This window comes from Vitis vinifera, chromosome 8 (assembly GCF_030704535.1).
Source record: "Vitis vinifera cultivar Pinot Noir 40024 chromosome 8, ASM3070453v1".
Classification (NCBI taxonomy): domain Eukaryota; kingdom Viridiplantae; phylum Streptophyta; class Magnoliopsida; order Vitales; family Vitaceae; genus Vitis; species Vitis vinifera.
This window is the reverse complement of record NC_081812.1, coordinates 5,976,432-6,048,520: the sequence shown is the minus strand read 5'-3', so window position 1 is coordinate 6,048,520 and position 72,089 is coordinate 5,976,432. Positions and strand designations below refer to the sequence as shown.

Sequence of the window (72,089 nt, the reverse complement as noted above, 5' to 3'; positions counted from 1 at the left end):
ATTGTAATTTTGGTCTTAAATTATGTTAATTGTAACTAACTTATTTTTTTTTTGAATGATTAAAATCAGGAGGAATTGCAAGAAAATCAAAAGAAGCTGCTCCTAGCTGATGCCATTCCACTCCTTTTCCCCAGGCTGTTATGCCAAATATTGGAGCACCGGGGATACCCAGCAGAGCCTCAGCATGAGCGTAAACGTTTTGGTCGAGAGATTTTCACTCTCGACAAATGGACTAGTATGACAGCTTATGGTGGTGCAGACCAGGGAGCACCAGCTGGACCAGAGCAGCCAGAGGAGCCAGTTGAACCACCTGCTGACACTCAACCGCCTGCCCCTGCAGTGGCCCCTAGTGAGCCTCCACCAGAGATTCCATCCTCTACTCCTCAAGCCACACCACAGCCTCCCCCTGTCATTCCACCTCCATCAGCACCATCTCCTTCAGCTGAGCCAAGGGTAGCTATTCCCATCATCGAGTATAGAGGCCTATCCCACATTTACCAGGCATTGGCCACTTCTCAAAGCATTCTTACTCAGCAGATCACAGCCCTTCGCTCTCAGCAGGAGCAGATTCTTGCCACTCAGGCCCAGCACACTGCCATCCTGAGGCAGATTCAGCATCATCTCGGTAGTACATCAACTCCTGAGCATGCCATTCCCAGCTCATTAGAGCCATCACAGGCCCCTCCTTTTGTTGATCAGCCTATGCCTCATTAGGAGCCTCCTACAGGAGAGGCAGTTGAGCCATCATTTCCACAGCATCACTCCACGTCACTCAGGAGGTACCACTTCCTCCCTATTTTTCAATCGCTTTTATCACATTGAGGACAATGTTCAGCTTGGTTGGGGGGAGAGTTGAGGAAGGAAGTTTTTGTTATTAATGCTAAGTTATTTTGGTAATTTAGTTGCTTTTTGCTTAATTTTAAAAATTTTTCTACTCTCCATGGTTATTAAGGAAAAAATTTCAAAATGAAAAGGGAGAAATTGAATTTTTGTCTTTTCACTTGACTTAGAGTTTGTATTATGCTTACTAAAGTTGATGAATTATTGAAACTTCTATTGAATTCAACCTTAGTTCTTCCACTTTAAGTTATTCACACACTGTGCACAATAGGTTTCGATTATAAGATGAAAAACTATTTCCCTCTTGACTTAGGAAAATTTTAGACTTGGTACCTTTGACCTCATTTAATAGTGTTGGGACACCTTATAAAAGGCCAATGAGCCTTTGAAAAAAAGAATAAAGAAAGAAAGAAAAAAAAATGTTTGCTTACCTTGAAACCCGAGCAAGGTCTGAGGGGTATATGGTGAAAATCTTTAAAACCTGGTGCCCTAAGCCTTCATTGGTTGGGAGTCACCGACCTCAATGCTCATTACAAGGGTGGATAGGTGGAGTTTAACATACTGTAGGTGCTTGGGTATTAAAATTCATTCTCAAAAGTCCGGGGTAAAATCCGAGGAGTTAGTGGTTGAAAGATCCTTAAAGCTTGATGCCCTAAACCTTAATTGGTTGGGAGTCATTGATGGACCCCCGTTACATGGACAAGTTAGAAAAGAATACCTTTAGCCTTATACTCCTACAATGAAAAAAATTTGTGAGAAAAGAGGTGCGTTCTTAGCCTATTGGAGGTTGATTAGTTTGCTAAGCTTTGAAAAAGAACTAGGTTTGGGGGAGAGATTAGTTCAACATACTATATTCGGAAACTAATAAATAACACTTAGATTTTTATGGAAGAGTAAGGTTTGACCCTTTGGGAGTGGAAACTCTTTTAAAGCTTAAATTTGCATAATGTCTTCTCTTTAAGAATTGTGATTAGACAAGTTATTTGATAACTCTTGTTGAAGTTTGAGTTTTATTTCTTTAATGTTCCATGTGAGAGTTAGATCATCATGCCACTTGAAAATTCTTTTTTGATTAGCATGATGTTGTAAATTATAGTACTGTTTATTTTTATTTTTCTCTCCTTCATTACTAAGGGACTAGCAATATGTCGGTTAGGGGGAGTGATTACTACTCAAAAAGTGCTATTTGATAGCTTGTAATTAACTCTTTTAAACACTTTTGAGTAGTAGTTATCACATTTTAACCCAATTAACATATTGAGGACCCTTGCAATCAATTCTAATCAAATTGTGTTAAGTTTTGGTGTTTTGATAGCTTTTTGATCACCAAAGCAATCCGAGATTGAGGAGAGTTCTTTGGAATCCATGGCAAAGCAATGAAAAGCTCAGAAATATGAAGAACCGAAGCTTTGAAGTCCTTTGCCATAAGCAAATCCGGAATGCAAGGAGTGTGGGATCCTCCCTAAAAAAATGCCACGTGGCTCTCTCTCCCTTGTGTTGATGCCTTGCGTCCCAGTGATCCACGTAGCTACCAAGTGGACGCACGCTTTCAACCCAGATTGAGTTTTGGTTTAGTCTTCCCTGCAAAAGATGTCCGGACAGGGCGTCCGGACACACCATCGGAGGGCGGCGGAACGTGGGCTGTGGCAAGCTGTCGGAATGACGTAGCAAGGCTTGCTCACTTTAGTCAATGATCCGGACAACATATCCGGATAGGATATGCTATCGTCCGGGGCTTGATGTTCACGAGTGTCGTGTGCTTCTCCCTGAGGGAGTCCGGATAGGGGAGTGCGCCACGTGTCCTCTTGGGGAATCCGGATGGAGTTGCTCCGGATAGCGATACGTGCTCCGTGTCATCAGGGGGAGGGGTCCCTACACCTTGCACACACAGACGGTCCCCCTTGCGACGCGCGACATAGCTCATTCCACCCGGGGAAGAATTCTGTTCGGCCAACGTTCCACCTTCTTCGGATATTTCACATCTGGCGCCTGACGCCAAATGGGAGAGGAGGGTATTTCAACTTCCCCGGTCAGACATGTCCGGATCCTCTGAGAGCGCTTACCCGGAGAGCATCCGCAGCCGACAATTCAAATTCCCCGGATAGCTTGGCTCGTCAGACACATGCGAATCGCCGGATCCATTTCCGCCCACAATCAAAAAGCAAACTCTGATAATACTGACGACCAAGTCTCCATTTTTGCACATTGCAACAAAATTTCTCCTGAAGCTTCCCAATATTTCCGACCGACTTTTTGAGATATTTTGCTTTAGATATTTGATGTCTAAATCCCCAAACTCTCCTTGTAACCCACCTATCATAGGATTCCTTAGTCTTTAAGTAAGAACAAAGGGTGAATAACCTCTTATATATAGTTTGTAATTTTCTTTAAGAAAAGAGAGTCAGGAGCTTGTTCTCAGACGCATCCTTTGTACAATTTTGCAAGAAATATATTTTACAGAGCACTCGCTCTATTTTTCCTATATATTTTTGTTTTCTCATTCTTTTTCTTACTATCCAAACAAGCTCTGAGGAAGTTTCCTCAAAGAATGAGTGGCTAGACTTTTAGTTCCTTGGAGCTAAGGTTGCCGGGAAAGGTTCCAAGTGCAAGAATTTATAGCTTTGTGGTTTCAGCCATTAATGAAGAAGAAGTGTGATCCTTTAATGATTTCTATGTTTTTAGTTAACTTAAAACACCTTCCATTCACTTGAGCCAACACTTGGTAAGGCAAGTGATCTCCGTCCATGGAGATACACTAGTTTACCTCTTGCGAGCTTTTGGGAAGTGACTTGAAGGTAAAATTTTCTAGAATTGCCAACACTTGGTAAGCTTTTGGACTCCAAGGAGACATCCATTAGTTATCTCTTGCGAGCTTGAGAAAGGAAGTCCAAAGTTAAAGATCACCTTGAATGGCAAATGCTAGGTGAGACACACGAGCCATTGCAAGTTGTATCAGTGAGAGGGAATTAGAGCTGAAATCCATTTAAAGGATACATCTGTACAACACCGGTTAAAGAATTGACTATATGTTAATTCTCTAATGCGAGGAAATGAACCAAATGACCGGAGCTCTGTTTTTGCATAAGGAACCTCCCCTGTGAACCCAAACCTCCAAGGAATGTTTTTCTTCATAAGTAATTTCCATTACTTTCTTTTTAGTTAGCTTGAAACAAAACCTCGTTTAACCAAAGTTTGTGTTTTATTTCTTAAGCTAACCTTGAAATGAAAAAGCACCAATTTAACTTTGAATTGGTATCAGTTGTGAGTTGAAAACCTTTCCCAGAGAACGATCCTAGAGCCACTATGCTATATTAGCTAAAGCTATCCTAATGCATGGTGATATAGGTTATAAATTTTTTTGATTACTACCTCAATCAAAGAGCACCAGCTGGACATGAATCAACTGAGACACCAATTGGGAACGAATCATGAGGCAAAAGGGAAGCGAGCTGAGATACCCTACCCACACATGGACAAGGTCACCAAGGGAAAGGTAAACTTAATGTGAAAGAAGTAACACTCCAAGCATTGAAAGTGTAGGTGCATGCATCCATCCGAGGCCTCAAGGAAGAAGAAGGTGAAGAACATCCTAGCTAAACAGGTCACTAGGAGACAAGGGGTCCCTTGTATGATAGAGTATCTAGTCTAATGGAAAGAACTACCTAAGTGACAGGTAAGCTGGGAATAAGCGGATGCCATGAGAAAGTTTTGGAAACACATCAAGAGGTTTCAAGTTGAGATGACGACGAAGACGTTGACAGCGTGGGTGGGGGAGAGTGTTATGACCTGCTCTAAATGATTCCCTCACCTAGGCTTATATAAGGGAGCAAGAAGGTTCTAGAAGATTGGAAGAGCCTACATAGCTCAAAAAGTGGGTAGAAGGTTCTAGAGAAGTGTGTAGAGATTTCTACACAACTCTAGAGTAGTAGAAGCAAGTCTTGGAGCATTGTAATGATTTCTAGAGTCTTTCATGTATATACTTGTACATAGGTAGTGTCTAGGGTAATCTTCAATGTTCTTGATTTGTAAGGAACCCTCCTAGGTTCCAAAGAGTTCCACAGGTGCCTACAAATAGGTGAGGGCTTTATTTGGCCAAGGCACTACCCAAACTACCCAAATCACATCCTAACCAAGCAAGTGAGCTTCCAAGCACTTGTAAAGCTTCCTTTGAAGGTAATAAATCTTTCATTCTTTAAGTCTTGCCTATGGTTTTCTTAGATTCCAAATTTTATACCTAACTTATCTTGGCTAGCTAACCACCAGGGGAAGGCTGACTTAGCAACTTCAAGTGGGGTGAGTTGTCTAAGTGTTGCATGTGAGCTTAGGAAAGGCCTAAGTCGGTGACATTATGCTCTAGATTCTATGAACAAGTTAAGGTTGTGTATGACATGAACTAATCTGGTTAGCGAGCTTAGGGCTCTAAATGCTATGAACATCTCAAGGTTGTGGATGACATGAACAACTCTAAGTTGTGAGCTTAAGGCAATTAATGCTATGAATAACTCAAGGTTGTGGATGATATGAACGACTCGAGGACGTGAGCTTAGGGCTCTAGATGCTTTGAACAACTCAGGGTTGTGGGTGATATGAACGATTCTAAGAAGTGAGCTTAGGGATCTAGATGCTATGAATAGGATAGGGCTATTGATGACATGAATGACTACGAGTCGTGAGCTTAGAGCTCTAGATGTTATAAATAGCTCAGGGTTGTGGATGACATGAACGAATCTCAGTCATGAGCTTAAGGCTCTAGCAATTATGAACAACTCAAGGTTGTGGATGACATGAACGACTCTGGGTGGTGAGTTCAACACTCAAGATGCTATGAAGAGCTCAGGGCTCTAAATGATCTAAACGACTCCAAGTTGTGAGCTCAGCGTTTTAGACGCTATAAAGAGCTCAAGACTATAGATGACATGAATGACCTCAGGTTGTGAGCTCAACGCTCTACATGGTATGAACAACACAGGGTTGTGGATGATATGAACCATTCTAGGTAGGGATTTCAGGGCTCTAGATGCTATGAATAGATCAATGTTGTGGATGACATGAACAACTACTGGTCGTGAGCTGATGGCGCTAGATGCTATTAACAACTTAGGGTTAGGCATGACATGAATGACTTTGAGTCATGAGCTCAAAGCTCTAAACACTATAAACAGCTCAGGGCAGTGGATAACATGAACTACAGCTCGTGAGGTCACAACTCTACATTCTATGAACAACTCATGACTATGGATGACATGAACGAGTCTAGGTTGTCAGTTGAGCGCTCTAGGTCCTATGAACAGCTCAAGGTTGTGGGTGAGATAAACATCTTTGGGTCGTGAGCTCAGGGCTCCAAATGATATAAATAGCTCAAGGTTGGGGATGACATGAATGATTCGGGGTCGTGTGCTTAGGGCTCTAGATGACATGCACATCTCAAGGTTGTGGATGACATGAACAACTCTGGGTCTTGAGCTCAAGGGTCTTAATGCTATAAATAGCTCAGGGCTGTGAATCACATGAATTATTATGGATCATAAGCTCAAGGTTCTAGATGTTATGAACAGCTCAAGGTTGTGACTGACATGAACAAGTCGGGATCATGAGCCCTAGGTAATAAATGCTATAAAAAGCTCACGACTGTGACTGATATGAATAACTTGGGGTTGTCATCTCAAGGATCTCGATGCTATGAACAATTTAAGGTTGTAGATGACATGAACTATAACAGATCGTGAGCTTAGGGTTCTAGATGCTATGAATAATTCATGATTATAGATGATATGAACAACTTCAAGTCGTCAATTGAGCGCTCTAGATCATATCAACAACTCAGGGTCGTGGATGACATGAACATCTCTAGGTCATGAGCTCAGGGCTCTAGTAGCTATGAATATCTTAGAGCTAAGGATGATATGAACGACTCTAGGTAGTGAGCTCAACACTCTAGGTGCTATGAACAACTCAGGGTTATAGATGACATGATGACTCTGGGTCGTGAGATCAATTCTCTAGATATTACGAACAACTCGGTATTATGGATGACATGAATGACTCCAAGTCATGCGCTTAAGGCTATAGTTTCTATGAACAACTTAGGGTTGTGGATGATATGAATGAATCGAGGTTGTGAGATTAGCGCTCTAGATGCTATCAACAACTCAAGGTTGTGGATGACATGAACAACTCCAAGTCATGAGCTCTTGGCTCTAAATACTATGAACAACTTAGAGTTGTGGATGATATGAATGAATCTAGGTCTTGAGCTAAGCACTCATGATGTTATGAATAACATAGGGTTGCGGATGATATGAACGACTCCGGGTTTGAGCTCATGGCTCTAAATTCTATGAACAGCGCAGGGTTGTAGATGACATGAACGACTCCGAGTCATGACCTAATCACTCTTGATGCTATGAACAGCTTAAGGTTGTGGATAACATGAACGACTCCAGGTTGTGAGCTTAGGGCTCTAGATGTTATAAACAGCTCAAGGTCGTGGATGATATAAACAACTCGATGTCGTGAGCTCTAGTCAATAAATGTTATGAACAACTCAAAGCTATGGCTAATATGAATGACTCGAGGTCGTGAGCTTAGGGTTCTAAATGTTATGAACAGCTCAGGGTTGTGGATGACATGAATGACTCAAGGTCGTTAGCATTAGGCTCTTAATACTATGAACAGCTCAACACTCTCTATGACATGAATGACTTTGGGTCATGAGCTTAAGGTTATAAATTCTATGAACACCTTAGGGTTATGGATGATATGAACGACTCGAAGTCGTGAGCTCAGGGCTCTAGATGTTACGAGCAACTCAAGGTTGTGGATGACATGAATGACTCAGGGTCATGAGCACAAGGCTCTTAATGCTATGAATAGTTCATCACTCTCTATCACATGAATGACTCTGGGTCATGAGATCAGGGCCCTAGATGCTATGAACAACTCAAGGGTGTGGATGATGTTGGGAACCTCAAATTACTCTGTTCCCATGCCCTGGATCATGTAGGGTGCATGCAAATCTATCCTAGGCTCTCTAAATCTATCATAACAGATTAACAAGTATTCAAAAATAATAAGCATACCATAGAAAACATAGATCTAGAAAATAAAGCCACATACTGATTACTACTCAAAAAATGCTATTTGATAGCCTATAATTAATCCTTTTAAACACTTTTGAGTAGTAGTTTAGGCCTTTTAACTCAATTGGCATGTTAAGGATCCTTTAAAGCAATTTTGATCACTTTGTGTAAGTTTTGGTGTTTTGATAGTATTTTGATCACCAAAGCAAGTCAAGACTGAGGAGAGCTATGAGGAATCTTGGGCAAAGCTTAAAATTCATTTGCCAAGAGTGAATCCGGATTGCAAGGAGAAAAAGCAAAGAGAATCTGCCATGAAGCCTATTCTTGATGACAGTCGTAGCAGCCATTTTTGGAGCACTTTCTGATGTCCAAATGATGCATTCTATATACCATTTCAAAGCTCAGGAAGTCAACAATCCAATGCTTCAAACGGTGTGCAATTCGGAGTTGAAACGAAGAAGTTGCAGCCATTACAAGCCAATCACTCTGAGTTGAAGGAAGCATTTTGCAAAGTGTTGCGAAATCACCCTTTTGTTGCGAAGTGATTTCGCAGCATTTTTGTACAGTAAGGTGTTTCTCCTTCTGACGATGCACGATTTATGCCGCGAGAAGGGAGCTGGGAACCTCAAGGTGGAAGCCAACTTCGCAGCCCTATGAAGATAGCTAGGTGTTGCGAAATAATTTCGCAACCCTCTTGGGTGTCTGCGAAATCTCGCAGACACCATTTTTCTCCTGCGAAATGGTTCCTGAAGCCTCCTGAAGTTTGCTACCGACATTGGGAGATATTTTCCATTAGATTTTTGTTGTCTAAATCCCAAAATACTCCTTGTAAACCACCAATTACATGATTCCTTAGTTTTTAAGTTAGTAAAAAGACTAAATATCTTTGTAACAATTAGTTTTATATTATGTTGATATATATACCTCTCGGGAGCCTGTTCTCAGAGAGGAGTTCCTTCTGTAACCGTTTGGGTAAGCAAGTAAAGTCTATTTTCTTTCTACTGCCTTACCTTCTCACTTTGTATTTTCATTTTATTTCTAAGTTATGAATTCTCTGAGGAGTTTTCCCTAGAGAATGAGTAACTAAACCTCTAATTCCTTGGAGCTAAGGTTGCCGGGGAAGGTTCCAAATGCAAGAATGCAAAGCTTTGTGGTTTTAGCTAGTAATGAAGAGGAAGTGAAATCCTTTAGTGATTTCTATGTTTTTAGTTAACTTAAAACACCTTGGAGTCACCTGGGCCAACACTTGGTAAGGCAAGTGATTTCCAACCATGGAAATGCACTAGTTTACCCCTTGCGAGCCTCTGGTAGGTGACTTCAGGGTAGGATTTTCTAGAATAGCCAACACTTGATAAGCTTTTGGACTCCTAGGAGACATCCATTAGTTATCTCTTGCGAGCTTTTGACGGGTAATCCAAGGTTAAAGATCACCTTGAATGGTTAAGGCTTAGTGAGAGGCTTAAACCATTGCAAGTTGCATCAGCGAGAGAATTAAAGTGAAATCTAATTGAAGGAGTCTCTGTACATCACCGGTTAGAGAATTGACTATATGTTGAATCTCTAACGCGAGAAAATGAACCAACTGATCGGAGCTATGTCTTTTGCATGAGGAACCACCCCAGTGAACCTAATTCTCCAAGGAATGTTTTTCTTCCTAAATTATTCCAAACTTCTGTTAGTTAGTTTAAGTCTCAACATTTGCCAATCAAAGTTTGTGTTTTATTTCTTAAGCTAACCTTGAAATGAAACAAGACCAATTCACTTGGAATTGGTATCATTGATTGCTTGTTAGTCATTCCCAGTGAACGACCCTAGAGCCACTATACTATAGTAGCTTTTTCTTTGCTACCCTAGTATATGGTGTTATAGGTAAAAAATTTTGTTGATTACTCCCTCAATCAAGGAGCACCAGCTGAACACAAATCAGCTGAGACACCAATTGGGCACGAATCACATACCTTTGATCTGAATGTTCCCAAATTGATTCCAATCAACGTAGATAACCTCAAAGTCATAGTAGATCTTGCAAACACCATGATCTTCCACCTAATGACTCTTCCTTGTGTCTAAGCACTGAGATGGTGGAGATCTCAAGGGTGGAGGCTAGGGTTTTCTCTCTAGATGGAAGGGGAGAATGGCAAGATTTTTTAAACCCTAACCCTTAAAAGGGTATTTATAGGCTTCCTATTAAGCTTAAGTGACTTAAGCCCACCATAGGCTTGGGTCACTTAATCTAGCCCAAAAAGATTATTAATTGATTAACAATCATTTGGATCACCTACCCAAACAGCATGTGAGTAACCCACAAATACAATTCTTTACCTTGATAACAAAAGGAATAGTCCACAATGCCTATTAGATACTGAAGAATTCTCTTTACAGTTTTCCAATGCATCATTCTAGGATTTTCTTGGTAATGACTCACCATCCCAACAACATAGTAGATATATATAGTCTTGTACACATCGTAGCATACATTAGACACCCAACAACACTAAAATAGGGAACATTAGTTATTTGTTTCTTTTCTTTTGGAGTCTTTGAACCCATTTCTTTACTTCGGTTTTCACCTCTTGTAAATGGAGTGTCGATAGGATTGCAATCTCTCATATTAAATCATTCAAGGATATTCTTAATAAAGTGCTCTTGTAAAAGAGTCACTTGTTTGTGACAACGATCACTATGGATCTTTACTCCAAGTATGTAAAATGTTTCTCCCATATCTTTCATCTCAAAAGTAGATGACAACCATATTTAAATGGTTTATACAAACTCCAAATCATTTCTAGCTATAAGTATATCATCCCTGTATAAAGATAATAACAAATATTCATATTTATTTTGCTTAATATAAACACAATAGTCCTCATCAATCATTGTGAAAACATACGAAGTTATTGCACAATGAAATCTTAAGTTCCATTGTCTAGATGATTGTTTAAGTCCATAAATCAATCAATTTAACTTGCACACTTTGTGCTATTGGCCTTGGATAATGAAATCCACTAGTTGTTCCATATAGATTTCTTCATTCAGCTCTCCATTAAGGAAAGTTGTCTTAACATCCATTTAGTGTAGCTCTAAATCTATATGAGCTACTATAGCTAGAATGAGGCGAATTGAGGCAAACCTAACTACTGGATAGATGGTTTCCACATTGTCTATACCTTCTTGTTGGGTATACCCTTTAGCCACTAATCGAGCTTTATAATTTTCAATGGATCCATTTGCCTTTCGTTTTATTTTAAGAACCCATTCATTCCCAATAGCTTTACAATTTGAAGGCAAATCAACCAAGCCCTAGACTTGATTCTTTCACATTGACTCCAATTCCTCTTCCATTGTTTTTATCCATTCATTCTTAGTTGGACAAGTAAGAGTCTCTTGAACTAACTTAGGCTTAGCATCATCATATTTAGTGACAATATAAACTTCCCCTTCAATCTCAAATCGTCATCGAGGAATAATTATCGTGAACTTTTTCTCAACATCGACACTTTTACTATACTTGCTACAAGTACCAGTTCACTCCCACTTGATTCAAGCATCAATTTCTATTTGGGTATGGATCTTATATCGGGATCAATCATTTCATAAAGATCTAAATCCCTATCAATCTAATCCGTATGTGGGAAATCGTCCTCTAAGAAAGTGACATCTCGTGATTCTAATTCAGTTACTATTCCATCTTCATGCTCACCTATGAACACATACCCTTTGGAGTGTTCACTGTATCTTATAAAGATACATTTCCTTCCTCTATGACCTAATTTTCTATATTTATGAGAAATATTGTGAACATAATCCACTAACCTCCGAGGTTGCAAATTGCTAGGATCAAGCTTTCGGTTATTCCATAACTCATATGGAGTAAATGAAACAAACTTTAAGGGGTACTTGGTTAAGTACATGAGAAGTAGTCAACAATTCATCTCCCCAATATGCAATAGGAGGATTGGATTAAGCCACCATTGATCTAACCATGTGTAACAACATTCTATTCCTCCTCTTAGCAACAACATTTTGTCATGGAGTCCTTGGAATAGTATATTGTGTACCAATACCCTTTTCATCATATAAGTCTTTAAATTGTTCTGAAGATATTCTCTACCTCGGTATGTTCTTTATGTTTTAATCTTTTTATCCAACTGATTCTCAACTAAATTAATGTAGCGTCTGAAGCAATCTAATACTTCTCACTTATGAGAAATCAAATAACATGACCATAACGAGTAAAGTCATCTATAAATGTGATGAAACGCAAGGCGTCATGCCTTGCTCTAACACTCATAGGAACACAAATGTCAAAATGGATCAATTGCAATGGTAGTTCAACTCTAGTTCCTTTTCTAAATGGTTTTCTTGTTGTCTTACCAGCTAGGCAATATTCACAAGTTGGCATATCAATTTTAGTGAATTAACCTAGTAGATTTTCTCTAACTAGTCTATTCATTCTTTCTTGTCCAATATGCCCAAGTCTAACATGTCATATGATCACATTATCACATGTATTTCTAGAAGTAGTCATCAATGAATAATAACTATCATTAGTATTAGACAATACACAATTATCAATGTCAAGAACCATAAAAACGTTCAAAACAAATCTAGAACCATAGTATGTTGTTCCTAAATACAACTTCATTACCGAATCATGAAAATTCAAATTGAAACCTAACCCAAGAAGGACTAACATAGAGACCAAATTTTGTCGAATATCTGAAGCATAAAGAATATCATGTAGGAATAGGGTACATCCTCTACGCAACTTCAATTTACATGTTCCAATACCCTTGACCTCAACTTTAAAGTTGTTTCCTACGTAGATTCATCTTGTACCGAAACTAATTCATCGAAACTTTACATATGCTCCTTGGTCTCTAGTTATATGGTTAGTGGGAACTCAATCTAGTTTGACTTAGTGCACTCACGAGTAAAGTGACCTTAGTTGCCACAATTATAGCATTTGAACTTGCTCTTATCCTTCTTAGCACACTTAAACTTTTTGCATGTCTCAATTTTTTCTTTCTTTGAAGCATCATCAAATCTCTTATTCTTCTTAAAGAATTTTTTATTACGCTTAAAGCCATAAGTTTTTGTGAGAACTGGATTCAGCTACATGATCTTGTTCATTAGGCTTGGCAACCATAAGTCGCTTAACTTCCAATTCAACATGGCAAACTATATCATCAAAGGTCTTAACACTCTTATCATGTGTCATATTCACCACCATATGTTCACAGCTCTTTGGTAGAGATTTGATGACCGCCTCAACTTGTTGCTCATCAGTGAAGACATGTCCAAATGTCTTAAGCTTTCTTATCATTCTTTTCATCTCCTTGGGATGTTGTTTCATTGTATGGTTCGATCACATCTTGTAATTTTCAAATTTCAGTACAAGTTCTCTCAACTTGGTAGCTGAAAGTTCACCATACTTTTCCTTTAGAGCTTGCCACATTTCATGAGCAGTTTGGTAAACCTCAAACTCAATCAAGAGATCATCTTATATACAGTTTAACAATGTAATGTGAGTTAAAGAACTCTTTTTCTTCCAGACCATATAAGCCTCCTGATCTCTTTTATGCTAAGCAGAGTTTCCTTGTTAAGGTTCTTACATGACATGATTCAATGTATTAAGAGTCTCTCGCTCTTCAAGGAAATACTGAACTTTGTGATACCAAATCTTGTAATTATCATCATTTAGTTTTTCACCTTTGTTTAATTATACTATGATGTTCCTAGTTCTAGTCAATATATTCAACTACTTAGAGATACTACACAATCTTATTAATCGGTACTTTTATGGATATTGATACTTTTACTTGTTCTAATCATCTTCTAATGTGTAATAACCTTAAATTTCAATAGAAACGAAAGTTCACTATGTTCCCAATCAGCTCTTGTATACAATTTTAATTATTACAAATTAGAAATAATCTATGCAAGTATTTCTAATTTTAGGCAAGAAATTACTTAAATTTCTTTTTAGCCTAAAACCTCCCACTCCATAAAAAATATATATATTCTACAACTAGCATGTATCGATAACATATACAAAAGAATTGAAGACATGCATGTACATAAAAGACATACTCATTTATCAAACGATAAATATTCATGTCATATCTTGCATATAAGATATTTACATTTCATGTACAAAGCATAAAAAAGTAACATGTAGAAAAAGAACTAATCTTCTCTTTTAATGCTAAAAGGAACAACAATATTAGGATCATTCACAATAGTCTTCCATAACTCTAGATGTTGTTTTAAATAACCAGTCTTTTATGAAAAAAAAAAAACATCTAGCCTAGTTGGTAGAGTACAAGACCCTTATACCTATGGTCAAGTGATCAAGCCTCTTTATGGGCAATCCCTTCTCCCTTTTTATTTTTTTACTGAGTAACAAATACTCATATTTAAGACCCTCCTTTTTTTTATAGTCTAATTATATTTGAACAAATCAATATAATTTGACTTCAACTAAAATTTTTATCTCTCAAAAAAATTTGAAATAGGAATGAGGGCACCAAAGCTCAAACTTGGGCCTCAAACTTGGTCTCAAGGGAGCATGAGAACGGTTCTAACCAACAACACTAATTCAACTTTAATGTTAATAAGTAGATTAAAACATATTTAACTTTTTGTATTATTATTACTTTTTCAAAAAAAATCCCAGAAGAAATATTCCCCTTTATTTGTCTTGGAGAAGGGCTTTTCTAGAACCATAACCAGAAATTGATGCTCTTGTCTTTTCCCTTTTTTTTTTTTTATTGTCCATTTGAATTTTGTCCAAGACTCCTGGAGTGGGTGCACTTTGCACGTATTTTTTCTCCAAGTGGCTCTTATCTTTTTCCTTTTTTAGTTTATTTATTTATTTATTTTTTTGTAGAATAGAATCAAACAAAAAAAAATTCAAGAATTGTGTTTTTCTGGAACCATAACCAAAAAAACTTTTTTTTTCTGCTTATTTTTTTTCAAAGAAAACAAAAACAGTCTTCTTCTTTTGAAATAGAGAAAAAAACAAAAAAATAAATAAATAAAATCCAGAAAACAACCTATTAGGGCTCTAATACCAATGATGAATAATAAGATTTCTGATTACCATCTGAAATGCTCAAGATCCATATTGGTTGTTTCACTAGCCAAATTTTTTGCCTCAAGTCATGAATGGAACTACGAATATGAGAACCATTTGTTTCTCACAGCACAAGAACCTTAACATTCGTTTCATGGAGAAAACTAGGAATAACTTCAAGAAATGACCTTTTTATTTTTTTTAGAAGAATTATATTCTTACTCTTTTGTTTCCCGAAGAGAGGAGAAAACATATTTCTTTTATTTGTCATTTTCAGGGAGAGATGAGCCAAAATATCTCTCTGTGGTTTTTCAGGAGAGGATTATCACCGAGAGAGTTTTCACTCAGAGAGATGATTAAAAAAAAACTTTTTTATTTATATTTATTTTTAATAGTGGTAATTACTGGTAGTTTTAAAACTCTCAAAAACCGCTTCCCCGTTTTCTCATTTATTTGGGTCGGGTTGGGTCAACCCACTTAGGCACCCAAACCCAACTCCAACAATTTTCTATTTTTAAAAATTAATATATATATATATATATATATTTTAAGTTCTCCACCAAACAGGCTCTTTTTCTCTTAGGTTTGATGTTTGTATTTATTAAGTACTACAAATTTGAAAGTCCTTGCACTTAAGCAACTTGATACAAAATATATAATTTGCAATGCTCGTTGAGCACTAGCAGTGTGGTGGAACAAATATGCTATGTAAATAGGGTGGCAATTTCATTTAGTAATCATAGTCTCGTGAGTGGCTTTTCATCACTTTGACATGAAAATGAGAACATTATTTCAAATTAAATTGCTAGCATTTTTATGCATTTCTTCCATTTGTTTGCTATTCAAAGTGGAAGAGCCGTTACGGTGGTTTGCAGATCCACAGAATGGCCCTTCCGGATAACTTCTTGTTTTTTGAAACAAAGTAATAATTTTTAAAGGGTGACATATATTTTATTATTAAAAATGAAATAGATTTCTAAAAACCTAAAAATAGAATATGAGAATTACCATTTTCCAATTTTCCTATTAAATTCTTTTAAAGTCATAAACTATATAATAAAATTAGCCACATAAATACATATTTTCTTATTAAAAATAGTTTTTGACTCCTTAAAATCAAATTCATACTAGGGCTTAATAAGACATAATCACTCAACTTAAGTCGTTAATAATTTTGATTTTAGTTGACAAGTTTGTCAAAAGAAGTCAAAATTACAGTTAATAGTATTACAAAAGTCTTATTTTATATGTGAAATAACTTTTTCCATAAGTTAGAACAAGGTTTATACAATTAATTTTGATATGAAGCATTCTCCAAGCAGATGTAAAATCTATTATATAAAAGACCAACTTAATAATTCTATTTAAATCCACAATTAACTTAAAAGATAACAAGTAAAAAGAAATTATTTTTTTCTAAATCAAAAATAGTTTCTTCTTGCTGATACCCAAAACCCTCGGACTTCTCATCTACTCATTTGCAAAGTCATTACTTAGTACTAATGAAAGTAAATCAGTTAAATAATAATTAAAAAAAAAATCAAAATTAGTTTTACTAAGGGATGATGCTAAATAAATTTTTAAGCATAAAAATTTCCCATTTTACCCAAACCCTCCTAAATTAAATTAGTTTCAGAGCTGTGGCACTGGAAATTGCATGTGGGAGGACTTACAGGGATGGTGATCTTCTTCTGCCACTGGTTAGATGGGTCTGCAAGCCCTACCAAACAGGAATATTCTTGCTGGAGCGGAGGTTGGATATTATGGGAGACAAATGGAATGCTCGACGAGGGGGGGTGCACTCCACCCCACTTTGACAAGGAAAGGCGAAGGCAGAAGAGGTAATTCAGGTTCTTAGGCTTGGAGCACCATCACCAGAGCTCCCTCAAAGGCTGCCTGATCCTCTTTTTCATCCACCCCAACCTCCTGTTAATAAAAAAAAACATGGTCCTCCCTGCACAAGGGAATTTCTTAAATGCATATGACCACGACACTCATAAAACACTTCATTAAAAGCACTTCAAATAGAAAGTATTTTCTCATAAAATATTTTTAGAATAATCACCTAAGTGTTTCCTCTTAAAACATTATAATTGATTTTTCAATATTTCAAATGATTTTTCATATTTTTAAAATAATTTCTTAAATTTTTCCAGAAAATACCTTTTAGACTAAAAACGCTTCCTATAATTACTACTAAATAAACTCTTAGAATCTATTTGATAGTGACTCTTAAAAGCATTTATAACATTTCTAACACTTCAAATTTTTATCAAAAAAATTGATTTTTATTACTAAAAAGGCTAAAAACGCTTTTTATGATCACAATGGTTAGCTTTTCTGCGCATGGTTAGAAGCAGAATTTCTGAAATCAGCACCAAAACAACCATATAATCGAGATTGAGGGGACGCATAACATGGCCAGAAAGGATTTGGAGCAAGTAACTACATTCAATATGTTCCAGTACATACTCAAATGTGTTCCGAGAAATAAATCTAAAGCAAGTCCCATCTGCTATTAGAATGAGATCAAAAGGGGAGATTTCCCCCCTCCAATCGGAGTCATAAGGGAGGAAATTTGGGGGGTGGAAGCATGAAAGGAAAGAAGAGTTCTTTCAAAGGACACGTGCTCATCTGCTAGTTTTTTATCTTCACACACATACAAAGGAGGAAGGTTCAAAAGAGAAGCTGCAAATCAAAGCACCGTACAATTCAGTGGAAAGATTTCTGAAAATAGCAGCCAGAACCCAACAGATATGGCAGCTGACATCCACATCGCAACCAAGTGGTGCGAAAAATCCCAAGGGACTAGATCACAGATCTCATAATGGAGTGCAATAATGATATCATTGGATGACAAAGGCCATTCATATAAGGTAGTAATAGTGAATAGAGCCATCAACATAACATGCAAAATAATATGATTAGTATATTGCCCAGCAACAGTTTTTAACATTTGATGAAAATTTCTCATCTTCCACATATCGCATCCCAACCCTGAGATCACTGAAACATTCTCGTTCAACTACATATTAGTATTTGTGTGGTTACCACCCATTACAACTACTCACCTGATTTACTTGGTATCCTAATGGATACAAATATTGATGAGAATCTTCAAAAATTTCAGGCTGATACATTATTTAAGAAAAAAAAATAAAAATTGTAGGCTTACTGAGTCTAAGTGTGTCAGTTGCAGGAAACCAAAGAAAAAGAAAAGGGAGCAAAAAGGAGAACGCAAAATTTAGTATCATACATTTTGACTATGCAGTAACTCAACCACAGCAGCAACCACTCCCTTTCCCTCTGCTGAAATGTCCAGCCCTGGCTCCTCAATCTTCCTCTTTAGCAGCTTGTCAAGCTCACTGCGCAATTTCTGCAAAGCACCATCACCCAAAATCAAGCCTGGTTCAATACATTCATATATCTATATATATGCCAAAAATGAATTAAACCAAGAGAGAGAGAGAGAAAACAAGCACAAATTATTTGACACATAGAAAGCTATGAAAAGAGAAACTCTCAAGGAGCATTACCCGTATCAACTCTAATACACTCTTTGAAGCAGAGAAATGAAGGTAACCCCCAAGCATTTCAATTCCCTCACCGGTTTCGCTTGGAATGAGATTGCCGCCAAAAAGAAGTAGAGAATAATCAGATATGTTTGTTGAATCCCGTACAAAGATGCTGGCAGTTTTGACCTTCTCACTATAAACCATGTAAGGCAAAGGGAAAAGATGAACACCAGCATTAACAGATGCTGGATGGATGTCAACTTTCCCAACTTCTTTAGTGTAAAATGCTGTTCGCTTTCCTCTTCTTTTGCACTGCAAAACATTTGGGTAGAGCCCAGCACAAAGGATTGCACATACCATCTCCAGATCATTGCTATATTGATTATAGGCCTGCAAGCACATATATTAGTCTACTAATCCTGGAAAAAAACCACCTTTTTTTAGATATAAATCAGTTTAGAGGCAATAACTCAGGGAATATTAGTACAGAAATTTCATCTAGCATGCAATCTAGGGAATTTTTTGCATTGACCACTTGTGATGTAATTAACAGTGCTAAAGATAAATAACTTCAGAGGAAACAGGAAGCAATCAGAGCTTAGAGCTTACAATAGCACCCTTGGATTTGTCCACAAAGCCAATGTCTGACAGTAGATCTAGAAATTGATTTCTCATATCATCCATCATCTGCAAGGTTATTGGTGATAAGAAATTTTCCCAACAGAAGTCCCTTTCCTTCCCACTGCATTTTGCATCTTTCCATCCTTCAAATGCATTGAGAAGTGCTATGTGATCACTGCATTAAAAGGTGTGGAAAATTTCACCTTATCAACAAAATCAATGTAAATTTTGAAAAGATTCTACAATTCTCAAAGCAGAGAACAGCATGACTTTGTTAAATAACTGAACCTGCAAGAATCGCCAGCAAAGGATCTTTTTGCAGCATTAGCTTCTTCTTTCCTATTTATTGGAAGGACAAATGGGTCACGATGTGCAAGAGCAGCTGCAATTGTTAATGCAGGGTTAAGGCACTGAAAGATGGACCCCATGAGGAGCATCTTTCCAATATTTGGATCCAAAGGTAATTTGCAGAGATGGCGGCCTGTATTCACCCAAAAAAAGGGTAAGATTATAAAGGCATAAAGCTAGAAATCACAAAAATCCAATCTTGCATACCAAGTGGAGTAAGCTCCTCCATATCATCTAGAGCGCCAATTGTTTTAAGAAGTTCAACTGCATTTTGAACAGATAGAGGATCTGGGGGCTGAAGCGCCTTAGACAGAAAAGAACCAATTTTTCCAAGCTGCAAACTTTTGATATTCAGGCATAGCTCTTGCAAAGGTGTCCGGAGAATTTCAGGTAACTGAAACTGGAGCATTGCCTCATGTATCATCTTTGGATAAAGTCTATAACAAACTCCAGGCTGCACACGGCCCGCTCGTCCTCGTCTCTGTAAATATTACACCATAAAAACATAGAGAACTTCCAATAAGAAACTAACCAATATGACATCATCTATGGCCAAAAGTCACAGCCATATTTTTGTAAGAGAGAGGAGGAAACTTTCTAGTTAGTCATTGAATTCACATGATATGAAAATGAATACCTGATGAGCTGAAGCCTTGGAAATCCATGATGGTAACAGGCAAGCCAACTTGTTTAGAGCATCGTAACTTGTTTCCTTTGCCTTTCCACAGTCTATGACGTATACAACATCATCTATGGTGATACTACTCTCTGCAATGTTTGTGGCTAGCACAATTTTCCTACAATAGATGCAAAGCAATTTAGAATTGAAAAATAATCTGTTTCAGATGCATCACTAATAGATAGAAGGCTTAGTAGATGAAGGATGCTTGCCTCATGTTGGAGGGTGGTCGATCAAATATTTCCCGTTGATTGATAGTAGGCATTGAACCGTGCAGTGGAAGGACTAAATTCTTTCTGGGATCACCAAGAAAATTGTTTCCTTTAACTTTGTCAAGTAGATTAGAAATGTCATCCCAGCCAGTGAGGAATACAAGAATTGCTCCTTCCCCTTCATGGCGACAAATATGTTCAATTGTTGCTTCAACCTATGAATAACAATTAAGTGGGATCTAAATTACTGTAATTACATAAAGAAGAAAAAGCATTTATGAAGCGACGTGCACTTAGGGATGTCATCATTTGAGACCCTTAGGCGTTGACTAATATGAGTGAACTAACAAATATTAAAATAGTTGACATTGCAAATTAAGATGCGGTGAGAGTAATGCCTACTTTAAAGTTGTAAACTAGAAGAATATCCTCCCAGCCTCATTAATATATCAGAACACATCCAGGGAACTTAAATTAACAATTTAACAAGTCTCATACCTCACAAGGAAAATGCGTGTAGGGAAGAGTCCACTAAACCTCCCTAAGATTTGGCAAAATTTCAAAGTCCTCTTCAAAAGTTTACACTAGATTGTAAGTATTGCTTTGATTTGGGTTGTGGCAGGAAAGAAATGCTAGGATATATGAGGATAAGGCAAAGAATTCAGAGGTTTTATGGGATACCATTCACTAGATTAATATGGCATCCAATCCAACCCTGCATGTGTAAGGAACATGGAGAAAAAGACTATATATTTAAACTATGTACAAAATAATTTATATTTTTGGTTATCAAATATATTCTTTGGTACAAAGTCATTCATGAAAAGTTTTTTCTTTAATTACAAACTGATTCCTTTCTATTAAATAAAAGTTCAAGAAAATAAGACATCCTTCCATATCATACAAAATTTGACCAAAAAGAAAGGAAAAAAAATTCCACGAATAGAGGCAATACAAGCTGCACAATTGAGAAAGAAACAAAAACAGTCCAAGAACAAATCAAAGATAATTACAATTCTGGCAGGCTAAATTGCCTACCAAAGACACCAAAAGTTTTGCTCCTCTTTTGGCTAAAATGTCCACCACTTGATTCACTATGCAAGGAACATAACTGAAAAAAAGAACACCCAGCTCTATAGCAGTATCAAACTAGCAAAGCCACCCCTTAAACCTTCCTTTCTTAGTCTCTCAAGAAACGACAATATCAGCAAAATCTCCTTCCACTACAAGATTGGAAAGGTCTATAGCTTTGACCTGCATAAATTCCTTCAAAAGAACTAGATCTCGACCTCAATAGTGAAAACCTTTCTGCTGGTATCCTCAAGGCTTTTCAATGTTAGCTCATTTTACAAAACTCTTTTAGTTACCCCCTCCCTTTCATTTCTTCACCTTTTTTGGTCTTGCTAACTTAAATCCAAATACGGATTGAGTAAAGAGATAAGAGTTGGTTGAAATGGAAACAACTTTACAAAAAGGAACTAACTGAAAACAAACCTAAAGAGGTCAAAGACTAAACGTTTGCATCAAGATAAGAAAGCGAAAAATGCACTTAGACTATAGAAAGCATAAAGAAAAGTTAGTTTTTAACTTCCTAATCCAAAAGGTTCCAACAAAAGTTCCAAGATGGTGAAGGAGAAAAGAGAGCAAAAAAACTAGAGATATAGGAGTATCTCATTCTCACCACGCAAAAGAGATTTAGGTATTGAAAATAAGAGAGAAAATACCTCTTTTTTTTTTTTTATAAGCAAGAAGAGAAAGTATTTTATATACAAAGCACCTACAAAAAGGCGTGACAATGTACACAATCTATACATTCGTCATGCTAAAAGAAACAAGTAATCAATAGAAAGGGGGAAGAAACCTAAAAACAAAAAACTCTCCTTACTTTGAGTTAATCCAATCTACAAAGTCTATCATGGTCATGGAATAATCTTCTACATACGATCTGACCCATTTCAAAAAAGTGCTGATAAAAGAGAGTTTAATTGCATGTTCTGGTAGTTCCAAAGCTTCAAATACCCTTCTATTTCTTTCCTGCCACACCGTTCAGAACAAGCACAATGGAGAAGCCCTCCACACTTTTTCCTCATTTCTTGCCCACAAAAGTTCCTTGCCAATGTAATAGAGTTCCTTTTACTGTTGATTGCATCACCCATACCACCCAAATAGAGAGAAAATCAATTGCCACAGGATACTTACCTTGGCATAATCCTTCCCCTCCCTTTAAGCTGATTGATCATCAGAATTCTGCTCACAATGCTTTCCAAAAAAAAAAAAAAAAAACCACATTCACAAGAACCTAAGAATTCCAAACACATTTTGCAAGGAAAGGCTTGCTTCTTCCCTAGAGTAGGGAATGGTAGGACTTAATGGAGAAACTGCCTCCTTTGGTTTCCTTCCACTCCAAACTATCACCCTCCTCTCTTCTAATTGAGAACACTTGGAATTGCTGGAAAAAGGACATCACTCCTTCAAGCTCCCAATCACAAAACTGTCTTGAGAAGCAAGGGCTCCAACAACCTCTTTCCTCATACCACTACTCACAAATCCTTCGTGAAGGCTATCGAGAACAATGACGGAAAAGATTCTTTCAAAGATGAATCACCACACCAGCTATCTTTCCAATATTTTACCCTCCTACCATTGTCTATGGTGAAAAAATATCTAACCTTTATAGAGTCCCACACATTTTTGATAGTCTTCCACACACCCACCACATAACCACCTCTCACTCCCCTAAAGCACCACCCTCCATCTTCTCCCCTGAATTTTTTAATGATAACCCTACTTCTAAAGAGAATCCCTCTTGGTCACGCATCTCCAACACTACTTGCCATTCAACATGGTGATATTTCTAATGCCAAGGCCCTCCCTACTTTTTGTCCAAACAAACTATAAACCACTTAAAAAGATGGACCTTTTTGCAAGCTCTACCCCGCCCCAAAGAAAGTCTTTTGGATTTACTCAACCTTAGACACACTCTTCTTATGATTACAAATAAAATAAATTGGGGACTAGAAAAAGTGTTTCTAATCAAGGTGAATCTTCTTCCTTAGGAAAGATATCGCATTTTCCACATAGCAAGCCTCTTTTGAAATCCCTCTTCCACCAAGTCTTAGGTCCTCGTTGATTTAAACAAAACACCAAGTGGAAGGCCTGGATAAGTAGGAGGTAGATGCCCCACCTTTCAACCCATAAAAGCAACTAGCACCTCCACATTGTCATCACTCCCAACTGAAATGAGCACTCTCTTCTCCAAATTAATTTCCAATCTCGATATTGCCTCGAACCACATGGATGACTAACTCAAATATTCCAATTACTCAATTGGTGTCATAGGACACAAGGGTATCATTAGCATATAGCAGGTGAGTCATATCTAGCCCCTCACCACCTCTATCCCTAACCTTGAATCTCAAGATGAAACCCCCTTCTTTCACCCTCAACAAAATTCAACTAAGCACCCCTATGGCCAAAATGAATAAATAAGGAGATAGTGGGCTCCCATTTACAAGCATTGAGGATTTTATTGTAGAAATACACCATCAGATCCATCTCTAGCCAAAACCCATCTTCTCCAAGACGGCCATCAAAAGTTCCCAATTAACATGATCATATGTCTTCTCAATATCCATTTTGCAAATAATGTCACCGATGTCGCTCTCCACCTTTGAGTCAATGGCCTCATTTTCGGTGAGAAGTGCATCCAATATTTGTTCGCCTTCCACATAAACATGTTGATGGTTTGAAACCACTTGTCCTACCACCCATCTTTTCAACAAGTGTCTTCCTAAAAGCAGGTTTTTGCACCATCAACCACAAAAAGACGAGTAAAACAAGAAAAATCAAAGAAGATTTGATCAATAACTTTCTAGAGGCTACAATGGTACCACTTAATACTAGTGTTGGCTCGAATGTCCATAGACCCTCAAAATGACCTTGTGTCATAAACCGTCACTTTCCCTATAGAACCGTTACAGTCACTTCTCTAAGTAAAGTTGTTAAGCATGCTTTAGAAAATCCAATCCTCACTTTTTTGGCTTCTTGCTTGCCTATTTGGGCTCTATTCCTCAAGGATATTCTACATACACCCATACCCGCTTCCCTATTAAACCAAGCACTAACCTAACTAACAAGGCCAACTCTCTTTCCTTAACTCCTAACCAAAGAAATCTCTATAAATTTTCAATTCCAAAAGCTACTTTGAAAACATTGAAAATAAGTGGGAAGTGACAAACACAGTCATATTAATGTTATTCTACCACCAAGAGATAAACATGCTCTCTATCAACCATTTAAGCACGAAAAATCCTTTCTATGTCATGAACCTACAAGGGAAGGACTCTTTGGGTTCTTGCTGGAAGGAGACCTACATGTATCATGGGCTAACAAAAAACTTTATAGTCTAGAAAGGAAGCTAATTTGAACCTGGTCTCGATTTACGATAATACCCAACAAAGAACCTTCACCTTAATTCATCTTAAACCACGACTTTCTACCCTTATCTAGAGTTTTATAGAGCTAGAAACCTCTCCTTATAGGTTATTCGGAATCCTTGGAGTGAGTTTATTCTCATAAAAAGCAACTTGGAAAAGGATTTTGACCTGAGACCAATTAAAAAGTAAAGGTTGGATTGTCTTATAATGTTCCCTAAGAGAGAAGAAGATTCAACTGAGCAGATCCTTCATTGTGCCACAACAACAATATTGAGGCACTTGATATTTTCATTGTTCAGCATAGCATGGGTGCTACCTCCTACAATATAAGAGGCCCTTTTAAGTTGGCAGGGACTTTTGTAGATTTTTAAAAAGTGCAAGGCATAACTAAGGCTTAGGCACAAGATGTAACACAAGGTATACATCTAAGCGAAGTGAAATGTAACCTAGGATGCATATCAATTTTATAAAATATGATCCAAAATCTAATTCAAGCAACAAAAAATTTAAGGTCTTAAATATTTCAAAAAAACACTAAACAGCAAAGTAATCAAATTTCAAGATAAAAGTGTTTAAAAAGAAAAAGTAAAGTAGACAAGGCGAGCCTCTCCAACAAGGCACATGCCTTACCAAGTGAGGTACTATAGCTAAGGAGTGGTTGTGCCTTTGGCCTAGGCGTGAAAAGTTGTCCCATTGTACTTATTTTAGACTATTTGGAAGGAGAGAAACGCCATGTTGTTTAAAAATGCAAAGCATTCAAAAATCATTCTATCAAAAAGTCATTATTATGTTCCTTATGTTGGATTAGTTTGTTTATAAATGGGGATTTAATATCTATATTAGATTTCATTAATTGGTTAGGTGTTACCTAATAAAAGGAGGTGTTTTTTGTTTTTATCATCCTTTCCTATGTCATATGGTAACCTTTGTATACCTCTAGTGCACCTTAATCCGTCTTTTTTTGTTGTAAATCAATTGTTAGGTTTGGGGACCATCAAAATGCGACATCTACACAACCCAACAAGAAACGGTCCAACTAGGGAAGAGCTTACAAATTCGTGGTAGCAACTTAATCAACTATGTTAGGTTGGAGCAAGCTCCTCTAAATTCCACCATTGGAGGCCAAACAAGGTAAAACATTTAAACTTACCAATGAAGGAATTTGAGAAATCAACTTGCAATCAAGGAGTTCCAGCAAACTCTAGGGGAATTTTTATACGAATAAGGTGAGAATAATGTTAATGAGGAGGTAGTGATGAAACCTCAAGGTGATTGAACCTCAAGTGATGGAGGGCTACTAGAATTCACAAAAGATAAAGTTACATTTTTTTTCTTTTTTTTTTTATTGGAAACGACACATAGATTTATTGATAGATAAAAAGAAGTACAAAAAGAAGGATGAGGAATCCTCCTGCCAAAGAAAGCTAAACTACAGTAAATTACACTGAAAAACAAGCGAACACTATAAAAGGACCACTCCTTATGGAGTATACACCGCTATCTAATCAAGTTGTATCACATTAAGGGGAGTCCCCTTAAAAACCTTGGAACAAAAAGCCCAAAGAGAAGCAAGGAAAACAATAGAGTCCCAAAGATACTCTGAATTCCTTGCTTTATCCTCAAAAATCCTCGCATTTCTTTCCCACCACACAACCCGAATAAGAGCGATGCTTGTAGCTTGCCACAAGGCTATCCCCCTCTTAAAAGAACCAAAACCATTAAATTTGATGGACATCATGTCAAAGATGCTCCTCGGGGGGACCCAATCCATCTTAGCTAACTGAAATAACCTGTGCCACAACCCAATCGTCAAGGAGCAATGAAGAAAAATATGATCTGTTGATTCCTCATGCTTCATGCACAGAATACAAATATCAAGACTAAGGGCTTTGTAGGGTCTTCTCACTTGTAGCATGTCATTAGTATTCACCTTCTTGTGTGTCACTAACCAGACGAAGGACTTCACTTTGAAAGGAACTTGAGAATTCCAAACGAACTTAGAAGGGAAAACCTGAGGAGATCCAGAAAATTGAGATAAAGCTAGAAATAAGGATTTAACTGAAAAAAGCCCTGAAGAAGATAAGGGTCAAAATCTGGCATCTAGAACCAAAGGAGATAAATGCAATCCATCGAGAGACCGCATGAGGCTTTCTAAGTCCTCTATCTCAGAATCTGACAGGTTACGACGGAAATTTAAATTCCAAGAGAAAGGACGAGTAGGACCGAAAAATGAAGAAATAGGTATGTTTTTATCCAAGACTACTCTAAATAGTCTTGGATATTAGGTTCCCAAAGGTTGGTCCCCCCACCACAAATCTTCCCAGAACTGAATTCTTTCCCCATTTCCTACCACAAACCGATTAAACGAGGAAAACTCTTTAAAGACTTGTGTAATAGCCTTCCAAAGACAACGATGTGACCATCTGACTAAAGTGTTAGCATCTCAACCATTGGAGTGTGAACCATAAATGCTTAGTATTACCTGATGCCATAGAGCTGAACCCTCTCTAGGGTACCTCCACAGTCATTTCCCTAAAAGAGCGAGATTCCTCAGAGAAATATTCCCAAAACCCAAACCCCCTATTTCCTTCGGTTTACACACAACATCCCACCTCACTAAATGATCTCTTTTGCCTTCCCCAATCCCTGACCATAAAAAATCCCTTTGCAACCTCTCGATTTTTGCAGCGACTGAAGCGGGTAACTTAAATAAAGAAAGAAAGTAACAGGGCATATGGGTAAGGCAAGATTGGATGAGAGTTATCCTCCCCTCGAAGGATAAGTATGCCTTTTGCCATCCATCTAATCTTCTTGAAATTCTCTCAATCACTGGATCCCAAAATCCACCCACCCTGGGGTTCCCACAGAAAGGAAGACCCAGATAGAGTATAGGTCAGCCAAAAGCCTTGCAGTCAAGCGTCTCAGCCAATCTTGAAAGATGAGCTTGATCCAAATTGATACCATAAATATTCCTCTTGTCAAGGTTGACCTTAAGCCCAGAAATATGCCCAAACGCTAACAAAAGACTCTTGAGAGTCTGCAAATCTTCCTCCCTAGTGTTAGAAAAGAAGATAGTATTATCAGCAAATTGCAAATGAGATACCCTAGTTCTGTTTCTACTCATCCTGAAACCCTCCAACATATTTCTCTCCTCTGCTCTCAAAAGCATCCTACTTAGTACATCTACTACTAAAGTAAACAAAAAGGGGGATAAAGGGTCACCTTGTCTTAATCCTCTCGATGCCTTAACCCAACCTTTAGCGCTACCATTCACCAATACTGCCTAAGATACCGAGGACAAGCATCCACTCATCCATTTCCTCCATTTAGGATTGAACCCCTTCTTCTCCAACACTTGATCCAAAAAAACCCACCTTACGTGATCGTAAGCCTTTTCAAAGTCAATTTTGAAGATGACACCTTCCTCCCCTGATCGTCTTCTCTCATCCACTATCTCATTCGCTATGAGAATCGCATCCAATATTTGTCTCCCTTGAACAAAAGCGCCTTGAGTAGAGTGGATGGTTTCATGTAGAACCCCTCTTAGACGCCCTGAGAGCACTTTGGCTATTATCTTGTAGAGACTAGTGATCAAACTAATGGGTCTAAAATCTGAGATTTTCTTTGTCATACTCTTTTTGGGCAAAAGAATAATGAAAGAGGCATTAGTGCTTTGATTGATAACTCCGCTCCTATGAAATTTTGCGAACACTCTCACTAGATCCTCCTTAATCACATCCCAACAGTCTTGAAATACTGCAATAGTAAAGCCATCAGGCCCCGGAGCCTTGTCCCTATCCAACTGAAAAATGGCCTTAGAAATCTCTTCTTCAGTGAAAGGGGAATCCAACCTTATCGCACTCTCTTCCGAAATAGGGGACCAATCTAATCCTTCAATACTCCAAGACTTTCCTATAGGACTCGCGTAGAGTTTTTCAAAGTAAAGTAAGATCTCCTCTGTGATTCTCTCGGCATTATTCAACACTAAGCCCCTTTCATTTTCCAACTCCTTGATATATTTCCTATTTCGCCTGCCATTAGCCACTTTATGAAAAAACTTAAGAGTTGCAATCCCCTTCCTTAACCCATTTCACCCTATCTTTTTGTCTCCAATGGATTTCCTCCCTCAAAATTAATTCCTCTAGCTCCCCTTTTCTTAAGGCTCTTTGATCTAACAATTCAGAGGTGAGACCCCCTTCCTGCTCAATGGCATCAAAGTTAGCTAAATCATTAAGGATACTTTTTTTCTTTTCATTGAGCTCTCCAAAAGAAAACTTATTCCATTCCTTCAACTTGGCTTTAACAGATTGTAATCTCCTCATGAACTTATGGCCTTCCCATCCGTTTCCCCTCCACCAATTTCTAAAGTTCTCCTTGAAACTAGGATGTTGCAACCACATGTTCTCAAATCTAAAAGGTGTTGGGCCCCACATGAACGGGTTGGTATCCAAAGCAATTGGCCAATGATCCGAGGTCCTTCTAATAAGGGCTTCTTGAAGGCCTTGGGGAAAGAGCTACCCCCACTCATTTGAGTAAAGAAAATGGTCCAATCTCTTACACACAGGAGACTCTTGCAGATTTGACCAAGTGAATGATGCATTCCGAAGAGGTGGATCAAGCAATTCACATTCTCTAATAAAACTATCAAAGTCCCTCATGCTTGAAGTTAGCCTAGAGCCCCCCAATTTTTCTGAACTTCTCCTTATGACATTAAAATCACCGCCCACACACCATAACGGAAAAGTTAGACCATAAATGTCATAAAGTTCCACCCAAAAATCCTTCCTAAGTGAGGGACTATTTGGACCATAAACTGTAGAAATCCAAAGAGGTCCACAGTCATCCAAGACAAACTTGACAGAGATCGAGAAAGAGCCTAATACCACCTCCTCCCTGCACAGCTTTTTTGACTCCCAAATGAACAAAATCCCACCTGAAGCCCCACACGCCGGGAGAACAACCCAATCCTTATTTCTGACCGTCCAAACACTACCCACAAACCTTGTGTCACACTTCTCCTTTTTTGTTTCCTGAATCATCACAACATCTGGATTCTCTGACCTAAGGAAATTTTTAATCACCCTTCGCTTATTGCTTGAACCCAAACCCCTGGCATTCCAACTGATAATTTTCATGGAAAAACACTCAGACCCTAACCCTCCAAACCAAATCCCCCTGGTCTCAATCGCCTATGGGGCCTCTATTCTTCCTCCTAGAGTACACCTTAATGTCCAGAGAGCATAGAACCTCTCGCACTTTAGCCATTTTTCTAGGGGACAGGCCATCAATAAGAAAGTCTCCCAGTGGGGATGCCGCAGTATCCCCCGGACTACTTGACATCAGGTTAGAAGACTTCCTAGGGGTAGAGCTCTCGGACAACTGGTTAGAAAGCTCTCTGATTCTCCTCCTCAACACGGACAGGGATGCCAACATAATTTAAGGAGCCAACACCGCCTTTTTCAGAAAAAATCTTAAAATTACCTTGATTTACCATAGGAGACTGGGAAAGAAAAGCTGAATTTGGGAGATGAGGACCAAAGGGACTCAGCAAAAGCTTTTCCAGATTACAAAAAGGAAAGGAATAAGGCTCGGGTGGCTGAGAAGAAAAAGGCTAACTTTTCCTCCATGTTTTCCGCTCCCAGAATTTCACAATTTCCCTCCAAGATGATTCCTTTACCTCTGATTCTTGGAATAGAAGGTGAATCCGTGACTGAAGAACCACGAGGATCGTACCCCGCTCGGCCCGTAAATCCTCCTTTGTCTTCTTCGAGATGGGATTTTTGCGAGTCCATCTCTCCTCTTGACGTCGAGGTCTCTTCCCTCGACCAGCTCTTACATTTCCTTGATAGAAGACAGCGGAAGATAGGACTCTCTCTGATACCTCGTACCTTTTGAGATCCCGTCCGGCAATCCACTTCCAGATTGCGGACTTTGCTAAATGGCGATGCGCTCCGTAGGGGAAGAGGCTCGCTGCTACTCCATTGTCCATGACGACGATCAGCGCTTGGAAGGAAGAGGTTGGACCACATCTTCCTTGAAACTATCGTCTTTTCCTCCTGCGTGGAGTCTCTCATCTGAACCACTGGAGCTTTCCCCTTTCTCGCTATGCTTTCTTCCTCTCGAGACCTACCTTTCATGCCAGAGGACTTCAATCCTCCTAAAATTTGGCCCAACCCCGATAGGCCTTTTAACTTACAGCCCACGGTCCGACGCCCGTAACTAACGTCTTCTATCTCTGAAGGTAGGCTAGGGTTGGATATAGTCTGGGCCTATAACTCATCGGCCCGACCAACATCTCCATATATAACCTCGACGTCGGCCCTCTCATCGCCTGGACAAGGCTGCGTGGTCGCTTTTGTAGAGGAACCCACTCGCTGGAGAGATGTAGGTGATGCCGCTACAGTCTCATGGGCTTGAGGGGCATCTGGGCCAACGTGAAGCCCATGACTCCTCCTCCCTCTTTGGGCCCTTACTGGCTGGGCTTTAAAAGAAGTCTCAGGCTCTATAGGCCCAAGAACGTTTTCTTCTACTGGGCCCAGGCTGCTCCCTTCCCATCCATTCTCCCTTTTGGCCGCCACACTTGTACTTGAGCACCGATAACGTGCCCGGGGAAGAAGCTTCCTACTGTAGCACTCATTGCCCCTGATACTACCTCGTAGCCCCTCTGCAAATTTTGTCGACTGAGAGACGCAACCCCCCTCTTTCAACCACTCGCTCCTGCAATGGGTTGCCTCGGACGTGACAGTGTCGTCTTCATCCTCTTTTCCGATGACTGAAACTACTACTGTATATTTCCAGGCCCCGTCTTCCACCTCAAGCAACGCTAGAAGCACGACATTAGGATGCATCTCCACCCACAGCTTCACCTTCGTCAAGTCCAACAACTTCACAGCTTCCCTTGCTACCTCTGTTACCCTCCCCCACTTCTTCAAAATGAATTTCAACTGGTCTTCATCCCACAAGTGAAAAGGAAGACCTTTCAATTCTAACCAACCCCTTCTGAATTTTCCGGGAATAATCATATTTTCTCTTGGTGACCATCTTCTTAGGAGAACAGGCCTTCCTTTCACTAAAAGTCTTTCCTACTCTTGGAACCATTCTGCTCTCCTTGCTGAACTCACAAAGAAACACCCCTTGAAAGCAGAAATGGGATTTATAGACACCATTCCTTTCACACCCATCATCCTCGCAATGGCCTTGCCTTCATGAGTCCAGTCTTGGACTTTTTCTTTGCATTCGCATATTACGGCTCTGGCCCATTTTCCAGCTGACAATGGAACTCCACTCCTAAGTCCATCCTCTGCAACCACCTTTGCGTATGACCGACCACCTCTATATATGCTCTTACTCATCTGAGTATCTCCAAACGTCTCATTCGAATCTCCTCCGACTTGATCAGAATAGTCTTGCACTGAAAGAATCGCCTTCCTAAGGACTTCCCACCCATTACCTTTAACACCCTCGGGAATGACAAGAAGTAAAGGTTTCCTTCTTGTAGCAATCTCAGTGATTTTCATGAAACGCCCTCTATTGTTGAAGCAAATCTCCATCAAGTGAATCTTATTCTTACCCCTGATCTTTTGTATGAATCCCCTGGAAGCCTCCAACTCCACAGCTTTCTTCAAATGCTTCGTCAATCAATCCAACTCCTCCTTTCCAAATCCTACTGATACAACAAAACCTCGGCTCCTTTATGTTACTGATACCCAAGTTCCGCCATTCGATCCTTCAAACTTTACCTGAAAAGACTTTTTCTCCACTTCAAACTTTTCAACTTTGCACTTCATCATGCCCAGAATCAGCCAAGATAAAGTTACATATGAAGACCATGATCTTCCAAATTAACTAGTAAGACATTCCATGTTAACTCCAAAAGTATCAAAAACCAATTGATGGAGAAAGAATATTTTTAAAACCGGATATTCTTCATATGGGTGGCTTTGTAATGTTATTATTGATTGGGGAGTTGCGAGAATTTTATTTCTAAAAGAAATGGTGACAAAGTTGAACTTGGAAGTATTGCCACGCCCAAAGCCATATCAAATTGCTTGGTTTGAGAAAGGAGGTGAAGTAGAAGTTGTGAAACTTAGTCTTGTTTCCTTCTCATTTGGAAAAAAAAAAAAAAAAAACTTTATTTTTTTTATCAAAAATAAAAGATATATGAATTATGAAAAAAGTACAAGATACGAATAAGGGAGAATACAAAATATTGATCTAAGTAACACTTAAAACCTCCACTATACAAGGAGAACTACACACAAAGGTATAGACCACTTAAGGATATACAAAGGTAACATCTCAAAACAAGACTCTACTCCTCTCATTGTTATCCACCCCTTTGACTTACAAACTGAAAGCTAGCTGAATTGAATAACATTAAGTGGAATGCCTCTAAAGGCGATGGTACAAGAGGCCCACAAGGAGGAGTAAAAGTGAAGTAGATTCCATAACATCTCTTTTGTTCTCCACTCTTCCTCAAAGATCTTAACATCTCTCTTGCCAAACAATCCAAAGCATAATAAGGCAACCAATTTGCCAAAGGGATTTTGCCTCTAAGCGAACTCCCTAAATCTATAAATGAGATGGTCATCATGTCACATGTACTCCTAGGCAAAACCCAATCCATCTTTAGCTAGACTAAAAATCTTGTGCCAAAGTCCTAACATTAACAAGCAATGTAGAAAGAGATGGCTGATCAAATCTCCACTTCCCATGCATAAAATGCACCAATAAGAACTAAGCGACTTGTAAGCTCTTATCAACTATAGCATGTCAGTGGTGTTCTTGTGCACCACTAACCAAGTAAAGACCTTAATCTTTGACAAGGCCTTTGAATTTCATAAAAATTTGGCTGCAAAGAGCAAGATTGGATTTGATAAGTTGGACAAAGACCAAGTTCTAAATCTTTTGCAGATGGAGACAAGTGCACAAGAATAAGTAAGGACACGAGTCTTTCAAGGTTTTCAATTTCCAAATCTGTGAGATTGCGGAAGAAGTTAAAAGTTTCAAGAAGGTGAAAAGGAATTACCAAGGACAACTAATATGGCTCAATTGGAAAAAACTATTTGGATAAGGTTTTATGCAATGTAATGGAAATGGAAGCTTGCCATTTGTTACTAAGTAGGCCATGGCAATTTGACAATAATATTGTCCACCATGGAGAAAATAATGTTTATGCTTTCTACAAGAATGGACTTAAGGTAGTACTTGCCCTAATGAAAGAATAAATGTTTGCTAACTCTAAGGTGGAACAAGAACAATCTTATGTGAATGTTCAATGCTTTTTAAATGAGTGAAGTTGCCTTTTGTCTTTGGCAAAAGAAGTCGTGGAAGATTAGCTAGATGTTTCTAATGAAGCAAAGGCATTCCTAGAGAATTTTGTAGAAGTATTTGCTATGGAGATGTCGGTACTTTAAAAAGGAAACATTTGATCTAGTACCAAGAGCTAGCCTACCAAACCTTCCACGTTATAAAATGTCTCCAAAAGAACATGAAGAACTTTGCCCTTAAGGCCTAGCTCAAAAGGTAAAGGGATGGGAGGGTTTGTGGGAGGTTCTAAGTTCAAGTCCCAATGGGAACAGAAATTTTGAAAAAAAAAGAGAGAGAGAGAGAGAGAAAACAGAACATGAACTCCAAAGACAAATGGAAGAACTATTGTAAAAGGAATATATAAGGGAACCAATGAGTTTATGTATAGTTCCAACACTATTAACCTTAAAGAAAGATGGTACATGGAGAACATGCATTGACAGTCAAGCGATATATTGAAAAACGATAAAGTATCAGTACCTAATCCCCATATTAGATGATACATTGGATGTGTTTCATGGAGCAAAGGTATTTTCTAAAATTGATCTCAAAAGTGGCTATAACCAAATTAAGATTTGGGAAGGGATGAGTGGAAACAACCTTTAAAACAAAGCATGGCTTTATGAATGGATTGTGATGCCTTTTGGTTCGACAAATGCACCTAACACATTTATGCCTTCGATGAATCAAGTTCTAAAGCTATTCATTCAAATGAATCAAGTTCTAAAGCCATTCATTCAAATGAATCAATTTCTAAAGCCATTCATTCAAATGAATCAAGTTCTAAAGTCATTCATTGGAAAGTTTGTGGTGGTGTGTTTTAGTGATGTACTTATTTATAGCCCATCCAAGGAGCCTCACTTGCAGTACCTAAAGGAAGTATTAGATGTTCTCAAAAGAAATAAGCTCCATGCCAATCTAAAGAAGTGCAGAATTTTTGCTGATTCTTTGTTGTTTCTAGGATATATAGTTAGGTTGAAGGAATACAAGTTGACGATAGTAAGGTTGAAGCAATTAGAAGCTGGCCAATACCAAAAACAGTGGGAGAAGTACGCAGCTTTCATGGTCTAGCCTCATTTTATAGACGCTTCATCAAGAAATTCAGCACCATAATGGCTCCTATAACCAATTGCATGAAGAAATGGAAACTTCAATAGTCTGAACAAGCCGAAGAGAGCTTTCATAAGGTCAAAGAGATGCTCAACTTAGCCCTATATTAGTGCTACCAGATTTTAAAATGGTCTTTGAAATAAAGTGTGGTGCTTCTAGAATTGGGATTGGAGTTGTTCTAAGTCAAGAAGGCAATCCTAAGTCATTTGACAACAAAAATTTGAATGACACAAGAAGGAGAAACATTTATGAAAAAAAATTATATTCTACTTACTTGCAACGTTTCACATTTGTGATGAAGAACAAGTCTAGAGCAAGAAAACAAATTGCAGATGTACTTAGTCGAAGAAGTTTATTGTTGACTACAATGGTTGTTACTGTTAAGGGTTTTGATTCCTTCAAAGATTTTTATCCTAATGACCCTTTCTTTGGTTCAATTTGCAATGATTGTAACAATAGGCAACTATGAAAGTATTTATTGCATGATGGTTTCTTATTCAAAGGAAACCAACTTTGTGTTCCAAATTGCTCTTTGAGGGAAAAGACCATCTAAGACATGCATGGTGGAGGCTTAAGTGGACATTTAGGGAAAGATAAAGACATATGATTGAACAAAAGTCATTTTCACCAAAAATGAGGAGGGATGTGTAAATTTTTTTAAAAGGAGTCAAACATGCCTAGAATTAAATAAAAAAAATTTAAAAAAAAAGGGTTCAGAATACAGGTTTGTATACTCTTGACACGAAATATGGGATGAAAAATAATAAGTTTTGTCTATTAGATTAACTATACACACAGTTTATATAGGAGATTACAAGAGAAGAAATAGGAAACAAGAGACATAATAGGAAACTAACTTATTCCTAAACTAACTTATTCCTAAATCATAAAACTATCTATTTACAAAAATAGGAAACTAACATAATAGGAAAATAATTCTCCTATTCTATTTACAACTCAACATACTCCACTACTAGTTCCTACAACTCATTGGGAAGATGTAAGCATGGACTTTGTGGTAGGCTACCTAGAAGTCAACAGGGAAGGATTCCATCTTTGTAGTGGATGGCAAATTTTCAAAAAATGGCACATTTCATTTGTTGCAAATTATGTTTGCATCTAATATAGAAAATCTTTATGTTCTTGTGCGATGGCATGGGATTCCAAAATCAATCACATCAAATAGAAACTCCCAAGTTTTTTTTTCATTTTTGGAGAACTTTATAAAAGACAATTGGAACTAGGTTGCAATATAGTACTTCTTATCATCCTCAATGTACAGATAAATTGAGGTCGTCAACAGAAGTTTGGGAGATTTATTGATGGTTAGAGAAAATCTTAAGCAATAGGATGTTGTTGCTAAAGCAAATTTTTCCTATAACCATTCCAAGAATTGAGCTACAAGAAAAAGTCGTCCTGAAATTTTTTATGGGAGGCAGCCAATGCATCTTTATGATTTAGCTCCTTTACTAGAACTGGGAAGAAATAGCTTAAAGGGTGAAAACATAACTAGTTGACTTAAAGAAAGAACTGCATGAGGAAATCAAGTTGAAGATTGAGGAGTCAAATGCAAAGTATAAGAAATATGAGCAAAAGAGGTGAAACCAAATCTTCTAAGAAGGCAACATGGTGATGGTGCACCTACATAAGTAAAGATTTCCAGTTGGGTCTTATTCTCAACTAAGCAAAAGAAAGATAGGACCCCACATAATCGTTAAGAAGATTGCAGAGAATGCTTACATAGTTGATATGCCAAAACAAATGGGAATAGATTCAACATTCAATATTTCAAATCTATATCTATGCATCGATGAGAAAGTAAAAGAAGTCTCAAGCAACACCAAAGTTAAGGACAAGCTTCTTTTAAGGAGGAGAGAATGTAGTTATTGTTAGAAAATTAATAGCAAGTTTGAACAGTCAAAGATTTGAGGTGACTAATTAAATCCTATAAACCATAAGAAAGTATTTGAGGGCTAGCATTATAAAAGGGAAGAAACAACATTGTAAAAACTTTTAATTTTCCAAAAAAATATATATATACTAATTATCCAGAATGTTCTGGTTTCAGTTTATGTAAAGGTCCTCTCCCAGATTTCTCCTTCAAGAAATGTTGGCTTTGACGATGTTTGGAGTAACTTGGTTCAAGTCTACTATGATAGCACCTATATCAGTTTTTCAATTTTTATCACTATCAAAAAATAAAAGAAAAGAAAAGAAAGCAGCAATAACCATCAAAATTAATACAAGGTTCTACCAGTCATCTAGCCTAGATCTGGGGAAACAAAGGGTATGAACTGCAAAAGGTAATTGAGACCATCTCATCTTTTACTTCTATCCACCAAAAAGCCCTTTATGATGTTACACTCCTTCACTCTCAACATCACTCTGCTCAAGACAAAACTAAGGTAAAAGAGGTGGCTCAAATAGACTGGAAGCCGATAAGCATCCATGACTCCAATATCTCCATCTTAGTCCAAATCCTTTCCTTTCTAAAGCTTAGTTCAAAAATTCACACACTAGATGTCATAATCTTTTCCAAAAACAATATTAAAGACTACCTCTTCTTCCTTTAAACATCATATGTAACCTACCACTTTATTGGCCACTAAAATTGCATTTAGAATACAAATGCTCCCGAGAAAGATGAATGCTCGTGTAAATCCCCACTTAAGTGCACTAGTAACACTTATATCTATGATTTTTCTTTTTTTTATGACAACAACAATGTGATATATTGAATTAGGAATTAAGAAATACAATATTAGGATGAGGAATCCTCCCACAAACAAAAGCTAAACATAAGGAATAACAAAAGCAACAAGCAATAAGGTAATTACAAAAAGCAACCTCTCCTTACTAACCCACACCCTTGGTACTACACACCTCTCCTTATATTTATGATCTTATATAGACTGATAATTGAATTGATAAGACAAAAATTAGACATTCTAGTGGTTTGACTATTCTTTAGCACGCATATTTCTAAATCCTATCTAGAAAAGAGTATTGCAAATTTAAAATTTTTTACTTGATTATATATTTTAAATTAAAATGATTCGAAAAATTCTATATTCACATTTTATATTCTTTCCAATTATAAGAAATTACATTTAAAATAGAATTCAACTAAATTATAAAAATGAGTTTTTTATATACAATGTTTGAAGAAAAAAAAAACAAAGTTTCTTCCAAATTGAACCTTAAGAGAAAAGAAATTCTTACAAAATATATGTTTATTGGATTACAAGTTCTATAAATTAAGTGTCAAGGTTAAATTGGTCTTTTATTATTTGTTAAATTGATCTAAAGGGTAAAATAGGTATTTTAAGTAAATTCTCAAAGGGATAAGAGATCGTCTTAAAAAAAAAAAAAAATGAAATCCAAGGGCATATTAAGGTCCCATTTGTCAAGGTCCCTGAAAATTACTAAACCTTGAAGAAATTTATTGTGCTTTTCTCTTTATATAACTATGCATCCATATAGTGTAAAATATACCTCAAGAGCCTAAGGATCATTATATGTGTTTTAACCTCTAAGAAAACATTTAAGGGACTTACTTAAGACAATGCTAACAAAATCAGTCAAGGGGAATCAATTTATCATGTGCTTCTTCATTGTGCAAATCAAGGGTCTTATGACAATAGCTTTTTTCTTCTTTATTTGGAGTAGTTTGAGTACTTCCTTCGAATGTCAGACAGCTCTTTTAAGTTTGCATGGCTCCTTCGTAGGTAGTAAATGAAAAAAGTTCTAAAAGGCTGCTCTCCCATGCATATTTTGGATTTTGTGGAAGAAAAGAAACCAATGAGTGTTTGAAAATGTTGAGATGTCAGATCAAAGGTTGAAATGTTTATTTCCAAGTAACCTCTTAGCATGGGTGGGGATGTATATAAAGGGGGGTTCAATCCCTTATATTGATTTTGTAGATTAGTTAAGATCTTGTTGAGAGAGAGACAGAGAGAGAGAGAGAGAGAGTGTTAATTTTTTGTGTTTGCTCTTGTGTGGCTTTACCTTTTTGTGCCCATTGTATACCTATGTACTCTAGTGTACCTTTTTTTGCCATAAATATACATATGTTTTAGCCTATCTAAACGAAAAAAAAAAAATGCTAACAAACTCAGCAACACCAAATAATTGAATGTGCATATGTGCCACATGTACGACAAACCAAGATAATAGGTGTCATCAACCTTCAACAAGTGCAATTAATGGAGGTCATAAGTAGAATGCCCAAAAAACCTTAGTAAAGTTACACAAATCACCAAGGAAACCTTAGATATTGTCTACTTTGAGCCTAAAGGGCCTCATAGCTTTATATAGTGCTAGAAACATTTTCTCCTATCCGATGTGGGTTATCACAATTACTTTTCATGCAAACACAACGCCTTCATTGTGTCCCGTAGGATTGCAAGGTCAAACAAACAAACCAGCCTTATGGGGTCAAACAAATTCCCAACCTAGAGCTAGGGATCAACTTTAATACCATTTATAACGACCTGTACCTAACCATGTAGATATTGTTTGTTGGGCCCAAAGGACCAACATAGCTTGAAAACATGTCTACATAATTAAGAGGAGCACATACATATAAAGCACCAAAAACTTTTTCACCTATTCAATATGAGATATCACAATCACCTCTCATGTAAACACAATGTTTTCATTATGTCCCACAAGATTATAAGGCCAAATAGACAAACCCTTTGCAAGGTCAAATAAATTCTTATACTGGAGTCGTGAATCGATTTTAATACCATTTGTAAGGACCTACTATCTCTCATATAGATATTGTTTGCTCTAAGTCCAAGGGGCACTCACAACTTTAAAACGCATCTACACCATAATTGTTAAATTGTAAAACGTATCGTATATCGTTTTTCGATTTTTCTATACCTTATATCGTATCATTTCGTGTATTGTAAGTTTTTTTAGTGAAAAATAAATAGAAAAAAAAATATATATATATATATATATATATAGTGTGTGTATCTATTAAAAGTATGAAGTATAGGGTAATATATAACCAATTTTATGAAAGATAGTAGGATCTAAAGAGTTAAGTTATATTATATCATATCATATGAAAACATTGAATATTAAAGTTTTGACAAGTTTAAATTAACAAAATATGATTTTAATATACAAATTCGTCACATCTTTGATTTTAAGCTATAATTTTTAGTTCTAAATTCTAACTAAGCATATGCACTTATTGTGTCGATAATCTCTCTCTCTCTCTCTCTCTCTCTCTATATATATATATATATATATATATTCACTAATCAGCATCATTTTCACTATCAACATTCAAACAATTCAAATGAAAAAAAAAATTAATATCATTGTAAAACATAACTTCACTTCTAATATAGCATTTGATAACAAGAATATAGTTTTTCATATAAGATTATTTTACCTAATTCTCCTTTTTACAATCAATTTATAATTTTTTAGAATATTTTAAACAATTAATATAATAAATTCTTTTAACAAAAAAAATAATTTGATTTAAAAAAATATATAGAAAATAGTTGAAGATGTATGTATTATTGTATTGTAATATCACGTATTCGATTGTGTATCATATATGTATTGTAAGAAACGCTTTAAAGCAAGATACAGATTGCGATGCATATTAATTTCCATAAAAAAAAAACGTATTTTATCGTGTGTTGTAAGTTTTTAACAACTATGGTCTACATAGCTATGAAGAACTCATGCACATGTAGTGTTAGAAACTTTTACCCTATTAGATGTGGGAAACCAAAACCCTAAAGATTATTTGCATTGTGATTAAAAAAGGATCATCCAACTAAATGACCTACAAATCCCTCCAAACCAATACTGGAGAAAAACATTCTATAAATATCACCACTACCTTAGATGACATGAAATAAATTTGGATTTTCAATAGATTAGAATTTATTAAAACATGCTCCAATATGGGAAATGTAGCATTCTTTCAAGGAGTTAAAGCACCCTCAACCATTTTTTTTCCCCTAGCTCAAAAATTCTTAAGTTTAAAATTAGTGGGTTGGTTCCAAGCAGAAGTCCTACATGTGTTAGCAGTTAATGCAGAAAATGTCCCAAGAAAAATTTTTGATGATGCCATTCTGTTTGCCTTGGGAGCATTCATCAAAGAGAGGCTTAAGACAACCCATTAGAAGAGTTTTCACTCTACACTCACCTTTCCAACCATTCTGTCATAACAACAAAGTGCACCCAGGTCCATTCACTCTAAGAACAGAAAAGCTTTCTTCCAACCATCTAGTCTTCTAGAAATCCTTCATGAAAACACAACCTGAAAATGAGAAGCTCCAGATTTCCACTATGGAAAGGGACCAATCAGGTCTTGGCAACCTAAAAGAGAAGAATGTGATTAACATAAATACCAGAAAGGGCGCTCTTATTCAGGTTTATCTTCAGATATGACACCCATGGAAAAGGTAAAAGAAAGAAGTTACAAGCCACCCAACTACCATAGCTCACTACCACCCACACCACTTGGATCTCTTCAGGTTTGAATGATTACACTGGATTTGGAGGCTTCTTGATTTAAGTGGTCACAAGAAAAAAAACCAGACAAGACATAGGTAGGTAACTGGACTGTGGTCCAATCCTAATAACACTATTGTAAGGCACAAACGGCACATGAATGTCCAAATCAAAATCACCTATCAAAAAAAAACAAAAAAAAAAATTAAATGGACAAATCAAAATTAATCATGACCACATGTCCATGTTTCAGTTACTTTGAGTCGCTATTTTAGCGCCTTTTTAATGAAATTCTTTTACTTATCAAAAAAAAAAATGTTTCAGTTAACAATTTGACATTGAATTTTCCTCTAAAGTTTGTTCATTCAAATAATGCCACTTCTTGTGGTTGACTGGTTGTTATACTTACTAAAAAAAAACTTATGGTCCTTCTACTGCTAGTGACCCCTCATACACCTTTTTCATTTGACGTATCGTCATAGTAATGCAAGTTCATAGACACAATATACTTTGTTAGTGTAAGAAGAAAACTTCAAATTGGCAATTAAACAGGTGCTTCAGATGGTAACAGGAGGTACATACAAGACCCAAATCAAGCTGTGAACCAGACCAAGCTTCAAGAGAACGTCTTGTATAAGGGCTGTAGTTTTTGTAGTGCAAATCAATGTCAGTGTCCTACAAAACAAAGCAAGGTTGCAATAAGAATTTAACAGAATTTACGACATAATCTCTCAAGCTATAGCAGGAAAGAAAAATATATTCCTTAATGGGGGAATAAATGGTTATATTTTAAATTGTACACACGCATGGCTACATTTTAAATAAGTGTAACATGTGTCAATGGAAGATGAGACCAAATGAGTAATGAGAAGAAAACCCAAAAGGTTTAAAAAAAATGATCCTCCTAATGATTGATGAGGATTTGTTTAAGAAAGCAGTAATGGAATTTAGCATAATAGGATATAGGACATTACGATCCCATTATCATGTTCATGCATGATGTGAGGAATTCTTGATTAGTACAATTTTTTGCTCAAAAGCTAAATACATCAAGACTGAATAAACAATGAGTACATAGGCAGAACTAGAACCCATACCCTTTATATACAAGCATTACCAAAACCCAATATGATACAGGAACTGCTGCACTAATAGCTAACATGTCCATCAAATTTTTAGATACCGGATAGAAGTCATTGATTCAAACTACAATATGATGTAATGAAGCAGTCAAAACTATAGACAACCGAATTTATCATGTTTGTTACAGTAATTGATTTGTAGACAAGAACATTTTCAGCATTTGTCATGTGTTATATTATGTGTCTTAGAAAGACTAAAATGGATTTGAGCTTAAAAAAACAGCTGCCCAGATAACTAGTTTCCTCCCAATTCTATTGCACTCACTTCATGTCCAATCCTTAGAAACCCATGGTTTCCTCAACCGTTTATTTGTAAAAGCCTCTAATCACTAATTGTCAAAACTTTCAATATCCACTGCAGTATAAAGATTTCCAGATGCCAAAATAAAAGACACAAAACAAGAAGAGCATTCCAAGATTCCATTTATAACTAATGCAATATAAGCATTATTTCTCGTTTTTCATAGCCAAACTCATTTATTGTTTCTCAGTCCCAAAGAACCCAAACATCAGAACTACTTTTGTGGCATCACTCAACCAGATAAATCCTGTCCCTGTTAGCACTTCCAAACATTTCCTGCCTGAAAACACCATTGTGCAACAATAAATAATATGTACTGGGTACTTGAAGACATTGTCTGCATTATACTATTTACAAACACACCATCGCATTTTTGGATAGGAGAACATTTATTGCTGCACAAGTGGATTCACTTCCTGACCAAAGAAAAAAAACAAGTAGCTGTGCCCAACTTCAAGGTGATATTCTTGTTCATACTGAATTAGAACCATTTCCCATAAGATGCAGAATTTACTTCCCCACAAAAAGCAGGCAGCAGGCTGCATTTTATAGGAAATGATTCTGATTCTAGCTCCAACCACTTTTCTTGCACATCCAAACAATGGAATTAGAATCCTCCTTTTTTATTCCACGTTCCATGCACCTAAATGTGACCTAAGGTTTTCATGCACATAGGTATTTACATGGGAGCATCAAATTAGCAGTTCATTTCACACCTAGATGAGAAGAAAAAGGAAAGATCTAGTAACCAATGCGATAACATATTAACATTAGCATTAAGTTATTAGAAGTTACAGAACTAATAATAGTCTTATAAATCTTTGGCATAAATCACATATTCAACTATTCATCCAAAAAGGGGAAAACAATTAGGAGGATAAGGATCATATTTTGGGAAAGATGAGCATGCCTCAAATAATTCCATTAAAGGATCTTTTTTAGAATCCTGTTGTCTCTTCCTCCACTTTGGGTTTCCGTGAAAGTTGTCAAACTCTGACTTGATATTATAACGAGTTTTCTCCAATAGATCTTCCAGAAACAACTCTGCCACGGGGAAAGTAAATCCCTGCCAGCATATTGAAGGATAATATTGCATAAATACACAAATATGTGTTGAATAAGTTCAAAACACATGTCCCAGCAGCTCAAGACTAAAAAGATCCACAATACCGGTATATGGATAGTTGGGGCATTTCCAAAGTATTTGGAGAACAAGTCAGCATTAATGGTAGCACTCATTAGAATAAGACGCAGATCTGGTCGCCGAGGAAGAAGGTCATGCAAAATTATTAAAAGGAAGTCCTCATTCATGCCTCTTTCATGAATTTCATCCACTAGCAAATGGCTTACACCAGTTAGATCTGGGTCCTGAACCTGTATTTAACATCAAAATCATAAGAGAATGGAAAAGAAAACATCAGAATGTGTGTGCCATCCCAGTATGCTTATACAACAACTAATCCTTCAAATGACATTAAGCATAGACAAGCATTGATCCTCTTGGAGCATCCTGGAATCTTACACCCACAAACAGCATCATTAACTAATGCATGAATCAACCTCCATGTAAGGATAAGAGAGATCCCAAGTTCTAAAAACGCTAAGATACAGACATAAAGACTGAAGAACAAAAATATAAGAGTGAAACTTTTACCAATGAAAAATAACAGGTACAAAAAATATATTACCAGCTGCCGAAGTAGTACTCCAGTGGTGCAAAATAGCAAACGTGTTTGAGCAGAGCGCTTTGCTTCCAGGCGAATCTGGTAACCAACAGTTTCACCAAGAGACTCACCCTTTTCAGAGGAAATTCGAGCCGCAACAGATATGGCAGATATACGACGGGGCTGAGTGCAAATTATGTTACAATCAGCACCTCGAAGAGATGATATCTCCTCCTCTAGGATAAACTGAGGGAGCTGTGTCGTTTTACCACAACTTGTCTCCCCTGAAACTACCAGTACCTATATCCTCGATCAAAAATAATGAGAATCAGTGAGAATAATATGTGCTATTAATGACGACCAGAAAATTTAGCTAAAAGGGAAAACTTCATTGGAAATTAAAATCTAGTTAGCACAACTTTTATAAGAAAAAAAGGGATATGCTTCCCTGATGTTCCACATTTCATGTGCACATAAATTTTGCATTTGAATGCATTTCTCTCACCAAATCAGTCTTTGAAACTTAAGTGTCACTTAAAAAAGGCAATTAACACAATTCATTATCACCAAACAAGTTTTGCTAAGACTCATGAACCAATGAGAGACAACAGAGAGCACACAGAAAAGGACATACCAAAAAGCAATAAGCATTTGAAAAATCTGGAGCTGAAAAAAAAAAAAAAAGGGAAAAGATAAGTCCAGAACAAAGAGATCACTGTTTTGGCTAGGGTTCAATTGTTCAAAGGCTCCTAGGATAAAACCAAATCTCCCTCCCTCCTTCGCAATAAGCAGTGCCCCCATGCCTGCCTTCCTTCAGCATAACAACATGCACACTCATACCAGACTAAAGAATCTACAAACAATGATTTGAACCCAACAAGCTCAGACATAAAGTGAGAAGTGAAATACCAACTTGGAAATCTCAAATTTGCAATGCAAATTTCACCAAGATCAGCCATCGATATGGGACCCACTGAGCCCATGAATGACATTTACGCTTAATAACCTCATTGAAGCTGTCACTTAATGTCTATCCAGATTTACAACAGTGTTCAGCAAGTCCTAAGAGATTCTAGGAACCATTGCTGTTTTTCTTCGTCAGAGAGTTTGTTATACTAACACCACTGCTGAGAAGGGATGGCTTGAGTCTTTGTTTTGTGGATGGAGCAAAGGCCCAAAGAACCAGTTGCATGCCATGTTCTATAGCTGTGGCAGCCACCATCTTGCCTCAGTCTTCTATAGGGAGTCAAAGGGCAAACCAAATTGTGACATGCAATCTAATCCTAATAATATCATCATTGCCCCAGGTGATCTGGATATAAAGGAATTATAGGATATTTCAAGGTAGGGAAACACAAGGATGAAAATATCGGTAATTACGGATATATCAGTACTTCCATTTTACAAATATATCGGATATATTGGCGGATATTTTGACACAAAATATCCGTGAACCTAAAATTGATCAAAACTTATAAAAATGTAAGAAAAAACTCTTAAAAATAAAATTAGAAATATAATAGATATTTTAAAATTGTTTTGTTCAAGAAATTTATACATGTATGATATAATTTATCATATTTGATAATAATATTGTATACGTCAATAAAAAAATATGAATTTTATAAATGTACATTTATTATTATTATTATTTTATAGATAAAGAGAATAATATTAAACGGGAAGAGGAAACACCAAACTAGTGCCCTCTAGGTATACAGGGAGTATACAAAAGTAGCCCACAGACTCAAAACCAAGGGAGGGGGAAATAAAACAATCCCTACCCTTACTTAGAGCCTAGCCACATAAATGTACATTTATTATTAAATTATATCAAATATTATTGGACAATAACATTGTGATATTCGATTATAATATGTCTAATTTAAAAATTTTTTTTTTTTTTTGATAGGTAAAAAAGATTCTATTAAAAAAAGAGACACCAAGAAGGCGACTCAAGATGTACAAACCTATACACCCTCCAACAAGAAAAAGCTAAAAGAACAAAAAGCCCCAACATACAAACCTAATTAGCACCCATCCAATCAATAAAATTAGCTATAGTTAGAGGGCAATCAACTATAAACAATTTTGTTTCAGCCCAAAGAGAAAAAATAAAGGAGTATTTCAATCTTTGAATTGACACCATATCATCCTTGAAAGCCAAACAATTCCTCGCCTTCCAACCCGTCCAAAAAATGTGCAGAGGAGCCGCTCTCCACACCTTCTTACGCTTTTTGCCCACAAAAGAACCATGCCAGCTTAGAAGGGTTTCCTTAACAGAACAAGGCAACACCCAAGATACCCCAAAAATAGTAAAAAGAAGATCCCATAAGACCTTTGTTCTTGAACAATGAAGAAGGAGATGGTCTATGGTCTCCTCATTCTCAAGACACAAAAAACATCTATTTGCCAAAGCCCATCCTCTTTTCTGCACCTTGTCCAAGGTTAGTGCTTTGCCCCACGTAGCCTCCCATGCAAAAAAACTAATCTTAGGCTGCACATTCGCATTCCAAATAAGGCTTGAAGGAAATCGAGCCTAACCCCCCGCCTCAATGGCCAAGTATAGAGATTTAACCGAGAATTTCCCACTCTTAGTTTCAGTCCAGGATACCCTGTCCTCCACATCCTCAATAACTCTGCTACGATGTAACCGCTCCATAAAACTTGACGCTTTCTCTACCTCCCAATCATTGAAAGCTCTTACAAAGCAAGGATTCCATCCCCCCCAACCCCCCTCCGCCAAGGAATCCCAAACATCCGCCACACTTTCTTCCTTATCATCAGTCAAAGCAAATAGAGACGGGAAGGACGAACACAAAGGAGAATCCCCACACCATTTATCCCTCCAAAACCTCACCCTCCTTCCATTACCAACAATGAAGACCAACCTATTGCTCACTAATTCCCAGTTCATCCGTATCCCTTTCCACAACCCCAAGCCATGAGCCTCTCTCACTTCCCGAGAGGACCAACCCCCTCTCTCTTCTCCATATTTCCCTCTAATCACTTGATTCCATAAAGCTTCTCTCTCATTAGCGAACCGCCAATTCCATTTAGCAAGAAGAGCCTTGTTGAGAATAGATAGGTTTTTTACCCCTAAGCCGCCTTTCTTCTTACTTAAGCACACCACTTCCCATCTTACAAGATGAGGCTTTCGCTCCAAATTACCCCCACCCCAAAGGAAATCCCTTTGAATCTTTTCTAGTCTCCGTCTGACTACACTCGGTAAACACAACAAAGACATAAGATAGATTGGTAAATTCGATAACGTGCTTCGAATTAAAGTCGTCCTCCCTCCCTTGGATAAGTATTGTCTCTTCCACATTCCTAGCCTTTTACGGAATCGATCCTCCACTCCATCCCAAACTGATGTTGATTTGAAGGAAGCCCCCAAGGGCATCCCCAAATATGTGGATGGCAAGCTACCCACTTTGCACCCAAACTCCCAAGCGAGGTCATCCATATTCTCTACCCTTCCTACTGGAATGAGTTCACTTTTGTCCAAATTTATTCTCAATCCCGAAGCGGCCTCAAACCACATAAGCAACCAACTAAGATGAGTCAAGTGGTCTTGAGACGGCTTACAAAATACCAGAGTATCATCGGCGAATAATAAATGGGATATAAGGGCCCCTTCTTCACTCCTCCCCTTGACCCTACACCCCGATAAATAGCCTCCCTCTACAGCCCTTTGGAGAAAAGCACTAAAGACCTCCATTGCTATGACAAATAAATAAGGGGAAAGGGGATCACCCTGTCTCAATCCCTTTGAGCTTTGGAAAAATCCTGTAGGGGTTCCATCGACCAACACAGAAAAACTTGCAGTGGATATGCACCATTTTATCCACCTGATCCATTTCTCCCCAAAACCCATTTTCTGCATAACTGTGAGAATAAAAGTCCAATCCACATTATCATAGGCCTTCTCTATGTCCAATTTGCACAAGATGGCACTCTCATTATTTTTCAGAGTCGAATCAATGGCTTCATTGGCTATCAACACTGCATCTAGGATTTGTCTTCCTTCCACAAACGCCCCTTGGGCCTTGGAGATCACCTTTCCAACCGCCTTTTTTAGCCTATTGGCTAAGACCTTGGCCAACCACTTATACAAGCTTCCCACCAAGCTTATAGGCCTAAAATCCCCCAAATCTTCAGCTCCCACCTTTTTTGGAATTAAGACCAAAAAAGTTGCATTTAGGCTCTTAACAAACTTTCCGTTTTCATAGAATTCCTTGAAAAAACACAACACATCCGCCTTCACGAAATCCCAAGCAAATTGCCAGAAAGCCATAGAAAGTCCATTTGGCCCCGGAGCTTTATCCCCATTGCAACTCAACAATGCATTGAACACCTCCTCTTCCATGAACGGGCTCTCCAAAGTATTAGCATCCAACTGATCCAGAGTCTCTAACTGCAGCCCGGATATAGAAGGACGCCAATCCCCCAAACTGGACAGCAGTACCTTAAAAGCATTGCCAATCCCTTCCCTAATTTCATTCTCCTCTATGCACCAAGCTCCATTAATCTTGATTCTGTCCACATTATTCCTCCTCCTGTGGGCATTAGCCATTTTGTGGAAGTAACCCGTATTTCTATCCCCCTCTTTCAGCCACACTTCCCTAGATTTTTGCCTCCAACTGATTTCTTCAAGTAAAACTCATTTTTTATAATCTTCCCTCGCTTCTTTCCTAGCTTCCAACTCTTCCAAGTTCAGTCTGCTAATTTTCTCCCTTGCATCCCAAAACTGTACCTGTTCCAAAGCAACATTTTTTCTGAGCTCAATCCTGCCAAATGAGTCTCTATTCCACTCCTTCAGCTTAACCTTCAAAACTTTTATTTTTTCAGCCAAAATAAAGCTTGCTGATCCATTGAAACTAACCCCCTCCCACCAAGACTTCATAAGCTCCTTAACACCTTCCACTTTCAACCACATGTTTTCAAATCTAAAAGGGGAAGGGCCTCTTCTCCCACCCCCTACATCCAGCAGAATGGGGAAATGATCAGAAACTGGCCTGGGAAGGACACACTGCCTCACGTCACCAAAGTGGTTGTCCCAACCCTCATTAAACAAGAACCTATCCAGCCTTGAGAATGTCTGATTATTCACCCCTCCGTTCCAAGTAAAAGGGCCCCCGACTAAAGGCACATCCTTTAACTATAAGTCTTCAATGATTTCTAAGAACCTTCTCATGTTCGAATTCATTCTCCCCCCTCTGTTGCGCTCTTCAGGACTTAGGATGGCATTAAAATCCCCTGCAGCACACCATGGCCCATTCCAGAGCCCCTTAATGGCCCCCAATTCCTCCCAAAAACTCTCCCTTTCTCTCCTCAATGTTGGGCCATATACCCCTGTGAACATCCACATGAATCCGTCCTCACTGTTCTTGAAAATACAGGAAATGGAAAACACCCCTTTTTGAATATCAACCAAATCCAATACTCTGTTGTCCCAAAACACCACTATACCACCAGCTGCCCCTCTTGAGTCCACTGCCCCCCATTCAAGATATCTTCCCACCCCTAGGCTACTGATAATACCCTTTGTCATGTCTTGAATCTTAGTTTCCTGAAGGCAAACCAGGTCCACCTTCTGCTTCTTTATCAATGCTTTTATAACCTTCCTCTTGTCACAATTATTGGCCCCTCTTACATTCCAAGTGAGCATCCGGAACCTCATTTAGACCTGCACGTGCTTTCCCCTTCTTCTCCTCCTCCTTCTCCAATATAGTTCACTGTCCATTCCAATTTCCTCAATTCTCTTTCAAATTTTGAAGACTTCAATTTTTTCCTTTTTCTGCCATCCACTTGTCCCTTCTGAATCTTCCTTTCTTTCATTCTTTTCAGTAATAACAGAATTTCCCCTTCAAATCCCTCCGTCGGCATTCCAATATAGCGGCTAAACTTAGCCAAACTACTGGATTGCCAACAAGGTTCCTCCTCTTTTTCCCTCTCCTCCATATCCTCATGAATGGTCCTATCTGTAACCCCCTCTGATTTCTCTCCGAAGACCCCGGCTTCCATCCCCGCAATTTCCAATACCTCGGCCTCCCTCCCATCCGCCCATATCATCCTTAAAGGACCCATAACTTCTCCCCCAACTTCATCCGAGCTACTACTGTGATTGATGACCCCAGCCATGGCTACGCTTTCCCCACGTCGAACAGAAGGAGTAGAAGAAAGAGATTTTTCCCGCTTCCCCAAAAAAGACAAAGAACGATAAAATTGATCTGAGTACCTGGACGCCTCCTCCCGCAAGGCTTCATTGGTGAGCTCTGTGATATTGACGGTCGGTGAACGCGACCCCATCTGAGAGCCTATCATTTCCCCCTCAAACTCTCCACTGCCACCCATTTCCTTGTCGGGAGCCCTAGCCTCTCTGGATCGGACCAACTCCGCCTCAAGGTCTTTATAGGGTGAAGACTTGGGCCGGCCCATTCCCCTTAAATCATTTTGGCCTTCAGTCACTTGGCCCTTCCCCGCGGGCCTTCGCCCCAAGTCCACCCCCATTTGCCGGCCCAGCGAAAAGCTTTTCCCAGGCCCGCGAATAGTTTTCTTCCCCCACGCTATTTGCTGGCTGGCCATCTGAGGACCCGACACCATTTGCTGCTTTTTCCGACATCGCTGCAGAGAACGCAGCTGCCTTGCTGCATCCCCCTTCACCATTTTCACACGGCACGTCCACTTTTGCAGGTTCTTCATGCGTCCGTACCTTCGCCATTTTGAAACCAGCGCGTGAGTCTCCTTCTCCTTCATCCCTAACCTCTCGCTCGTTGCCCATCTCGTTTCTGGTCGCCGGAATCACTGCCGTCAACCCTGGTTTCACCTCCCACCATAGCTGTATTGAATAACAGATGGACCCGACTGCCACTTGCAGTGAACTCGGCCACTCTAAGCCTTCCGATCTCACTAATAGTCTGGCCCATTTCAATTCCTTAAATTTTGCAGTGTCTTCGTCCACTGCGATGAACCCCCCACAAACGTCACCGATTTTTCTGAGAATCTCCTGACTCCAAAAATGCAATGGCATTCCCACAACTCTCACCCAGACACTCTTATCCCTCTCGCCATTATGAGAACACCCCACCTTTGGGTCCCACCTTTCCAAGTTCAGGATTGATTCCTTGAACCACCGGTGTCCTCTTAACAACACCTTTTCTGCCTCTTCTTTAGTCTCAAATTCTATTAACAATAGAGGGCCTCCCAACCTCGAAAACTTCACCCCTCCTTTAGTATTCCACACAGATCTCCCCCAACTTTCGAAAGCTTGCATATCTGGTTCCAACATTGAGGATTGTCCCCATCTTCCCACCAGACACCGTCCCAGAAATTTCCTTTCATTTGACACTTCGTCCTCCCCTAGTTGAAGCCACACTGCCTCTCCTAGCTTTTTCCCTCTTGAATTCACCGCTTCAACATAGGATCTTTTGTCTTTCCTCACAGATTCCCCATCTGTACACCCTTTCCCATAAAATGCAGCAGTTCCTTTGGACTCCTCCCAAGACGCAACTCCAAGAAAGCGAAGTTTTTCGGCCAACAAGACCCACCCTCCCAAGACACCTTTTCCTTCTGGAAACACTAAACAAAATCTCTTTAAATCCGAGTCAACCACAGAGCATAAAATATACCTACCAGCCTCGTTTACACGGATCTCCAACTTATACCTTCTTCCTCCATCTTCCCAACTTTTAACATGGCCTTGCATAAACACACCCCTGCAGCAAGCCTCTACTCCTTCCAATAAGCAACGCAAGCTAAAGCTTCCAAATCTAATCCATGAGGTAAAACCTCTGCTTCTTTCCACAATAATACCCTTAAGTCTCTCCCCAGCCACCTCCGTTGTGATTTCATAAGACTTTGATTCTACTGCAAACCAACATCTGCCTCCTCTCTTAGCAGCCATCTCTATCACACCTTCCACTTATTGGTTCTAATTTAAAAATATATTTAATATTAAAATTATAATCCATTTAATTCAATTGTATTAAATGATATAAAATAAATTATGACATATGTATAATTTTTAATATTTAATTAATATATTAATGATATTAAAAACACTATGAAGAAAATTATCAAGACAATTTTTATATTTTTGGTAATCAATTAAATAAAAAAATTTCATTTAATTATAAAATAATTATAATTAATTTGTTCCTTAAAACATTCTTTTAATATTATGTTTATATGATGAGTTTTAACTCTATATATATTTTTGGTGCCACATATATAACAAGGGGCAAGCTTGCCCCAGTGGTTGGCTTAGTGGCTTGACAAACCTTTTGGTTGGGGTTTGATTCCCCTCAGCAGCAGAAAAATTGAAAATTTTTCAAGTTTGACTACCCCACCCACGTTGACTGCCCAAAACATCACAAAATATCAGCGAAAAATCGATAAAATGCCGATAAATTGTCGAAATTCCCAATAAATTACCGAAATATCGAGGTACCAATATTTCTCTCCTATATATCGTGTTGATGTCCATCGAAACTCGAAATATCGTGATATTTTAATCACTAGGAAAACAATGGTAGAGGATATGTAGGAGGATAAGATTTTTGTCTTCCCTTTCGGTGTTGACTACCAGAGAATTTGAGAGTGTTACTCTGATTGGGAATTTGTTCAACTAGATTGTGGTGTATTTATGGTCTTGCTACTCTGCAGGAGACTTCTGAGTGAATCAACTAATAATATTAAATCAACCTAGATGAAAGTGATTTAGGAAATCAAAATCAACCAACCATAAGAGGGATTGATAGAGATTCCACAGGCTCTATATCTTCAACTTCTTTCAGACTCTCTGGGGTTTCACATTGCAATTGATACCAAGCTACAGCAGTCTGAAAGCTTATAGGAAGTGGTCCAATGAGTTTTTCATGGTGTATTATTAAGGGGTCTTTCTTGTCATCATCTCATGGATGGAAAAAGGAAGTTCTGGATGCTGGACTTATGAAGATATGGGCAATTGAGAGGGATTGGGGATACAATCATAGTCTTAGCCATCTTAGCTTTCTTTTTGTTAGGATTATTTCCTCATTTTGAAGGATTTCTCTTCCTTAAACCTTTTATATAATTTTTTCCTTCATCAGTGATACTTATGTTTCCAGTTAAAAATATATGATCATTCAAAAGACAAACTTCTGAATATTGGTCCCGCACAATGTACTATCATGTCAATTCATGAGAAATAATAAAATGACATTTTCAATTTGAATCAAATACAAACTTGCACCTGGTTATCTGCAACAGCTTTCAGAAACTCAGATTTCATTTTGAATGCAGGAAGCTTTTCTCTAAATGCCTGCATCATCTTCACACTATTACTTCCCTGCAAGTAACCAATAAGGTTACATGAGGGGTAATTAATAAATGAATATTTATAAGAAGTTTAAGCAAATGTTCATAGCAATTATTCCATAAGAATGATAACATCCAAGAGTGTTGTGACCTGGACAACTTAGCGAGAAGTACCTTCATCTTTTCGTGGTTTTGCTTCAGTTCAACACTAAGACCCTCCTTCGCGGTATCAATCTCCAACTTTGACACCGCTGATGTAATACTTGCACCAGATGATGATGGTTTAACCCCCTGTGAGGACACAGCAGAAGGACCACCAACGGTAACCACCTCCTGCGAGCTATCCAACAGATTACCAACTCTTATTTCTGTTTCTGTAGACATTCGTATCTGCAAAAAGTTTGAAAATGAAAATCGAAGACACACATAGGAAAAGAGATTAAACTATTTTCCATGTACATCAAGCACCTTCTGATAAAAGAAAAAGAAGATAAATTTAAAACATCATATACACCTCTTTTTGTGTGGATCCATGGCGTTCATCAAGATCAGCCCGGTAATTTGGCAATGGAACTTTGCTGACAACAAGTGTCTTCCCCTTGTTATATGCATGGCTTTCTTTCCACAAGCACAAAATCAAGAAGAGAATTTGTAAGATTTAGGCTAACCATAGACAACTACAGGGGTACCATCAAAACAACAGACATGAATATGCAGTCTCCAACATTAATAGCTACCTCAAAGTGAAATAATATCATGTAGATTTGATGATTAATGCCACAGTACATGAATCAAACTCACAAGGAAAATTTAGGTAGTTAACAAGAGGGCAGCAAGTGAAGACAGAAAGGAAAAGAAATAGGAAAAGGTATGCAAGCAAGACCATTTAGGTGATCTTGTAGCAACTAAGTTGCTTAAAATCTTAGTCAAATTTCAAGCATGAACATTCAATAGATGACAAACCCATTGTGGTGTAGCCTACTAAGAGCTATATACATACATACAACATACATACATACATACATACATACATACATACAACATACATACATACATACATATATATACACACATATATATTTGTGTGTGCGCGCAAGCGCACACGCCTAACAAAAGGAGGGTGAACCCCAAGCACACAGGCGGTATACAAATGACACCAATACATGGAGAGGAGACAAAAAACAACTCCACTTGACAATCCAACTAATCAATAAAATCTAAAACAGTAGAATGACTAGCTTGAGGAGGCTGAAACCATGGAAATGGGTGCAAATGAGCAAGGATGAAAATGCCATCAAATATTGGCAATACATGAGGATATATCAAGTGTCAGGGCCCATCAACACAACATATCTTGCAGTACCTATCTACCAATTTTTTGAGTTTTTTTCCCATTCTATCAGAGTTTCGTCGATTTTTTCACCATCTAAAGGCACTTTGACCAGTCAACGCAAGCCTAAAATGAAAATGAAGGAGAGCTAGGATTCGAACCCAAGTCTCTAGCATGATGATATATTGCTAACCAATTAGGCAACTTGGCCATAAAATATATAAATGGATACAATTGTAAATAAACTTTATCTGTCCCTCTTAAACTTTAACTTCAATTATATTAATTTTTTTTTTTTTTTTTGGAATTTCATTTAACATATTATTAAAAACATAAAAAATCATAATAATCTTATTAACGAGTCTTTCCTTATATAAATACAAGAAAAACATAACTTGTACATAAAATTGTTAATATTTTTAATCATTACAATACATACATAGATTATCATTTCTTTTATCTCTTGAATACTATAAAGATAATCATTTTAAAGGCATTCTCAATCACCACCTTTACGGAAAAAAAGCAGTAATAATAAATTAATTAATTTTAATTATATTATTTTTAAATTCCTTTTAACTTTTTATTAAATATGCTTAGTAAATGTGTTCTAGATTTTGTACATTATAAGTGAATGCGGCAAATATATCATAGATGGTTTTCTTCAATAAAACAACTTTAATATTTGTATTATTTAAGTTGTAATATCATTTTTTTTAGTTTTCCCTAACATTTCTACAAGTTTTGATTAATTTTTGTCCCATAAATATTTTTTATCAAAACTTCCGTCAACATTTTTTAACATATCTCGATACATTAATAAAATCCAACCATCGATATATCCACAAAATCCAACCACCAATATTTCCATAAAAACCAATATTTTATCCTTACACATGAGATCTTTTTTTTTTATAAACAACAAAAACATCTATTAAGAAGCGTCTAAAAAGAGGGGCGTAACCTATGTATATAGGTAGTATACACAAAACAGCCCAAAAAAGGCATCAAACAAAGTTAGCCTACAAAAACAAGGCAAGGTTCTAACCACAATAAAGAGCATCTAAGAAATTCAACATAGAGGGGTTCTCCAACTCTAAAGAATTTTAGGACCACTCTAAAAGCAATCGTATCAAGAAATCATTAAATCTTAGACCTGAACGCTCTTCGTCTTCAAAATTCCTTCAATTATGCTCTTTTCAAATACACCAAAACAAGCAAATCAGAACCAAGCGCCAAATTGCTCTTTTCTTCTTATTTAGCCCCTTAAATTTCCATGCTAGGAGGAGATTTCTCACTGAAGCTAGAAACACCCAAACCACACCAAAAACTGCTAACAAAAAGGTCCATAGGTTTCTAGTCTTGTCATAATGAATCAAAATGTGATCATTTGATCTTCACTGCCTTTACAAAGGCTATATCTATTAGTCATTTTCCATCCCCTCTTCATTAAAGTATCTACAATTAAGATCTTCCCAAAAAAATATCTTCCCAAACAAAAAAAAAAAAAAGTTCTAAGAGGAGTATAGGATCCCTAGATCTCTTTGCTTGGAAAACTTAAGTTATTCTAATCCTTAAGGGAAGTGTAAAACAACTTGACATTGAAAATTCCCCTTCAATCATCTTTCTAAATTAATGTGTCATCTCTTTCTTGCACATTCAACAAGTGAAGAAGCTCTAAAAAATGGGTAACCTCTTCTACCTCTTCTATCTCTTAATCTTGGAAGAGTCTTCTAAATTGAATCTCCCAATGCCCCCCCGCTCTACCCCCTTCTCTTTCCCATAAGTCTACACATCTACCATTTCCCATTCAAATAGAAATTCTAACACTAAAATCTTCTCACCCTTTTCTAATGTCTTTTCAAAGGCTTATCCTAAAAGAATCCCTCACCCCTCTAGTAATCCATTCCCTTTTTTTGTCATTTTCTTACCACTCAACTCCTTCAAAATATCTTCAATTTTGTTCCTCTCAAATTGTTTGAAACAGGCACAAAGAAGCAACTCTCCATACATCCTACAACTTTTCCCCACAAAACTCTCATGTCATCACAATGACAACTCTTCCACCTTAGAAGGGAGCACCTAAAAGATTATTTAAACATGAGAAGGAGTCCTCCCCATAATTACTAAAAAAACTCAATCATAATATGATTAACCCCCTCTACCATACAAGGCGTTTATACAAAGGTTTAGACTACAAACGCAACTCCTCTCAAGGATGTCCAAAACCTTTTGATTTACACACCATAAGCCAATTGAGTTAGATAACACTGTGAGGAATGCCTTTAACAGCCTCGGTGCACAAGGCTCAAAAAGAGGAATAGAAGTCGACTAAATCCCATAACCCTCTATCATCCTCCACTCTTCCTTAAAAATTTTGACATATCTCTTTTACCACACAATTCAAAGCAATGTGTGACAAGCTATGTGCCAAAAGGTCTTGCCTCTACTAAAGCTCTCCCAAACCCCTATATAAAATGATCATTATATCTCATATACTCTTGAGTGGAACCTAATTAATCTTGACTTCTTTGAATAGACAATGCTATAGCCCTAAAGTTATCAAACAATGTAAAAATAAAAAATAAAAAATGATCAATATACTCTCCGCTTTCCTTACTTAAAACACATCAATTAGGCCTAGGGGATTTGAAAGGTCTTCTCAATTGTATAATTTTTTTTGTTTTAATAAACAAAAGCATGTATTAAGAAGCACCAAAAAGAGGAGGGTGCACCCTACTCTACGAAATTCAAAATAAAGGGTTCTCTAATCCAAATGAATATCGGGACCACTCTAAGAGCGACTGAATGAAAAATTCAATCCTTCAATCATTGATCTAAAAGTTCTTCGTCTTTGAAAGTCCTTCAATTACGCTCTTTTAAAATACACCAAAATATTCCCTACTAATTTTGTTTGGAAATCTCAAGTCTCTATTAAGGTCAAGTCCTTTGCCTAATTAGTGGCACACAAGAAAGTAAACACCAATGACATACTACAATTGAGAAGACCATACAAAGCCCCCAGTCCTAATATCTATAAGTTGTGTATGTAGCATGGAGATTTAGTAGATCATCTCTTCCTTCATTGTCCTTTAACAATGGGGTTATGGCACAGATTATTAAATTTGGCCAAGATGGATCGAGTTCCCCTAAAGAGTATTTGTGACATGATGACCATTAAATATAAGGGATTAGGAAGCTCCAGGAGAGGCCTAGTGTTGTGGCAAACCACTTGTATTGCTTTGATTTGGGTTGTGTGGCAGGAAACAAATGCTAGGATTTTTTTAGGACAAGGCAAGGATCTTAGAGGATCTTGGGGATGTTATTCATTTCCTTGCTTCTTTTTAAGCCTCTTGCACCACAATTTTTAAGGGCATCCCCCTTATTGGGTAGCAGTATGTAATTCCAAGGGTGTGGGTTAACAAGGAGAGGTTACTTTTGTAATTACCTTATGGTTTATGGTTTTTGGCATTTCTTTTGTTTAGCTCTTGTTTGTAGAAGGATTTCCCATCCTTCTATTATACTTCTTATTTCCAATTTTAATATATCACTTTGTTGTTTCTCAAAAAAAAAAAAAAAAAAAAACATACACCAATATAAGCATATCAAAGCCAAGTGTCAAACTGCTCTTTTCTTCTTATCTAGCCCCTTAAATTTCCATTCTAGTAGGAGATTTCTCATTGAGGCTAGAAACACCCAAACCAAGCCAAAGGCTGCTAACAAAAAAGTACATAACTCTTTTATAACTGAGGAACCTTCCATGGCCAAGCCCTTAGGACTCTCCATGGGGACCCAAATCTTGAGGTGCTAACCGCCCTGCAACAATTAGAGTCGCATAATAATGAATCAGATTGTGATCAATTGATTCTTCACTATCTTTACAAAGGTTGCATTTGTTGAACATTGTTCATCCCCTCTTCATTAACGTATCTATAGTTAAGATCTTCCCTCAAACAGATTCCCAAGCAAAAAAACATTTTCCAAGAGGAGCATGGGATCCTCAAATCTCTTTGGCTAGGAATACTAAATTATTCTCAACCCTTAGGGAATTGCAAAACGAATTGACACTAGATTTTCCCCTCCTATCATCTTTCCAAATTAAAGTATCCTCTCCTTCTTACACTTTTAACATGTAAATAAGGTTCAAAAAATAGGTCAACTCCTCTATCTCTCAATCTTGGAAGGCTCTTCTAAATTGAACCTCCCAACTGCCACCTCTGTCCCCTCCCAACTTAAACTCCCTCGCCTAGCTACCCCACCAAAATGTTGTATGTCTACCATTTCCTATTCAGATAGCTAATTTTAAGTTGAACTCTTCCTAACCTTTTCTAATGTCTTTCCAAAGGCTCATCCTAAGAGAATCCCCCACCCCTTTAGTAGTCCATCTCCCTTTCATCTCCTCAAATTTTCCAAGAATGATCTTCCTCCAGAACCTCTCTCGCTCAAAATAAAATCTCCATAACCATTTGCCTAGCAAGGCTTGATTAAGACCCTCCAAAGTTAACTTACAAACACTTGGCCAATTTACCAAGTGGATCTTTCTCCTTTCTCCCATATCTCCGTATAAAAAGTCTCTTTAAATTCTCTCTAATTTGATCCTCATTTTTTTGGGAATGACCATAAAATAAATAGGGAGGTTTGATAGAGTGCTCTTAATGAGGACAAATCTTCCTCCTTTGGACAAGTACTATTTCTTCCAAGCAACCAATTTCCTTTTAAATCTCTCCTCGATTGAAATCCACACACGAAAAAGCTTGTGCAGGGCCTCAAGGAATAAGCCTATATAAGAAGTAGGAAGTTTCCCTACTTTACACCCAAAAAGAGAAGTCACTCTATCTACATCATCTGCCTCCCCCATTGGAATAATTTCACCTTTTTGCATATTTATTCTCAAACCTAACACCAATTCAAAGCAACTGACAATCCACTTCCAATATTTCAACTGATCTACATTATCCTCACAAAAAAAAGAGGATTGTCTACAAACGATAGACCGTTTTCTGTTTTCTGGTGATTGGGAGGATCATGTATCAAGGGCCCTGCAACATGTCTAAGGTTTGACCACTCTCCTATCCTTCTAGATTGTGAAGGGGAGAGAAAAAGCAAAAGCTCATTTAGATTTAAAAACATGTGGAAAAAGGTAGAAGGCTTTGCAAATAAAATCGAAGAGTGGTGGCAAACGCATAATTTCATGGGTAGTCCTAGTTTTATGCTTGCTAAGAGGTTACAACCGTTGAAAAATGACTTGAAGAAGTGGAATAAAGAGGTGGTTGGTAATGTTTTAGCTAGGAAGGATTTTGCTTTGAAGCTGATAAACCATTGGGATAGCGTAGAAAGGCTAAGACCTCTTTCTAAAGAGGGTAAGAGAAGCCAGAAGATAGCCAAAGATAACCACAGTCACCAAGCCATCTTAGAAAAAACCTCTTAGAGAGAGATAGAAGTCAATGGCTCTTTTGCTGAAGGAAGGGATAACAACATTAAATTTTTTTCTTCACATGGCTAATGCAAGGAGAAATGCAAATATCATTGGAAATCTTACTATTAGTTGTATTCAGTTGGAAAAAGAGGAGATTAAGGAAGATATTTTTTCCTACTTTAAAGCAACATTTGAAGACCCCTCACTGAGAACTAACTTGGCAGGAAGTTATTCAAGAGCATTGACTCTTCGGATAATAAAGGGGCCTTTTTCGAAGGAGGAGCTAACTATAGCCTTTCAGAATTGGGGGGGGGGGGTGTTTGATAAGGCGCTAAGGCCAAAATGGGTTTTCAATAGCTTTTAAGAAGTTTTGTTAGCCTATAGTAGGTAGGGAAGTGATGCAGCTATTTGATGAATTTCATTCGAAGAATTCCATGGCTCATAGCTTTAATGCAACATTTTTAGTTCTTATCACTAAGAAAGGAGGTGTAGATGAAGTGAAGGATTTTAGGCTAATCAGCCTCTTAGGGAGGCTTTATAAGCTTCTAACTAAAGCCCTAACTAATAAGTTGAAAAGGGTGGTTAGCAAGATGGTGTCAAACAGTTAGAATGCTCTTAAGGGGGGTAGAGAGATCATTGATGCTACCTTGATTGCAAATGAGGTTATTGATTCGAGGAAGCATTGTTCCAATGTGGGTTTAGCTTGCAAATTGGATATAGAAAAAGCTTACGATCATGTGAGATAGAAGTTCTTTCTCTTGATCTTAGAAAACTTGGGATTTGATTCCAAATGGAGACAGAAGATCCACTTTTGCATTTCTTCTAAGAGATTGGCAATTCTTGTTAATGGCAACCCCATAAACTTCTTCCTAACCTCTAGAGGTTTGAAGCAGAGGGACCCACTTTCACCCTATCATTTTGTTTTGGTCATGGAAGCCCTCAACAACTTGATTGCAAAGACCAAGTAGGGAGGTCTTAACTGTAGCATGTCATTGGTATTTACCTTCCTATGTGTTACTAACCAAACAAAGAGCACCTAAAAGATTTTTTTTTTTCAAGTAATTTTTTTTCTTTTTTTTTTTTTGTCCCCATAGGGATTTGAACCCAGAACCCCCCATAAACTCACCCTAACCCTTTACCACTTGAGCCAGGCCTCAAGGGCAAAGAGCACCTAATATTAAAAAGGGGGGGGGGGGGGGGGGATTGCCACAACCCCCTAGCTTTCCCACAATGCATAAGTAGCTAGTTGTTTCAAGATTTTTTCTCTTTTTTATTTATTATTATTAGAAACAATAACTTTATTGCATTAAAATAGCAAATACAAAGAAAGAAATCCTTCTAAGAAGTACACAATTCTCCATACAAAGTCTGATAACAAATGTGCACAAGTGTATACTAGTTCAAGAAGTCAAATCTAGCTGAAATTCATAGAGGTATAAAATCTATAACAAAATAAAGCATATGTCTAGCTCTACATTTTGCTAATGCATCCAGAACATGATTGCCTAACCTGATTTTACATTTTTATACATGCAACAACAAATCTACAGTTTGAGCTAATCCAAAGTTGATATCCTCCCCCTTCACATGGAGGGGGGAAAAAACCAACCTTCAAAGGAGCCCAAGGTTCCCAAACTTCTTAAGGGGAAAACTACTGATTACTACTCAAAAAGTGTTATTTCACAGCTTGTAGTTAACTCTTTTAAACACTTTTGAGTAGTAGTTATCACCTTTTAACCCAATTAACATATTAAGGACCCTTGTAATCAATTCTAATCAAAATTATGTTAAGTTTTGGTGTTTTGATAGCTTTTTGATCACCAAAGCAATCCGAGATTGAGGAGAGTTCTTTGGAATCCATGGCAAAGATGTCCGGACAGGGAGTCCGGACACACCATTGGAGGGCGGCGGAACGTGAGTTGTGGCAGGCTTTCAGAATAAAGTAGCAAGGCTTGCTCACTTTAGTCAATGTTTTCCATCCGAACAACATATCCGAATAGGGTATGCTATCGTCCGGGGTGTGATGTTCACGAATGCCGTGTGCTTCTCCCTGAGGGAGTCCGAATAGCATGGCCACGTGTCCTCTTAGGAAATCCGGATGGAGTTGATCCGAATAGCCTTGCACACTCCATGTCATCCGGGAGAGGGGTCCCTACACCTTGCACAGGCAAACGGTCCCCCTTGCGCAACATAGCTCAGTCCACCCGGGGAAAAATTCCGTGCGCCGACATTTTACATCCGGATATCTCACAGTCGGATGGGAGAGGAGGACGTTTCAACTTCTCCAGTCAGACTTATCCGGATCCTCTAATAGCGCTTACCAAGAGAGTTTTTCTCTCAGTATACAGTGCCACGGTGTTCTCCTGAAGCTTCCTGATATTTCCGACCGACATCCTGAGATATTTTACTTTAGATATTTGTTGTCTAAATCCCCAAAGTCTCCTTGTAACGCACCTATCATAGGATTCCTTAGTCTTTAAGTAAGTACAAAGGGTGAATAACCTCATATATATAGTTTGTAATCTTCTTTACAAAGATATCTATTATGTAATCGGCAGAAAAAAGAAATATATTTTACAAAGCACTTGCTCTGTTTTTCCTTAATATATTTGTTTTCTCGTTAGTTTTCTTTCTAGCCAAACAAGCTCTGAGGAAGCTTCCTTAGAGAATGAGTGGCTAGACTTTTAGTTCCTTGGAGTTAAGGTTGCCGGGAAAGGTTCCAAGTGCAAGAATTAGTAGCTTTGTGGTTTCAAGCCATTAATGAAGAGAAAGTGTGTTCCTTCAATGATTTCTATGTTTTTAGTTAACTTAAAACACCTTCAAGTCACTTGAGCCAACACTTGGTAAGGCACGTGATCTCCGTCCATGGAGATGCAGTTGTTTATCTCTTGCGAGCTTTTGGGAAGTGACTTGAAGGTAGGATTTTCTAGAATTGCCAACACTTGGTAAGCTTTTGGACTCCAAGGAGACATCCATTAGTTATCTCTTATAAGCTTGAGAAGGGAAATCCAAAGTTAAAGATCACCTTGAATGGCAAATGCTAGGTGAGAGGTACGAGCCATTGCAAGTTGCATCAGTGAGAGGGAATTAGAGCTGAAATCCATTTAAAGGTTACATCTATACAACACCGGTTAGAGAATTGACTATATGTTAATTCTCTAATGCGAGGAAATGAACCAAATGACCAGAGCTCTGTTTTTGCATAAGGAACCTCCCCTGTGAACCTAAACCTCCAAGGAATGTTTTTCTTCATAAGTAATTTCCATTACTTTCTTTTTAGTTAGCTTTAAACAAAACCTCATTTAAACAAAGTTTGTGTTTTATTTCTTAAGCTAACCTTGAAATGAAAAAGCACCAATTTACTTTGAATTGGTATCAGTTGTGAGTTGAAAACCCTTCCCAGTGAACGATCCTAGAGCCACTATGCTATATTAGCTAAGCTATCCTAATGCATGGTGATATAGGTTATAAATTTTGTTGATTACTCTCTCAATCAAAGAGCACCAACTGGACATGAATCAACTGAGACACCAATTGGGAACAAATCAACTACCTTTCATCCAACTCCAATCTGTAATAGAATAAGTTTATTAAAAAATGTTCATTCTTATTAGCCCCCAAAGCCAGCCTATCACATCCTCAATGGACTGCACTATCTAATAAAGCTACCTAAGCAAAGCTTCAACACTAACCAATTCTCAATCTTGGAAATTTTTTAAGACAAGATGGTTCTAACTCCATCCCAAAGATCCACCACCCATGCTTCCTCATAAGTTGCAAAAGAGAAAAGAAAGGGAAAAGTGTCTTTCAAAGTCAAATCCCTACACCAAGTATCTTGCCAAAATTTGATTCTCTTTTCACTGCAACTGCAAATCTGGTTTAATCCTTAAAAGCACCCCAAACCCTTCATATAACCCTCCATAATACAACTCTAAAACTCTCCCTTCATACATGGGACACCACCTCCTGGATCTTCCCTGTATTTTTCCCATAATTACACATCTCCAATGAGGATCTCTTTCTAGAACAAACCTCCAAATCCACTTATCAAGTAAGGCTTTATTTAGAGAAGATAAGACTTTGATGTCAAGCCCCATTTTCTTCTTTTCCACACAAATGACAACCCAGTTAACTAGATGAGGCTTATTTTCAAGAGCTCTTCTCCCCAAAGAAAACCCCTTTCATTTTTTCTAGTTTTAAGGTCACTTCTCTAAGGATAACAAACAAAGACATGAAATAAATAGGCAAGTTAGAAAAGGTGTTTTTTAGAGGAGTTTGACTTCCACCCTTTGAGAGGTACTAATAATGCTTCCATAGTACCAATCGTTTGCAAAACTTCACCTCTACAACATAGCAATCTAATGAAGACTTGAAAAAAAATCATAAAGGCAAGTTTAGCTAGGCCATAGAAAGCTTCCCCACCCCACATCCCAAAAAAGAAGCAAGCACATCAAGGACCTTCCTCGCATGAATTAAACACTTTTATACTTTTTTCTAGATTGACTTTCGAACCTAAAAAGCCCTAAATCAAAGAGACACCCAAATGAAAAATAAGTCAATTGATCTACACAACACTTGCGAAGATAAGGGTGTCATTAGTGAAAAGGTGGGATACTTCATGCCCATTTGAAATAGCTTTTGGCTTTTGGCTTTAGATGAACGTTGAAACTAAAACCAAAGTCATAATTTTCAACAAACAATGTTGGTATTGTAAAAGTTCTATTAAATATGAAATAACTTCTTATGTCAAAAATAGAGCTTCCACAAAACATCACATTTTTCCAACTTTCATATTAAACTCTTTTTAAACTATAAGCTCATTGAGGAAAAAAAAAACAAACAAACAAACAATTACACAAGCTCTTGTTGAACCAAATAGTTATACAAACTCTTGTTGAACTTTAAAAAAAAAAAAAAACTTTTGGCTTCTCAAAAGTCAGTTCATACAAGGCTTTCTACTCCCTTTTTTTTCCTACCTCCCACGTTGAAACCCAAAATAAACCTCCTTCCCCTACACTTCTCAAGAGCACAATAAGGGCCTCCACTACCATAACAAATAAATAAGGGGAAAAGAGGCACCCTTATCTCAAACCCCCTAGGCCTTAGAAAAAAAACCCATAGGCATTCCATTCCATTCACCAAAACAAAAACCTTGTTGCTCAGATGCATCACTAAATCCAATTAATCCACGTTTGCCCAAAGCACCAAACACCAACAAAAAATAAAGGAAAAGAAGAAGAAAACTCCAATTTACATGGTCAAAGGTCTTTCAATATCTAACTTACAAACAGCACTCTCTAGTAATCTGCAACCCCTAGTCAATAGCTTCATTACCAATAAGAGTTACATCCAATATTTATCTTCATTCCACAAAGGCATTTTGAGATTTCAAAACCAATTTCTCAACTACCTTTTTCATCTTGTTAGCCTAAGACCTTAGCTCTAGAAAAGGTACTTAAACTCCTCAAACAAATACTTCCCAGCAACAAATTTTTGAAGAGACCCAAAATCTCATACTTGACAGCATCTCAATGGTGCTACCAAAATGGTAAAGAAAAGCCATCAAGCCTAGCAATTTGTCCCCCTCAAAATTTGATATCGTTGCAAAAATTTCATCCTTTGTGAAAGGCTCCCCAACCCACTTAAGTCCTCTCTACTCAATGACTTGAAGGACAGACCATCTATGCTTGGCCTCTAATCTCTGAATTATGATAAAAGAAGAGGAATAATTCAGCACCCTTTCTAAAATCCTAAATTCCTTTGTTATCCGCTATTTGCTCATCCTTAGCTCCTAATGAAATTCTTCAATGATTAGACATTCTTTACTATAAAATTTTCACAATGACGTAATAACTAAAATAGACAATTCCAATTTGAATCTCCTTTTCTTACAATTAACGTGATATGAGCATGCATTATCTGTTCTAAGATACAATTTATAATTATGATACCATTCACTCCATTCCAATTCCTCCAAGTAATATATCTTTTCTTATTACTCAATATCAAAACACATGCAAGCATCTCTGGAATAGGTTATTCTATGGCACCTCTCCAGTACCATACCTACCAATTTCAACCAATAAGTATGTGATATTATAAAATTGCTAATGTTTTATTTTTTATTCTTAATTATTCCACTTGTTGAGACTAATTCTATGACGTTTAATGGTTGAAATTAAGTAAGGACGTTATACTAAACTAGTATATTTGAATTGTCCATTTGGAATATACCAAATATATTGTCCTTTTTCATTTCCTTTTTTCTTTTCCTTTCTTTTTTTTTCTTTTTTTTTAATGACGATGGGAATCCACCCCCCACACAAAGGCATTTATCTCAATGGTTGGCAAAGCTAACTTCAAGTGATGTGAGTTTGCCCCTCTACCTAACCCACTTAAAGACTTGGTGGGTGGGTCAAAGTCAAGAATTCTAGTTCATGATCGAAGGCACATCACTTGCCCCAGGAAGCTTCCTTTCATTTCTTAATTCTTTTTTGGCTGAAAAGGATAGGATTTGACAAGAATTTGAATTTTGCATAATTCACAATTCCTAATTTTACCATAGGGGTCCTATTAAATTCAAATTCATTCAGAATTGAAAGTCCAAGTAGATATGGAATTAATTAAGGCCTCCCATTTGTTCCAATTCCCTGCAACCGAACACATCCGTTCTTCTTTTCCAGAACAAATTTCTACATTCAAGATTAGCTAACCAGTGGATTTGACTTGACCCAATCATAAAGAATATAAAAAATGACCTTATTGGCAACTAAGCATTGTCTGGTATAGACAAGACCACCCTAAACTGCCAGATCACGGCCTCAATAGTTCCTTTAAAATTCATGTATTATTGGCTCTCACACACAGACAAAGAACGCTATTCATACCTCAGTGCTACTAGTATAATTATTAATGATGCACACTTACAAATAAAGTCCCAACTGATAAGCCATATCAGAGAGGATTTGGTGGTCTCCTCGACTGTAAGTCCGCTTGATTACCATCTCCTGCTCTCCACCTCTTTTCATTTGCTCCATTGTACCCCACCATTCATCCTCGTTGAGCACTTCTACCTGGATCAATGTTTCCAACACACCAACACAAACCACTGAATATCCAAAATTATGAATTTGAAACCAAAAGAAAAAAATAAAGGAAGAAAGAAAAAAGACAAATAAACAAACAAAAAATAAAATAAAATTCCCTTGTATTTATTGAAGAGAGAAAGAGCATGCACTTATAATTGCTAATAGTGCCTAGTGAGATGAATCGGTTGTCAGTCCCTATGCTTTTCTTACACAGACGTGAGGTTTTTATTTTATTCTCTCTTTAATAGCAAACCAGATGTTTTCCCAAAATCTATTCAAGAGAGATTGCCTAAACTAGGCAAATGATTGAACTAGGCACAGGTAAAGGCCTTTGTTTTTGCTTAAAAAAAAAAAACCGTAAATGTCTTTGTTTTCACTACTATTTAAATTTCAATTTACTGTTTCATGGTCTATTCAAATTCCCAATCTCAATTTTCCCTAAATTTTCTAGGGAACCAAACGGAGCATCCATGAGCATCACACAAAACCCCCTTTCTCTAACCGTCAAAACCCTACAATGGAATAACACGACCACGAAAACATATTACTCAATGACAATACCTCAGCCGCTTGCTGCCTCAACCGCTCCGCTCGCCACACAGGATCCCACCATCGCTGCTCGCCGCGCCCTCCGCCGCCGCCACCACGACCACCGCCACGACGGCCACCGCCTCCGCGACCGCCAGCGCCACGGCGGCCGCCCTGGTAGTTCGGCCTATACGACATGGTGGAAATCGAGATCCGGAACAGTAATGCGAACTCTTTCGGCGATGAAGAGAGATGCTTGGAGAAGAAACTGCAGTTGACACTGAGACAACGAAGAGACATTAACACGTGCACCGCAGAGCGAGTGGCAATGATAGAAATACTAGGCTGATACGCGGCCTAAGTCAACTGTTGGTATAACAGATTTCGTCCATCCAATTTGCCTACTTATAAAAAAGATCAAACATGGATTTCCATGTTTTCTTTACTAATAATTAGAGCTAACGGAAAAGAAAAGATTATCCGGATTAACCCCAGATTTTTACGCTATGTTGGGGAATTGTTTTGGAAAATAATTCTCAAAAATTAGAACTTGTTTGGCCGATAATTTAAAAACAGTTTTATATTTTTAAAAGCAAAAAAATATTTTTTTAAATTCCTGATATTTGTTTGGTAATTATTCTCTAAAAACAGTTTTAATAGTCTTCATTTATTTTAAAAAACAGAATGAAAATATAGAAAATTTAAAAGAAAAAAATTATAAATAAATAAATTAAATTAAATATGATATCATTTTTTTTCTATTTTCACGATGTAATACAAATATCCAAATTTTTCAAATATGATTTTTCATTAAATTACACATACTTTTTTTAAATTTCTTTGAACTTATTTAAAATTTTCATTAAACAAATAAATTTCAAATCAATTAGACTTGATACATAAAATTTATTAATTTTCAAAAATAATTTGAAACTGAAAAACTGATTTAATTAATACTAAAAAAGCATGAAACTTAATAACATTAGAAAGTCATAGACCAAAATTTATTTTAAATGTTTCGATTAGTTTCTTTTATATATATATTAAGAAAATAAACTTCAAATTAAGTAAGCCTTAACAAGTCCAGTAATTTTTAAAAATAATTTAAAACTCAAATAGCAAATCAATTAAATATCATAAATTTATGGACAAAAATTAGTTTAGAACAACTTTATTGTTTCTCTTTTATGTAAAATTATTAATTTCTAGTTTTTTTACTAGGCAAATGAGTTTCAAATTAAACAAAACTTAATACGTTAGATTTATTAAAGAGTTCAGTAATTTTTAAAAAGAATTTAAAACTTAGATGGTAAACTAATTAATACAAAAAATTTATGGACAAAAATTGGTTTAGAATAACTTTATTGTTTCTCTTATACGTAAAATCATTATTTTTCAATTTTTTAGAAGGTTAATGAACTCCAAATTAAATAAGACTTAATGCATTAAATTCATTAAAGAGTTTAGTAATTTTTAGAAATAATTTAAAATTTAAATAATGAACCAATTAATACCATAAATTTAGGATTAAAATTGGTTTAGAATAACTTTATTGTTTCTCTTCTACTACACAAAATCATTATTTTCTTATTCTTTTTTTCACTAAGAATTGTCTGGTAAGTCCATCCACAATGTGCTTGGCGATAGTATGATCAATGTTTTCCTTTGATTTGTAAGTTGTAGAGGCCACGAAAGCTCACATAGACAATTCATGCATGAAGACAAATCTACTTTCAGTGGATTTCAAAGCCCTTCAATTTCACGAACTTCAAGCTTCTTCAAATTCGCATCCAGAGCTCTATATAAGGGACTTCTCCCTTCATTGTAAGATATTAGCCAAACTTGAGATGACTTGAGTGAAATCTTATGGTAAGAAAAACCTTATAATGAAAAGTCCTACTCAAAGAAGCTATGCTCAAAAGTTTTTGTAAATCTTCAAATTTAAAGTTGTAAGTTTTCTTGTTTTTAATAATATTTCATATTCCAATTTCAATTCTTGTCTTTCTTTCTTGTTTAAAAGATCTTGTTAGAATTCAATGAACTTTATTGAATCTATGTCTAGTACACTATGTTTTAAGCAAGACCGTTTATGACTTCTCCAATCTTCACATGGAGAATTCTTCAAAGTTCATCTTGATTTTCAAATTTGACATCTTTCATCTTCTTATTTTGGTTTAAATTTCGATCCTACTAAAAGTTGGTATTATAGCTATGTCTTGTTTATTTTCTTTTACAAATTTGCATTCTATTTTATGTTTATCTATTTTATAATTCAAATAGTTAGCGTTGGCTAACCCTTAGATACCGTTGGTCAGTTGTGTCAACCATGTGAGCATTAGGTGGTCCCAATAACTGTTAGGATTAGAAGAACAAAGAACCCATAGGATAAAATGTCAAATTTGATAAAGAAATTTACTAGAAGCAACTCTCATGGTAACATGATAGAATGGAAAATGAACTTAAGATGATTGAAGAAAACACTTCAAAAATTGAAAATTAGTTGAATGTTTCAATTGATACACTTGAACAATATATAAAAATCTGGAACATTCCAAAGAAAGACATCAAAGAAGTTTATAAGATAGGAAGTTTTGAATTTAGACAAAACTACCTAATAAAATTTTTTGAAAACACACATTCATTAGGTTCAAAGATTGAAACTATTGAATTATTAAGCCTCAAAGACTTAGAGTATCTTCAAAAAAATTATAAAGTCCTTCACATAGGTGCAATCCAAGGAGTCGCTAAGTCTCCAACTAGGCTTGAGTTAGACAAGCCCATTTATGTTTGCTTATGTGATCCAAGACACAATAGTTTCCAAGACTCACTGTTGGGAGTCATGGAATCAAATATTATCTATGGTCCAGTTTACTTTGACTATTATCTGAATTTAGAGTTAAGTTGTATAGATAATTTATCTATACACAAAGCCTTAACCTTAATTATTCAAACAAAAGGATATGACATGGATCCCAAATTAAAAAATATCTTGATAGTATCCAAAGTATACTATAAGGTTATGACCTCCTCAGTAGACCCTAGATGCCTATTATCCTCTCCAAAGGGAAAGACGATTCTTTTTCAAGCCAATGATAAACATTCATCAGTAATGGTTCCACAAGTATTACCTTAGGAATCATTATCTCAATAAAATGTTTGGGATTTTCAACAATTGACTATTCCCAAACCAATAGAACTTCCAAAACCTTTCTATATCATAGAAGATAACAAGGGAAATGTTAGACTTGGGTTTTAAAAAAGAACAGACTCTAGTAGTCAAATCTCCTCTATGAGACCATCATTTGAATACAAACCCTCAAAGGCTATTGTTAGACTATAAGAGGTAGATTTTACTCCAAACATCCCTCAACCAAGGTATGTTAATCAAGAATCATTTGTTTCCTCTCCAACCCAATCACAAATCATGAATGATGAACCATAACAACTTTTTATATTCAAAAATCAAGAATCTTTTGAAATAGATAAAGAATTTCTAAGACAAGAAGTAAAACATTCAAATTATAATAAAATAAGGAAGTGGTTTTTCTCTAAACTCACTATTCAAAATTCGGCTCGCTAGACATTTCAATTTTTTTTGAAA

At 37.2% G+C, this 72,089-nt stretch overlaps 1 protein-coding gene across 2 annotated transcripts; it reads right to left on the bottom strand.

The window, feature by feature from the left end:
* Positions 1-17,901: 17,901 nt before the first annotated feature.
* Positions 17,902-68,847, bottom strand: LOC100252028 (DExH-box ATP-dependent RNA helicase DExH1). 2 transcript variants are annotated; one of them, XM_002263985.5, is made up of 16 exons: positions 68,522-68,847; positions 67,800-67,945; positions 54,641-54,740; positions 54,301-54,516; positions 54,062-54,157; positions 44,851-45,126; positions 44,333-44,536; positions 44,073-44,228; positions 42,302-42,394; positions 20,373-20,587; positions 20,119-20,278; positions 19,689-19,962; positions 19,422-19,614; positions 19,122-19,308; positions 18,534-18,902; positions 17,902-18,373 (listed from the first exon to the last, which is right to left on the bottom strand). In XM_002263985.5, exons 1-16 carry the CDS (start codon positions 68,786-68,788, stop codon positions 18,248-18,250), a joined length of 3,078 nt encoding a protein of 1,025 aa, XP_002264021.3. In that variant the 5' UTR covers positions 68,789-68,847; the 3' UTR covers positions 17,902-18,247. The 2 variants fall into 2 exon arrangements, with proteins under 2 accessions (XP_002264021.3, XP_010653266.1); XM_010654964.3 differs by lacking the exon at positions 68,522-68,847 and having other exon boundaries at positions 54,641-54,744; positions 67,800-67,916.
* Positions 68,848-72,089: the final 3,242 nt, after the last annotated feature.

Excerpts from the sequence above, each read along its gene's own strand:
- LOC100252028 (XM_002263985.5), bottom strand. The coding sequence starts at position 68,788 with ATGTCTCTTCGTTGTCTCAGTGTCAACTGCAGTTTCTTCTCCAAGCAT. Across the intron at positions 54,741-67,799 it reads TATCAGTTGGGACTTTATTT|CCATGCATATAACAAGGGGA; the intron begins GTAAGTGTGCAT and ends GTGGAAAGAAAG. Across the intron at positions 44,229-44,332 it reads CCCCAACTATCCATATACCG|GGATTTACTTTCCCCGTGGC; the intron begins GTATTGTGGATC and ends ATATGCTGGCAG.